Source organism: Pyrgilauda ruficollis, unplaced genomic scaffold (assembly GCF_017590135.1).
Source record: "Pyrgilauda ruficollis isolate IOZ18807 unplaced genomic scaffold, ASM1759013v1 scaffold4, whole genome shotgun sequence".
In the NCBI taxonomy this organism is placed as follows: Eukaryota; Metazoa; Chordata; class Aves; order Passeriformes; family Passeridae; genus Pyrgilauda; species Pyrgilauda ruficollis.
In genome coordinates, this window is record NW_024525489.1 from 10,923,265 (window position 1) to 10,995,353 (window position 72,089).

At 40.7% G+C, this 72,089-nt stretch overlaps 1 protein-coding gene across 1 annotated transcript; it reads left to right on the forward strand.

Moving 5' to 3' along the window:
• The first annotated feature begins 13,555 nt into the window (after nucleotides 1–13,555).
• On the forward strand, nucleotides 13,556–44,443 carry KCNK5 (potassium two pore domain channel subfamily K member 5). Its single transcript, XM_041477106.1, has 5 exons — nucleotides 13,556–13,931; nucleotides 39,616–39,727; nucleotides 41,140–41,306; nucleotides 42,411–42,579; nucleotides 43,397–44,443. Exons 1-5 carry the CDS (start codon nucleotides 13,746–13,748, stop codon nucleotides 44,209–44,211), a joined length of 1,449 nt encoding a protein of 482 aa, XP_041333040.1. The 5' UTR covers nucleotides 13,556–13,745; the 3' UTR covers nucleotides 44,212–44,443.
• The last annotated feature ends 27,646 nt before the right edge of the window (nucleotides 44,444–72,089 follow it).

The following is a 72,089-nucleotide window of genomic DNA, read 5'->3' on the forward strand; positions in this document are numbered from 1 at the left end:
AAATATTTTACAGGTATGCACTAAGACTGTATTTAGGTACTTTAATACAACATGCACTACGTTCAGACAGTATTGTGTATTTAGGACATGACCCTGATTCAGGAGGTTACATATGGCAGGGTTTGTTTGGTTTTCAGTTTCATTGCATTTTGTGTTTCTGCTCACCACTGTCTTACCTAATTGTTCCTCTTGCTTTACACATCCACTGGCTGCGGGCTTCTTCTAAGAGAGTGTAGACAGTCCATCTCTATGCAAAGAAGTACTAGTTGGTTTATTGGGTTTTCAGGGTTTTTCTAAAGCTGCTTCTCTCCATAAGTTCCTTCTTTCTGTTTTAAAGTTGTTTCGCCCCATATGCTGGACCTTGAGAGAAGAACGTACCTTCAGAAGTAACCAGTGCTCTTCAAATTCTTATCTAAAGGAATCCCACAGGAAACCTTGGAGCTCTTACAAAAATTTGGACTGCCTGTTATTTATCAGATTTACAAGGACACTAGTCTTTGGCTATCAAGCCCTCCTGAAGCCACTAACTGTTCTCTTCCTTTCTCCTTGCTTTCAACAGTAGAGGTAAACATTGACTTAAGTGTGCTTTGTTCCATCTATCTGTAATAAAAAGGTTAACTATAAATGCTGACAAGATCTTAGCTCAGTATTAATCCTGAAACCCTGACATCAGCGCCTGGTTATGTCAAGTTACAGGCTCTCTAGCAACTGACAACAAACATTTAGACCCAGCCTTTACTGGGTGGGGAAACTGCAAGAGCATCTTTCTCACAGTAACCAGTGGTCTGCCATCATTTCCCTGGTTTGTTAGTCAGAGACTTTAATGGGTGCACATCTCCCAATATCTTCTTAGTTACAAATTCCCAGTATTAATTTTCTCTCATGTGAAAAGGCCCATACGTTTCCTATATGGCTGGTTCTTGTGACAAGCCAGAAACTGAAGCAACCTCACTTGAGTAAACACAGAGAGGTATTATAAAGCTCTCTTTTTAAGTGTATTTCAATTGTGTCATTGCAATTACGTGTACTTAAAGCACTGCACAAACATCCAATGCTTGGAAAAATTAAAAGGGATGACCTGACAGATACAGCCCATTCTAATGTTTGAGGAGCAGCTGGATTTAGAAACTGTTCCAGGAGTACAATAATACAGTTTGGGCTTCTCTGAGGGTAGACTTTATCATCCCTCTCTGAGGAAACCTGGTAAGTGGTCAAAATGGAAGTAAATAAAAAATGTCAAAAAATAATGTTGCATAGAATCATGACAGTGTGTAACTTGACATCCTATAGGTCAGATGAATTAGTGAGAATAACTGTGACAGAGAATATTGTCCAGCAGGAATAGGAGGCAAAACTTTCATTCCAATCTGGATTGATTCCCTGGCCCTTTTCTTGCTTCCCTGCCACTGCCTCCTTTTGTTTACTCTTTGTTTTTTGTTGTTTTTAAATTTTATGAATCAGGGTAAATCACATGACCATTTCACAGCTGCCTGTGAAAACACAGTCCCACAACTGAGAGCTGTAGCTAGTGGTAAATAATACTTTAAAATTATTTAGAGACTATTAGGTAAAAGAAATATTTACCATATTCTATTATTACATTAATGCAAAGAGCTTCTGGTAGTGCATTTTTGAGCCGAATCTGCTCTGCACTTCAGAACAGGGCAAAAGCCTTTTCGACCATGCTTATTTTGCACTACTTCCAACTTCCTGAAATATATTCTGTCCACAGCTGAAGAGTTCCTGATGAATCCAGCTAGACTGAATCTAAGAGTGCTTGAGTTTATGATGTGGTTATCTGTACAAATGTGCAGACCTACAAGGTTAAAGTTCAGTATTTCAAGCAGTTTATCTTCACACACATACTTGTCCTCAGTTTTCTTAAGCATATTATTCAAAGCATTTTAAACAAAAATTATTACAACCACTGCACTCGGAACTAATTTTTCTACATTTTCACCTAGAGTGATACCTTGCACACACTATTTTGTAACAAACAACCACAACAACAGAGGATAAGTGAGCTGACAACAGAGATGGATCTCCTCCAAAACCCCAGTTCTGAATGTATCTGAACATCAGCAAATTCAAAGAGAAGTGAGTGCAATGAAACACAGCCCATTTTAAAATGTTTTTTTTTTTTTTTCTGACTCCCTGGGTTCCATTCATTTTCTGTGATACAAATTCGTTCTCACCTGGAGCTTTTGCATTTACTTCTCTGACAAACAATTTTAAATTGAAGCAGGGGCTGGGAGCAGCATCCTGCTAGCATAGAAAAGAGACCTGGTGGTTTAGAGACAGAACTGGTAGTTCCTCTTTTCCTTGCTGGTTGAAGGGGCACTCTTCATGCCACTGCTCCTCCTTCCTTCAGCTGGCGCCATGAGACTTCCTCTCCTCTTCCACACTTCTGCAATTGCTGACACCCTTCCCTTCTGAGAGTACAGAGAGCTGCAGTTTCTGTCCTTGAACAGAAGAACAGAAGTGCTTTTCAGAACTTTGGCTGCAAAACACAGGAACCCAAATAACTTGTATATTCTCTGGCCTTGTTTCTATATATATATATATATATATATATATATATATATATATATATTAGTTCCTTAACATATGCTAATCCCTTGATAATTTCAATGTTTTTCTAGGGGAAAGGACACATTTGCCTTGTGAGGAAACTACAAGGAGCTCTATACAACAGATTCTCCTAACAGAATTCTCTAATCAAGCATGCACAAAGCAATCTTTCAGCAATAAGATACAAGACAAAGCATTTTTAGGACTTGAGCTGATCTGGTAGAAAGAAACTGAAGGCTGACAGGTTACAACCCTTTGTTAAGCCAAATAATACCCAAGAAATACATAGTTCACTGGATGGAATTTCTCTGTTCTAAATGGAAAAGTCAGCCTTGGTCAGTATTTCTGCAGTTATAAAGGCAATGACATGATCCTTTGGTAATGCCGAGAGAAGTCCTGCTGAGCCTAAGGCAGTTGGAGTGTGATTCCCTCTGCTGCCACTCTTCCACTTCCAGTAGCATCCTCCTGTGCCCATCCCTGCAGTATCCATCCCCAAGGTAGGAGCCTTCCACAGCACAGCGGCTGTGGAGAGGAAGCTCTTCAGCCCGGGGCTGGAGCAGGTGGAGGAGAACCTGCAGGGGCCAGCATTCAAAGCAGCTTTGTTGGGCAGCACGCACCTGCCAGCAGTGGCATGCCCTGTGCATCTCCTCTGTGCATGATCCGACATGCCCAATGTCAGACCAGGATCAGGAGCTGAGATGTGGGCATGCATTCTCAAGCGATGATTCCCTCTGACCACCTCCCCTCTCACGTGATGCAATCACTCGAGAGTCTCGATGTTCCGGGCTTTTGACAGTTCAGAGGTCTGCAAAGGGTTGAGCCAGACTTGTTTTGTATTGCAGCTGAAATACATCTGGGACAATGGTTAAAAGGAGACCTGTCTGTCTGCAACAGCTGGAGGATTTTAGTGGTGTGGAGGGTTTCTGTCCATCTCCTACACAAATGGAATGTCTCAAACAATAATTGGGCTGTCTCTTTTCTAATCAGAGGCTTGTTGTTTTTTACTTGTCTTATTCCAATACACTATTTTTAAGCAACGTATTTGGTTCAGCAAAGTGCACCTGGGAGCCTTCACCCATGTCCTCACAGCCCCAGTGCTCAGCTGAGCTCTTTCACAGCACAGCAATGCCCTGTGCCAGGCACCATCTATGACACAATGCTCTATTGACTATCACTGCACGAGGCAGACACTTAAGCAGGAATATTTCTGAATGGAAACTGCACTGCCCAAGCATGAACAATGCTCACACCATGTTTGAGTGGTATGGAGATAGACCACTCAAACAGGACAGAGTGGTGGCGTAAAACCTTTCCCTTTCCCCCATATTACTTGCAACCTTTATTCTTTATAGTTCAGTAGGCAGAAGGGCTTTTGTGGTCCTTTCCAGAATGAGAAGAAGAAAAAAAAATACCCTCACTCTTCCCAAGTAATCTTCCATTGTCTCTAATCAGAATTTGCCTATATGCAGAAGTGTAACAAGAGTTATTTCCCACTTAGAGCCAACCTGAGCATTAAGTAGAAGTCAGGTGTTGTGGAAACCATGTGCTGGCTCTGTACACAGGGTTGAAATTCACTTAGTATTGTGCTGTGCACAGTCCTTCAGGGAGAAAGTCGGTACAAGGAATAAAGAATATTCCTATTCTAGTAATTCTATACTGTTATTATAGTAACCGTATTACTATTGTTATCCTGTCTATCCTGTATAGTGTATCTGATTCCACTGTCTTCCCTGATGGCCCAGCTAGTGTTGGTATTACAGCAGAGGCAGCTTATCAATCTGGAAAACAAGCTGGCTGCAGGACCAGCCATAGAGAAGATACCATGAGAAGAACCAGGGTATGAGAAACTGCAAGAGCTCAATGAGAATAAGTTATGTGCCTAAATCTGCCCCCAGAAGAACAATAAATCTTTCGAGTTTGGAGGACTTTGTATTATAGAGGACTTCATAGCTCAGCTTTGTGAATGTGACTGTTTCAGCTGAGGGCTTTGCATGTCACAGGTGGCCCATGTTGGTTTCAGTGTTTTTTTTTACAGGTGCCTAAAAGAGGATTTGTCAGTTCTGATAAATTGTCTCCTATATGTGAGATAATACTTAGTGTTACAGAAAGATGTCTTTTTGTGCTGTGCATTCCAGTTCATGTGTAACCTCCTACAATCAGCTTTACATACCTTACCAACATGGAATTTGCATAGTTTTAAGAAATAAAAATGTACTGGGAGCTATGGCTGTGTAATATCTGCCTTTCTGTGGAGCTGAGTTTAAAAGTTGGATCAGGTGTGCTGGAATCTCTTCTTCTACCCAGTCTGTTTAAAAGCAGGCATAAATGGTGTAAAGAGACTGACCAAAAAAGGCAGAGAACTGGATATGCAGCTTTGAAATTAGTTCAGGAGAATATCAGAGTCATTCTTTCCATTGTTATTTGAACACACTCATTACTGCACAGTACAGTGTATTCTTTGGAAAATGAGTGCATATAGGGGAACAGATTGGACAGTGTTACAGTCTAAAGTTATTTGCTATTCACTCTGCAAGGTACAACTGAAAACATAATTCATTGCAGGGACTAACTGAAAAGTGCATATTGCTTGTGTGTGCATTGGCAAGCTGTCAAGGTGCTGTTGTGAGCTCTTCCCTACCCCTGCTCCCTGGTCCTGAAGTGGGTACTCAATTGTCCTGAAAAGCCTATGCTGAACAGCAAAAGTCACATATAAAAAGACCACAAGATTATTTGATCTGCCTCCTTAGCAGTGCTACATCCCATATTTTATATTATTCAAGGCATTTTTACTTTTTCCTGTCTTTCTCTCTCTTCACCACTGTTTGAAGATATTCAATCCTTCTATCCACATAGGACCAAATTCAAGCTTTATGTCTAAAGCACGATCAATGTAAACTATGTTAGATTTCTAACATGGAAAACTGCCAAACTCAAAGGAATTCTCCACACAGTGGGGACCATAAGGAAAGGTTCAGATTTGAATCGCATCTTAAAGCTTGCGATCTCTGTTCAAAAACAGATGAGCTTGCATCAAGGTTAAATGGAGAAAAAGCACTTCGGTTTAGTCACCCCAGACAGGAAAGCTAATTTTTTTCTGGAAAATAAAAATGATAGCTGGATTATGTGTTGCTGGAGTATCAGTGTAGCCCTGTTGCCCAAAATATGGCCAGCAAAGGCCTCCCATGGCAGCACAACACTTCCTGTAGGCTTCGTCCCACCCTTTCTTCCAGTGGCAATAGCAGCCTCCCCACTGTGTCTTGCCAGTGAGGCACCACAGCAGCTTCTCCCACTGTTCTGTACTAATGGCAGATATCAAAATCCCCTCTCTTCTTTACCTATGAACCCCAGCAATGTCCTTACCACACTGCTCTGCTAACAGCTGTCAGATTTCCACACATTGACATGATAATAGATATTCCAATTGTAATCTTCCCATGTTTTCCAAGCAGCATGTCCTACAAGCAGTCCAGGTATAAACAGAGGCAAAGGAATTTAATCTCTCTAAATGTCATACAAGGCATTTGTACACTCTGATAGCTGCAAAAAACCTCACTTCCCGCTGCTGAGAACAAACAAGTGTTAGTTAAGGTATAATTGTGTAACTAGGGCTTTTCTCAGCATTAGAAGGAAATTTGGAAGGCATGTCTTCAGTTGATACATGCAGGATTAATGATCTTGTCCAAAGTGCTTGTAAAAGACTAGTGTTGAGACAAGCCCAGAACTAAATGAGGCCTCCTTTATTAAGCAAGGCTGCTGTAATTGCACTAGGCAGCACAGCAGAAGAAAGACTTCTCCAACAGCTCATTTATTTATCTGGCTTAGGCATGACTTATTTGTCATGTTTTAATAGGTCTGTGTCGATTATCAGTTCCTTTAGTCAAAATGGAAGTTGCATTGTCATTTGTTTATAACAGACAAACATTGAAAAAACATACAACACAGTTAATGTCAATTGGCAGGTTCTGGTTACTTCTCTCTAGTGAAAGCAACAGTTTCTTCAACCCAGCTATGGAAAATTAAGTTTTTGGTAGGCAAGAGGCAGATCTGTGATCTGTTGTAGACCTAGCATAATAATTTCAGCAAGGCAGCCCAAGCTCGTCCATGTGCTTGTGACACAGTGGCAGCAATGCAAGATTGTAAGCTCCAGACTACTTTTAGACTTATCTTGGGAAAGGAGGAGTGAAGGGTGAGGGAGTGTAGTTTCTGCAGGACACATTTCTGCACTCAGATATGGGCTGCGGTAATCAAATCTCTCTTAGGAAAATTAAGGGCTTCAGGCTTCTTGGTATATTGCCAGGGCAACCTTTCCTTGGACAAAATGCTGCTGCTCCTCCTTCCCCTGTGAAAATTTCATCACAAAAGATGATGATGCAAATTGCTTTATAGGAACACAGACACACCTTTATTAACTCTGATTGCCACTGAATTGCAAAAGTTTGGGGGTGAGAGTAGGGAGTAGTGAAGCAAGGGTACAATATGAAGCAGGCTCCCCAGCCTGGAGTCTTTATTGTTACAAGTACCCACAGTCAGTGAGAGTTCATGGCTGCTTAGCTGAATGAGCATTTGCAGATTGGTCCCATTATTTGCATACACTTCCTTGTTCCAAAAAATCTTGCAAAAAACACATACAGGGAAAGCACTGAATTTTCTATCTTGACTGAAGCAATGCCATCTGCAGAGTTCACCCATCTGCTTATTGACTTGATCTTATAAAATAAATGAACTAGCCCATTTAGTTTTTATTTCCTCCTCCTCCCCTTTTTCGCCTCTCTTTGGCAAAATAAATAACTAATATTCAAAGGAAATGAGTTGTGAAACCTCTAACAGGCTGCTAACCACTAGTTTCTATAACCCATGTTGGCAATGCAGTATTTCCCAGGGATGTGCAGCCTCAGATGGTCCTCTTGAATGAACAAAAAAGTTCGGGATGTTCACCTCTGTTTGGATGCCCTTAGAGAGCACCACAGTCCTTTATCTTGATGGAGTCAGTGTTCCCTCCCCCATATTCTCTCTCTCCCCCCACCTGCTTCAGAGATTTTTGCATGCACTCAGGTATAGTTAGGAGTTGTCTATTCTTATACACTGTGCCCTCTCTCAACTCTGCTTCTTGCCAGGCCTCCCCCAAACCTCTTTGTTGGCATCACTGTGAGTCTGACCTGAGTTACCAGGACTTCCCCATGAGCTCCCAAAGCAGTTCAAGAACATAGGCAATTTGAGTCTGCTTCCACTCACTCACTGCTTCTTCAGTTTCCCTGGACTGTGTTCCAGTTGTGAGACAGAATTATGAACAGAGCACTGCTGAGGTGCTACACAACACGAGGAAAATATCCAGCATCCAACTTGCTTTTCTGCCTCAGTCATGGGTTATCTTGCAATTGACTGTAACCATGCATACACACATCCCTACAAAGTGACTGAGAGCCAAGAGCATGGTGTTCACCATGAGACCTGGAAGTTAGGACTTGCAGACAGCTTCTATGCTTAGAGCAATGACAACAGTCTTGCTGTTGACTGAAGCATCAGACCAGGTGGACTTTTTCCTGATGCTCTAACCCAGTCACTTTTGTGCCAAGTTACCTCCCAAAAATCGTATCTGCAAGTCACCTGGATTTGCTTGCTACTTTTACACTGAATTTTGGCATGTGGGAGACACCACTGAAAGGCAGTAACACTAAAATCCAAGTTCCTCCAAACTCTCTTGACCATCCTGATGATGGTCTAGGAGGGTACAAAGCTTAAGCTGAAAGCCACTAACAGCTTTGCAAGCCCTTCACTTGCAGGACAGCTGTGGGAGTTACTGCTCAGCCTTTGCTGTGTTTTTTCCCAATACCACTTGTGATGGAGGAGGGATCACAAAGAACCATGTGACAGGCTAAGGGGCTGTGGAGATTGTGCCAGGAACTCTTGTCTTCTTCCAAAACCCCTTTAAACACATAAGGCAGAGGCACATGCACAGAGACCACATGAGCCATGATTCTTCTTTCATTCCAGGACACCAAGCACAAAAGCAACTCGTGTCCATAGAAAACAAAAATCTTAAAAATCCGTACTCCTTTAACTGCATGCAGCCAACTCTTTCACTTACTTACTCAATCTTTTCTTTCCCTAGATAAGACCCAATCTAACCTCACAAGCTGTTGCTGCAGGGTTTGGAACTGGAGAACAGATGATAAAAATATGATCCTTTTCAATGTTTTTTTGGTCTATAGCTGTCTTCATTTGTTATCCGTGAGGCTCTATTCACCCAAGAGGGGAAAAAAAAAGCCGCCATCAACCTTCCCTCTGCCTTCCCACTGCCAAAATTAATGTGCAGACTTTTTTTCTATAAAGGGAAGAGTTAGGTGGGAACAGCTCTTCCGACACGTTGACTAACAAAACGTGAGTGCTACACACCGTGCATGGAAGGGAGCCCAGTTTGGATTTGGGAGCTGCACAGTCACATACAAGGCCCTTCATTGCATAACCTGGCACACAGACACACAGCTGTGCAACCCAGCTGGGAGACGGGGGAGGCTAACAGCTCCTTGAATTCCCCCCTGTAATCCAGCACTGCCACATTCAGGCAGTAACACTGGGGAAGGTATGCACAGCATGACACCAGACTGATAAGAGTTAAATTAAACTGGTTTGGGAAACAAGTCTCAGGACCATGGGTAAACATTCATCCATATTACTATACACAAATAAAATTTAATTCCTTCTTAATGACCCAAAAATAAGACTTGACAGTGATGTTTTATCTAACAAAATAACAGATTGTTGCATATTCTCTGGCTCTGTTACCATGGTGCTCAGCTATCCTTGAGCATATTATCTAGAAGAGTTATGTCCTCCGGGTATCATGGTGGTAAAAGCCAGCCCAGGACTGACATTGTACAAGTCAGTCCTTTTTTGTAGAGCTGTATTCTGAAATGCTTAGATCACTGACATGAATGTCAGCACGAAGGACTGCCATAAAGCTTCTGGCACTACCAGTGAGGTCATGGTGGAACAGAAAGAGAAGGCCAGAGTATTTACTTTTCAAATATTTTGAAGGAAAAATGTTTAATCATCCATTGACTGCTACAGGTGGCTGAGGAACAAGGCAGTCAAGGAAACAGATGCAAAAAAACTGTTGAAATACCTAGGCTTCTTCCTGATACCTAGGCTTCTTCCTGATGAAGACATTTCTCTCGAGCACTGCTGGTACCTCAGTGAAAAACAGATGATCCAAATGCATATTTTTCCTTGAACATATTACAGCCATTCCACACAGGTATTGTACTCATCACCAGTTATTCATTAAGCAGCATGACTAACATCTGTCATGTGCTGTTTGTTCACTCATTATCTGTCCATGGGCAAAGAAGTCTGTTGCAGTGGTATGCAGGTTGTTTTGGTAAAGGTTTTTATTATGATTTACTATGTGTTACTGTACATTCAGAACATAAAATGTGCTTTTGTAAATACTTAAGCCAAAAGGTATGAACAATCCCATTGAGAATTTTTGAACTTTCCACAAATGCCTCATATAAAATTCTGCATCATCTGCAGACCACCCTTATCCTCTCTGTGTGCACTGGACTGCATCAAAGAACCAAAACTGCTCATGATAGTCACGACAGGGCACCCCTCAACTTAGTTAAACCATCCAAGGCTGGATGCATAACACTTGAAGGCAACGTTGGGGGTGTCTAAATTTCAACAGTAAAAAAATAAACGAAAGATGCAGTGTTGACAGGCATTGAGAACAGTCATCAACCAGCCAAAAACAGGCTCATAAGTGAAAAATGGCAGAGGCTTGAAGAGAGGCCCATAGTTCAAGCCCTGTATAACATGCAATCTTTGCCACTACATGACAGGTTTCTTTTGCCCAAATAATGCCTTTTACTTGCTCCATCTAAAACATTTTCTGACATTTAGTCATTCATTCCAGGCTGTCCTAGGAAACATCTGTACAGCAAATGTGTCTTAGACATACAGCTTGGATGAAAGAGATTTCCTTTTGGACTGGACAGCCTGAAATAATGTCCTATGCAAATAATACAAATGATTGATACTTGTGGTATTGCTCACCACAGTGCTTTCTGCTGTTTCTCCCTTGATTTTTAATGAGATTTAAAAGCCTGTGAGTGAATAACCCCAGTCTTTTGATTAACTTAGCTAGCATGAAAAGCTGTGGGGCCTATGTGGCAGGTGCTGTGGGTTGACAATAGGGGTACTGTTTAATCTAAGGGAAACAAAGAGGAGAAAAAGGCCATGAATAAAAGGATATAGGATCTTTTCTGAGGTCAGGAGAAGCATTTTAGATCAGGAGGTGCAAAGAGCGGCCAGCTACACAAAACATTCCTGCTTGCCAGCAACATGACTACTTGGCCAGCAACATGAAAGTATACCTTGTAATTTGCTCTGCAAAACACAATGGAATCAAAGTCAAATATCTTAAGCACCTGAAGTTTGTCGATACTCAGTGGATCGCCTCTACTTGCAGGAATAGCTGGTTATGGTCCCTTGGGGAATAAACTATTCTTCTGGATGTTGCTCCTTACCAGGCTCACCTCTTTTAAACCCAGAGAAACACAAGGAGACAGTCTAACAAGTGCAATAGCATTTCAACACAGGGAAAAATGGTATGTGATTTACAGGCTTGTTTGTTTTTAAATATGGACTGACTCAGTTACTGAGAGTACTAATTATGCAATCAGTGATTGGGAGTTTAGAGTGGAAAGTAGAAATGTTGAATCAAAATCACAAACAAACTTTCTGTAAAATGCCTGAAAGTGTTTTTGCTCTTGTCTGTGCTCTGCAACTGCAGTGGGTTCAGGGTCATTCGTGTCATTCCTTGTGCCTTTAAGATACTGTTTCAATGTATAAATGGGCCTTTAGAGACTTAAAGACAGATGGAGAAGAATACAGTTTCAAAATTTAATCAAATGCCTTCCAGTTACGAAGCACAGATGTTCAGGGTCAGGAACACACAAGTGCAGCATTGCTGTAATGTGTGAGGCTACTGCTGCTGCTGTCCGAGTAACCTAACCACTTGCAGGTGACTCAGAAGAAGGTGCAAGAGCACGAAAAGGAAAATTATATCTAATTTGCCTACTGAAAGTTCTTCAATTCTTTCAGTCACTTGCCATAAGTACTTATATACAATTTTTTCAAATCAGCGAGTGAGACAATGACAGATGCTCAAATTATTAATTTGTGGCCAATGGCTTTTCAAGTTTTGCAAAGGTCTTGGGCCAAGTGATAACACCTGGGAATAATTTTCATGTGGTAATTGTGCATCATGAAATTCTTCTTTTCCTTTTAATTAAAAGGAAATTACAGCCTTTCAACTTCATGAAGCATCCCCCATTTTTCCCTTAATAAAAAAATTAGCATAGTTTATGACATTTTAAAAATGTTTATTATGATGCTTTTTTCCTTACTATTCCCTCTAATATATATAAATTAATTTTTTTTTAACTACTGCAGTTTGAAAATCCTTTTTTCTTTTTAATGCTTCCTTTAAATAACTGGAAAATCCCATGCAAAGACTGATCACTTAATGTGTTTGTAGATTTCGTGGTTTCTCCAGTCCTGCTTTTAGGCTACTAGGAACCTCTTGCGGATGTGTTTTTATTGAGCACTATATACATTAGCAGAAGGACTGCTTAAGGACCATGTGATTGGAAATATCGATGGGTATCCATTGGACCTGATTCAGTTTTATATAGGTATCTCTAACCAATGCATGTTCCTCTGCCTTATATGTACACTCCTTTTTGTTTTCTCATACTCTTGCATATTTCCTACCTTTCTCCTTTGTCTTTCCCATTCTCATCCATTCCCCCTCTTCCCATTTCAACTATGTCTGCACAGGTTTATCTCAGCCTTTTAGCTTGTGTACTCCAACTGAGTACCTATACACCCCAAATCTCTTAGTGTTGATGCAGTTGATATGAACTACTCTACTTTTTGAGAGTTTACTTCCTGTTGTGGGGGCTGAAGGAGAAAGAGAACAAGTTACCCTCACAAAAATGTTTGTAAGATGAACCGTGTCCACACCAGAAGCACTTTGCCAGTGTGCGTAACACCTCACTGTATCTCTCCCTGACCCATTTAACCGCATTTCCAGCTCCATTCAAACACGGAGGGGCAAGGCTTGTGCGTCGCTGTAAGCAGCCCCTGCAGAAGGCTTCACAAACAGGGTGAGCTTCAGCCTTGAAGATGTTTTGAGCATCTTATGGAAAATCACTACCCAGTGTTTCCCCCTCCCTCCCAAACACATAGACAGGGACTTAGCGATATTTATTGAGGGTACCAAAGGAGATGCAGTTTCTGCTCCTAATGATCTTCAATGCCCACGTGTGGACGTCTCAGGGAAGGGGTGAAATGCGCGGACAGACATCTTTTCTCCTCAAAGCTCCTGCTCAGCTTCCCCCCATGCTTCCACGCATCCAGGGCAAGCCACACACCTCATTTCACAGCCTCCCGGCGTCGAAAACGAGGAATTCCGCTGAACCTGCCGGCATGAGGGAACAAGTAAAATAAAACTGAGCGACGTTACCTGTTCTTACCCTGACTGGGGAAAACACAGAAAGGAACGCACGGACGGCTGTGGGCGCAGCGACCAACCGCGCTCAGCGGTTGAGGCCGGGGCCGGGCCGCCCTCTCGGCCCCACACCGGCTCCCGGCAGGCAGGGCAGGAAGAACGGAGGTCGCGGCCCCGCTCCCCTTCCCTCAGGCGGCCCCTCGGGGGCTGGCGATGGCGACGGCCGGACCCCACCGCCGCCCTCCCGCGCTACGGGGACCGCCCGCCCCCGGCCAGGCCGCGGGCCGGGTCCCCAGCCGCTCCCCGGCGGCAGCGCCGCATGCGCGAGCGGGGGGGAAGAGAGGAAGCGGGAGAGCACCAGATTCAAATCGCTGTTCTGGAGGGAGGGGAGAAAACTAGGGGAAGGAGACAGCCCGGGGGAGTGGAGCGCTGCGGAGGAGGGAGGAGGAGAGAGTGGGTGGGGAGTGTGGAAGACTCTAAGGGAACGCGGCAGAAGCCGGGAGAGGAGGCACGGCAGACGGCCGGGGTAGGCAGAGGTGTCAGGGGAAGGACAGGGTGGCTTTGGGCACCCACGGCCGCAGCGTGGGGCACCCGCCCCGGCTCGCCCACCCGCCGCGCTCCGCCCGCCCGCCCGCCCGCTTTGCCTACCGCCAGCACCATGGTGGACAGGGGCCCCTTGCTGACCTCGGCCATCATCTTCTACCTGTCCATTGGGGCGGCGATCTTCGAGGTGCTGGAGGAGCCCCACTGGCGCTCGGCTACCGACAACTATAAGCGGCAGAAGACGGAGCTGCTCAAGCAATTCCCTTGCCTGGGCCAAGAGGGTCTGGACAGGATCCTGCAGGTACAGCAAACGCCGCCGGCGCGGGGACCGGGGCTGGGGCCGGGGGGTAGCAGCGGCAGCAGGTGCTGCCGGGCGCCCTGGAGCGGAAAGCCCCGCGGCCGTGGGCGGGCGGGCTGAGGAACCAGCCGGGACCCGGCACAGCCCGACGGCGTCTGTGCCTTCACAAAGCCCGGTGCCGAAAAACTGTCCCTCGAGCGGGATCGGAGGGAAACCTCTTAATCGTTCCTGACTACTTAATGACAGAGCCTTAAAATGGGTCCGCGTTGCCTTCTCTTTCCCTGTGAGTGCTAAAGGAGCCGGGGGTTGATTTTCAGCGGATCGGCCCAGAGGTGCCGTCCGGAGTGTGCTCCCGCCCTCTGCTCAAGCCGGCGCCCGTGAATGCGTCTCTTGTTTTAGCACCCACGGCGGTTCCTTCTGCCTCAATGGATGTTGTGTTAAGAGGAAGGGAAGGTGAAGCAAAGTGTCTCGATCCTCTTGTGTTTGGTCTGATTTTCTTCCCTTTCTCTTGTTTTCTTTTTATTACTTCCCTTACTAAATGCCTGGGGGTCGTGCAGGTCGGTCGGGGTAACTGGGGGAGAGGCTCGCACGGAGGGATGCTCGCAACTCCTGCGCTGTTATACTCTAGGAGACTGACTTTTTTCCAAGCCATAAGGAGTTGATAATCGTCCTGTCTCGCTCATCTGGCAGAATGCTCTTCAAACCTAATTATTAATCGATAGCGTGTATTAAATCCGAGAGCAATATAAACTTACTTAGTACCTTCTTATGGACGTGGAATCCGTAAAAATGTCGTGGTAAGCAGTAGTGAACTATGAAACACAGGCTGCCCAGATATGTGGGGCTCCATTGGTGAGAGTGAGCCATTTGGGACTTTAATTTCAGAAGTATTTATACCGAGTAGATTTTCTGTTCATTATGTTTGATTTTTTATAAAATTACTTTGTTTTCTAACAGTAAACTTCACTAAAAGTCGATTGAAATGCTCAAATACAGAAGAATGGCAAAGTGGCTCATTAGTTTTCTTGGTGTAATCGATACTGTTCAAGCTTGGAAGAGTATAGATTCTTTATCCTAAAAGTTTGTGGTTAAAAGTTCCCTTTCTTCGGTTGGTGGCTTCCTTCTGTCTGCTTCTGATAGCAGAGCTTTCTGGTCGCAGTGTCCTTATTGTTCCCATCTTTAGTGCCTTTTTAAGTGTCTGTGGCATTTAGTGGAACAGGTGGGTAGAGGGTTGAAACTATAAAGAGATGTTGGAAAATGAAAGACATGTTATGTGTTTGGAGTATGTTTTTGCTGTTCTGGAGTCTTAATGAAGTCTTGCTCTAGTTTATATCCCAAACCTGTTTTAATGTCCTCAAGGAAAAAAGCATTGTTTGGATTGGGATGTGCCTGGCACGCTTAACTTGCTGCAGACATAATGCAGAATCTACATTCTACCTCAATTTATTATGAAAATTATGTTGGTATGAGGGAATCATTAACGGGGTTTTATTTTTTGGGTATTTTTTCCCATGATGTGTATCACAATGAATCCTGAAGTGGCAGAAAGTTGGGGGGTTTTTGGTTTTGGAGTTTTTTTCCTTAAAATACAAGATGATCATGAAAAAACGTGGAGGGCCTTTCCTCTTCAATGCATTAGCCCCTCATGATAATATTATACGTGGTTTGAGGTTTCCCTCTGCACTTCTTTCAATCCTATCCTACTTTCTATGTCCAGTCTTGCTAGTCTGATGATCCCACATAGATATTCTGTTGTCATCCTAAGTTCAGGTTAGCTCAAATGTAAATGATTTTATTTCACTCTTATTGGTAACTGCAAACTTTACTACCTGCTCTCTTAGACTTGTAGTTTTGTCCCTGTTCATATTCAACTTCTATGTAAGAAGTGATGGGAAAGAGGGGAGTGTGTCATAACTGTCAGAGGACAATGGCAGGGTGAAATCTAACCTAGCTGAGGCTAACTGATGAGGGGGGGGGAATCATGTAAGGACATCAGGATTCTGTCCCGAGTAAGCTGTAAAGTATATAGAAATAGTCTTTGTAGTTGTCCCTTCTCAGCCACTCAATGCTGCTTCTGTTGTATCTTTAAAGCATCGCTAGCATCTCTTTCACAAATCCTGATCATCCTCTTCTCTTGTTAAACCTCCACATTTATTCTCTATTCACAGCCAGAACGTCGTTGATTTGAAAAATGGGCTTTTTACACCTCCCCACCCATCCTCATCCCCACTTCTATCTTGTTCCTCTGAGCCTCTTCCTCTGGCTTCTTCCAAGGACTCCCTAAACTTGTTCTTGGGATTTTCCGTGGTTTAACTCGTTTTTCTGCTGTTGTCCCTTTTTTTAATAGGTGATTTGATCTTGAAGGGTTTTCTTTCACTCTGTTTTTGGTCCCCACTGATATTCCTGTGACTTTACAGAGCCATGTTGAGCTTTGCTGTTAGTTCTCTGATGTTCTATTTAAGACAATCTTCTTAAGCAAATATCACCAAATGTAGAATTTGAAATGGCTGTTGGTAAAATGCAAGGATGCCAAGAAATATTCAAGTTGAACTAACAATACCAATTTTGTTTCCAGAAGCAGCCTGAAAGGTGACAAGGACTGACTTATTCAGAGACGGGTCTCTCTGCTGCCCTTGTTCCCCACCCAGGTTAGCTCGTGTGTTCTTTGAGCCTAATGCTAGCTGTAAGTGCAATGGAAACTGTGTGGAATGACTACAAAGCCAGATCTGCAGCATTGATCTTGAGCACTTAAAAAGACAAATAGGTTATCAGCACAGATTCTCAGCTCAGGTACAGATCAGCATCTCTGTACCAACAGTTTGACTGATTATTAAGTGGGCTTATTTGGTCAAATACTAAGTTTATATTCTGTAATAAAAATTTCACAATGTATTACAGTAGAAATACACCATAATAAATGTTTATTGAAATGTGTTTAACACGCAGAAATTTACAAGCTGAGTGTTAGAGGATATGCTAAAAAGAAAGCCTTTTCCCTCCATCCTGAGAAATGCCTAAAAATAAACTTGCTTAAAAGCAACTTTTAGGAGTCTCTTGTATGAAGAATCCATTTGCTTTTGATCGTTGAGAGCACTATACTATTTATCATAACTGTAAGAGGTAAAGTACTTAAGGACTTCTCAGAGTAACATTATGTAGACCCTGATTTTAAAGGTGGCTCACCCTGGGCAGTGTATAGGCTGGTTTCTGCCTGTCCATGTTCTTCTGGGTAGAGCTGATTGCTCACATATAAATGTGGCTGAGATGCCACATTATTCACATTATTTAATCCTCCAAAGACCCTCGACCACAACTGTGTATTTGAAACAAGGAGCTGTGTAATCCCCCATCTATGTACAATTACTTGGGAAGAGAAATGTCTCATAACTCTTTGGAATATGTGCAGAAATTAACATTGTTAGTATTAATGTCACTATATCATATTTATCATCATTGTAGGATCTTAAAAGTAGTGTAACAGCTTCGTCTGTTGATACAATTCTGTGGCTTGTCACTGCCACTTGTTTCAGTGGCCCTAAGTCCTGGGACTCTTTAGGAAGGGCAGCAAAGCAGGGATTCAGTGCTGACCCCTTTATCTACCCTGCTGTAGGAGGGAGTTTGGAAGACTGAACCAAATATAAGTTGATTCAGTCATTTCCCATTTCAGTCATTTCTCCAGTTCCTTACTTTTACTCTTTATTGCTCCATGCTGGTTGTGAAACATCAGCTTTAATGATAAAGGAGCTATTCATGCAAGGAGGTGCCCTCTTGACCCTCATGTCTATTCACACGCGAGCAAAGGTTTGCCTATGCTGGGCCACGTCTTATTTACCAGGAAATCTTCTACTTGCCCACCAGTCATTGAAAAATGATACTCTTCCCATTGATAAACATCAAGGCTGGTGAAAAGAAAAGGAATCATTTGCAGATGAGTGAAAATGGTTACTTTTAAAACAGCAATAAAATGAAAAGAGAAACTGCTGCCTGTGTTTAGGGGAAGCAGACAAACATACTGAGTATGAGAAAAAATAATTGGAGTCTTTATTTGAAAAGCATACAAGACTCTAAGCAGGCCTGAAATATAACTTTGGAAACCTAAATGTTTAGACTTAAAGCCCAGTGCTGTGAACAAACACTTTAGAAGACTTTTAAGGATGGCTGCTGGAATATACATGGCACATGATTTATGCTAAAGAAAATAACAGTTAAGTGAATTAACAGTAGTTTCTCCCCTAGTTTTTAAAGTGTCTTCACTTTTCACAAGTACCTGCAGGTGCGTTTCCAGGATTTTGGTTTGTGTTTGAAAATGGTGAAGCTTGCTTGGATGTTCTTGCTTGAATATTCGTGGAAATTGAGAAAATTTAAGATTATTCTCTGCTTCCGAACATTGTTTGCCACATTGCTTTAATTTCAAGCTGCTACCTCAAGGTTTAATCTATGTGCAATACTTTTGCAAGAGTGTACAAACTAGAAAAACTAAAGTTTTCTTAAAAATTTGGACTAGGTTTTCAGTGCTTTGTTCAACATGTACCAGAGATGATGGCTTTTGCTTAGCCTTTATTGAGTGATTTGTTTTTCACTGTGAAGTTAATAGGGGCATCTTTTTCATAATATTTTCCCTTTTTTGTGCTCTTCAGGAGATGCATAAATGAGATTCTAGACTTACTTGGGTTTGTTTGTTTGCTCTTTACCGTCCTGATCCCTTTCATTGAACATGTTGAAGGTGGGGTGGATAAATAGGGGACTGAATTAATTATCTGGAATTCCAGTTGACTTGTCTCTTTTAAGGCAAAGCCTTTTTCATAGTCTGAGCAAAGTGAAGCTGAGCATCTTTCAAACAAGGACGAGTGACTGCCAATGAAACAGAGTTGTTAACTGCTTCTAATATCTTTCATATGAAATCTTGACAGTGTAAATTAAGGCTTATGCATGTGAAATAGGTGTTCCTAGATTTTTCAAATTTATATCTTAATTATGCATCGTCTAAATTCAGCAACTATAATTTAAGATGAAAATATAGGACCATTGTCCACAGCCGACTAAGATGCCTCAGAGTGTGACTTAGGAGTACTGCCACTGCAACATTAGAAAAGAATTGAGGACAGGCAGCACAGAATCATTAGGGTTGGAGAAGACCTCTGAGATCACAGAGTCCAACCTTTGACCAAACACCAACTTGTTAAGTGGACTCTGGCATTGAGTGCCATGTCCAGTTGTTTCTTGAATGCCTTCAGTGATGGTGGCTCCACCACCTTCCTGGCTAGTCCATTCCAATGCTTAACAGCCCTTTCTGTGAAGAAATTCTCCTGCTGTCTAGCTGTGTTACACCACAGCTTTTCTCTCTGTGTTTCTACACAGGAAACCAAATGTAAGCAGGCATGCTTTTCTGTTGTGTTTTCTTTTTTTTTTTCCCTTTTCCCTGTTTAACCATTAAATTGTTTGAACTTTCTTGGAAAATAGTTAAACAAAGCTGATAGTGCATACACTGCAACTTTACTGATGGAGCAATAGCAATCGATCAGAAGCCATAATTTTTCTGCTATGGGCTTTTCCTTTTTCCTGTTATGAACTTAATCTTTGAGTGTTCCTAGTATGCTGTCCTTCTCTTACCTTAGAACTGAATGTTTGTATGACCTTATATGTTACCTTCTGCTACTAGGTGTGTTTTTGGCAAGCTCTGCTCTAGAGACCATGGCATGCAAGTAGTTTTGCAAGTTATTAACAGCTTGTTCTGTGCTTTGGTTCATACTGTATATATGGTTTTTGCAAGATACCTTCTGTAGCCAGTGAAGATACAGTGGAAGGATGAGTTTGTACAGATTTCCTTTTTAAAAACAAGTTGTTTTTGCTATGTATTAATAATTAAACACAATGAATTGTTTTGCTTTTGTCTGAATGCTGTTGACTTTCAGAACAGTTGTTTTCCTTGCTGGTAGTGCAATTAGATGTCAATATAATAGTACACAACCCAGAAACAAGCTTGATTACAAGTGAGAGTAAATAATCTGATCAGCTGAGGAGCAAAGGAGAATGCTTTTGCGCTTTGGTGCTGTGGATCTGCTGATCACAATGCCTGTGATTTGCAGAGGTTTTATTTTGCCCTGGCACTTGTTTGAGTCTATGGATTGACTACATAGGCACATGTAGTTAAATATCTTCCCTGGAGTAGGTTGGAATAGTAGTATGTCTTTGGGCTTGCTTTGGTCCAAACTGAGCTCATCACAAACTGAGTCTGCTCTGTCGTGTGTAACAGAATGTGGTAACAGGACAAGTGGAAGAGTTGCACTCTTCAGTTGAATCAAAATCCTGAAGCACCGCCTGTGGTGCTACAGACATCCTCAGGAGAGCCACACTTTGAGACCGATTGAACTTTTAAAATAAGCATGCAATATGTACTTTGCATTTTTGCTAGCTCTGTCTGCTGAGCAGATGCCTTGGGCTTGAAGGAACTTCGTCTTGCTTTATTTTCTGTCTTGATTCTATCAGGTCCCTCATCAGCACTGCTGTTTCTAGCATTACTAGATCTTTTCTTTAAAACACCAGGCTCTTTAGCAGGGAACTTCAGGCTGGCTGTTTGTTTTCTGTGTCCTCCCACCTTAAATTACCATGTCTTTTTATTGGGGTTTTTAGATTTTATTTTGTTATTTATGTACTTACCAACACTTGAACTGTAGGCAGGAGAGATAGAGCTACTAGGGCAATACACGCCTAGGAACAATTTACAGTCAAATCAGTAGCGAAATTTGCTTTTTTTTCCCCCCCTGCATTGTGTTGTAGGAACTCAAGTGGATCAAATACACTCTTGGGTGCAAAATAGCTTCTGGAATGTTTTAAAATCAAACCTCATACACAGATTTTCTTAGGAGAAAGAAATGTGAGTGATACAAATGAAATAGGAAACAAATAATAGGTTGTGTTTCCTTTTCTAACTGTATGTGTGTCTGTAGTGTTTCTTACGATGGACCTATCTTTTTTAGCCTCTGTTGTGGGGTCGATTGCTACAGATCAGCCAGTCTGTAGGACTATATTTCTGCCTTAATGAAAAGGTAGATACAGATCATGATTGAGCAAACTGGCACATAGTAAATTGACTTTGTTCTGTGTCTTGCAAATACTGTGTAAGCATTTTCCAACTGCTGAGAAGCAAAACACAGACCTGTATGTCTCTTTGAGGTGACAAAAGGTGCAAAAATGTCCCAGTTGGACCTATCACAGGTCTCTGTATTCTGATACTTGCTAACAACAGTGACAGTTAACATTCATTTGGACTGCAAAGTAAGTCACAAGATTGTCAGATAATGGCAGTGAGTGAGTAATAGCTGATGGAACTTGAAAATAATTCTGCAAAGGGTTGTGAAGGTCCCAAGGTAGAAAGCAAAGCCAGATATGATACAGTATTTGTGATGGCCTGGCTAATATATCAGAATATCAGTGATGACTTCACTGTGTGACCTCCAAATGCTCATATTGCTGCTCTTCTTTGCTACTCCCAGCCTGCTCCAAATGAGTAAAAAAGCTTTGGAGGAAAGTTGCTCAAGAATCCTGTTTGGTCCCTCGCTAGAGAAATGGCAGTTTGTAAGTAGATGGGTTCTGGCCTGTAATGGAAGTGAGGTTGATGAGTCTTCTCCAGGCACCAAAGAAACGGGAGGTGTTTGGAGCCAAGCAGCTGAACAAAGAGAAGGGTTTAATCAAGCTCACTGTGATACCGACTTCTCCCTTAGCCTCTCTTGCATTAGTCTGGCTGGAACGCTCAACCTACCACATGCTCAGCTCTTACAGTTGCTGTTAACCAGCTACAGACTGTAACGCAAATATGTTAAAATCAAGTTAAATAGTTGATCTATGATAACCTGCCAGTTAAGGCTTCAGGCCTGTCTAAGTGGTGTGTACGTGACTGCAGAATGACAGAGGGCAATCAATGCTTGCCTTGTTGGCACAAGGGTTTTTGAAGGGCACTGGAGTTTATACTTCACTCTTTCTTATTTTTATTAGTGCACTTTGAAAATTTTTCACCTGTGTCCCTATCAATTGCCCTTTTAAAATAACCACTTGCCCGTTTCCACCTTTTTTCATGGCTTTTCAGGTGGAAGGCAAGGAAAGGCTAAAGAGAGAGCACAAAATTTTAAAGTTGCTTCTGTGTAGCAGCAAACCCTGCAGTCATCTTTATTGTGTCTCTACATTATTTGTTACAGGAATACTAGATTTTCTGGTAGTGTCTTAACTGGATTGTGACTATAGGATAACAGTGCTTTTTCATGAAGTTGTTACATATTATCTGCAAGGTCCTAAAGCTGTCAACTTGATTAATGAAATGAGATTAGATGTCTTTGTATTATATTTAGGAGAAGTAAAATATAGTTCAAACTTTGAGAATGCCTTGGCTTTATTTGCATGTTTTAATAATGCTTGTTCAGCTCTCCTACAATTAGACAATTGGTTATTTGGACAGATGTCCACACAGGTGGCTACTTCTTGTCTCCTAGTGGAGAAACACTGTCATAAAGTAGCTTCACACTAGATATTGAGTAGGTGTTTTCAGCTGAATTCTGTGCATCTTGGAAAAAGTGTCTCACTTATTTGAGACAACTGCAGCTTTTCTGTGGTTTTGTTGACTTCCTTAGGATCTTGTATGTGAGCAGTTTCAGGGGTCTCTACTTAGAAAGGTGTGAGTGCTTCCTCTGTCTCAGGTCTCACTTATTTGAGACAACTGCAGCTTTTCTGTGGTTTTGTTGACTTCCTTAGTACCTTTGGAGAAGGTACTAGATGATGCTGAACAGTCACAGATCTCAGTTGCAGGAAATCTGAGCTAGGAAGGAAAAGAGTAGCAGAAGACAACAACTATGGTACTTCTGCCAGTTGATCCCTCTTGCCTTTAATACAGTAGCAAGAAGGTGACAAAGTGGTTTGGCTTTCGTGCATCCTCAGGGATGGGACAGTTGAGAAGTGAGTCTGTTAGTGAGAAGAGAGTCTGTTAATTACCTACCACACATCAATGCTGTACATTACTCTTTGCCTGCAATTTGTCTTGTACTAGCTGTTCAGGGGAAACCTGCAAATGGATGGGAAATATTGTGAATCTGAAAGTGTGCATGGTAGTTTTAAAGTGGAAAGATTTTTCAGTTGACTAGGCTTACTTTTTCACTTAGTTAAAATCCTTTCTACAAGATACCTGCAATTTCTGGTTTACCTGTGGGGTTTGACCAGTAACTAGATGTGGTACAGGACTGAAAAGATTATTGGAGAACGATTGAAGCAGTATCTGTTCTGCTTTCTGTCAGTTAGTGTTTGGAAGCTCCCTTGGTAAGAAAGCTCCTTCTGTGTACTTGTTAGTGTAGTGCTAAATGTATTAAAATAGCAGAAGATTGTGTTTTAGTGCATATGTTGTGTATATGGTTTTTAATGTTATATAGTTACTGCAAAAAAAAAAAAGGGGGGGGTGTGTATATATGCTGACACAACTGTGTTTAATAAATACACTAATGCATGGCTAGCTTTTAGCAGCAAACTCATGTTATTGCCAGTATAATACACTCAGCCAGCAGAAGAAATAGGCAGGCAAACCAAGCTATTACAGGTCTGAGACTGTCTAGGTCAGACTGTTTCCTAGTCTGTTATCTTAGTTACTGATCACACTTCTTTCCAGCCTGCCGTAACTGTGCCGGGAGATCTCTGTATTTGAAAACATTTGTTCAGAGCAGCCTCCGCTCTTTCTTTCCCCAGTCCTCCTCAAAGATCAGTCTTCAGTTAATCTAGTGTTGAAGAGATTTATAGTAAGTAACATAAAAACATTTTATTTCAGGTTAAGCCCTGGATAAAGCTAAATACATAATAACAGAAACCTCAAAGCTAAGAGCCTTTCTGTGGCAGGTTTTTTGCCCTTGTTAGACCCCTTAAGATAAACCCATTACCTTGCTAGTCATACAAAGCATCCTGTCCCTGTTGACATTAGAAGCATGCCTTGCGTTGCCTCCTCCTCCTCCTGCCTGATACAGGAATGGTATAGGGAGATAGACTGGTGTGGTTGAAGTTATGAAAAGTTTTTGGTTGACCCTGGAAACCTCGTTGTTTGTTTGGCTTAATAAGGTGGCTTAAGTGAAGGTACTACCCTAAAGAGTTAATAGCCAACTGTGTGTCTTTTTCTTGTTCCTGTTCTGTAGTTCAAAAGTCTACCTGATTAAAAATGTTGTTGCAAGTAGTACTCTGCTCCACCCAAGTCTGATCACTTTCAGTTTTTTATTTGATGCTGTTGGGACAAGCAAGGTTTTTATTCTAGCATGTGTAAACTCACTGAATTGTCAGACAAGTAAGTTGTTAGGATATGTTGTTAGATAGGAAATGAGGTATGTGATGCTACTAGCATACTTCGGCAGCAGCCTCTAGCATGTCTTCAGAGAAAGAACACCTTTAAAGTTGTATTGAAATTTGGGGATGAAATACAAAAGTGCTTATGAAACCAAAAGTCTGTGGAATTTTCCTCCTAGTGCCTAAGAAACCAAACAGTTTTTAGAGTGTTCTAGACAAGTAGCTTTCTGTAAATTTCTTAACCTGAAGCATATTTTAATGCATGGCTGTAAATTGGAGAGAATATAGTATGCAGTGTTACTTAATGCCTCAAGTCACTCACTGAGTTGAAAAGCTTATTGGGCCTCTGTAAGCAAAGCTGTCAAGCTTGGATCACTTGTGTTTTGACTTGTCCTAATTAACTATTCTTATACACTGAGAGCGTGGCAGGTTGGGAGGGAGGGGGTGGCGGAAGCTTCCTTTTAAATTCAGTTTCCTCTTCTACTTCTCTTGTGTAATATCAACATTTTCTGTCCAACCCCTCTGCATCTAATAAATTCCTCTCAATAAACTGTGTTTTTATTGACAATAGGACTGTTTTGGTTTAATTTAAATCTACTTAAATCAATTGCAACTGAACTGAAATGTATTATTTTGGAAACAGACTGCTCCATGGGTTACCATCTGCTTATGTAATCGGTACCAGCTCTGTTGCAAGAGTCTCATGCAGACACTGTCTGGTTCTAACCCTGCCTAACATAGGTCACCAGCTGGTGTGAGGGCTTGATTAAACTCTTGACTCTTCTGCTTCCACTTTCTTATCTCTGAAATGGGGACAACAGCATTTTCCAAAGCCCTTCTAAAGGGGAGTTGGCTACATTAGTCACCATGTATGTATTCAGATAGGAAGGAAGCCTAATCTGGTATTACAGATTATTCCAGTGTCTTAATTTCAGTTGATGCAACATAAAAGTTGTCAAAATACTTTTTTTTCTCTTTTCCCCATCCAAGGCAAAGTGTGTTATAAGCATTTTGGAACAGAAGTTCACGAAATTAAGCTATACTAATGAAAGCTATGACATAGTCTGATAGGTTTTATTTCTGAATGAGAATGTTGGTAAGTCATTGAAAAGTAGGGACACTCAGCATCTGCAGAACAGCTGCAGTTCTCATGCAGCTAATAACCTTTAGCTAATTTGTCTTCAAAACATGTCTATGTGGAACTTGGGAAAATGAAAAGGAAACATTTCTATTACTGCATTAATCAAAAAGAGCAAGGGAATGCTGGTAAAGCACTGAATATGCTTTTCATCAAAATAGTTTATTAAGTAGTTCATAAAACTGTAATCTAGTCCTGAAATTAACAGGGGGAAAATACATATGAACTGCTAAATTCTGTAGTCTTGATCTGTCAGAAAAGCCAGATGCCTCTTCAAAACAGTTGGTATTTACATCCATTGCACAGAAATCAAAAGGGGAAATAAAACTAAGCAATTTGCTGAAGCATAGGATCTGCAAGTATCACAAGTAGGGAAGCTTCAGTATTCAATTCTGCAATGACAAAATAGTTCCAGTTAACTTATTTGCTGAATTAAGGGTTTCACTTATTATTTAACTCTGCAGAAAGTCACAAAAAGGAAATAACCTTGTTGATCTCTTTCCATTAATATCCCTCACATTGTTTGTCCTATGAATTATGACTTATGGGAAAATTAACTGTCCATGCTATACATCATACACAAGCAAGTCTTAAACAGTGTATGCTGTAAAAATATTGACATGCCTCCAACAGGTTAATTTCCCTACAGATTAGACCTTTTTTTCCAAAGGAAACAGTAACACCTATTTATTTGAACTGCATAACAGAAGTAGAACTCCAGTTGTTTAAATTGGTTTTTCATGGACTCTTACCACCTAAATCTCAATGACTTCATGTTGTAGTCTAAAGCAGGAACTACTCCAAAACTTGGGGGGGTTATTGCAGAATTAATTAATTCTTTCATCACAGTCGTTTACCCCAGTCTTCTATTTTATACATCTGGTCTGGGAGGTCTCTAATCAAGCATGCTGTTAGCTAGTTGTTATGTCAAAGCTAAATTAGCAGCAGGATAGCGGTGGTTGGTAGTGAGGGAAAGCCTTATTCATTCAACTGTAATGGTTCAGTTTGCCAAAACCCTTCAAAATTCACCATGTAGCATCTTAAAACTGCTTGGTTTCTGATCAGTGGTGTCACATTCACTTTCTCTTCAAGGCTTGATTGCATACTTGATTGATTACATGGTATAAAAAGAGCACAGATACTTCCAAAGGCCTGACTACCCTGTTTTACTGTCAATTCACATGAGCAATGCTGGCTTGGCCTCAATTTGCCTTAGTGAGGAGGTGTGCTTAGGTCCAACCCTGTTTGGGCTGAACATCCTTCTGTGACTTTATTCTTGAATTTTACTGCATGAAAAATGAAGCCTCAGATTCAGGACATTCCTTTCAGTAAAGGTAGTGTGAGAAAGCAATGGGAAGTTTCCATGAGGATGGAGAAAGGCAAAACATAGAACTCGTTGCAGACCATGAAATCAATAAGCATTATCCAAATCATGTCTGGGCAGACTACAACAGGTTTCCACAAACACTCCTGTACACCATGTGAGAAATTTTTAGAAAACACATATGTGTGTTTTGACTGAAAATGTCTTATACTGCCTATTTTTAAAACACTGTTTTGTAAAATAGATGCTTATGATGGAAAGCTGCAAAGACAAATGTTACTCTTGCATTGCTTCTTACAAACAAAAGAACAAAATTATAGAATGGTTTGTGTTGGAAGGAGACTTAAGAGATAATCCAGTTCCAAGCCTCTTGCCATGGGCAGGGATACCTTTCACTGGACCATGTTGCTCAGATTTGTGTTCTGTTTCCATTGTCAGATGGAATATTTTCATGCAAAATGTGCTTAATCCAAAGAGGACAGCTTTTATGTTATGTCTGTAGCTGTAGACGTAACAGCCATCTGTAAACCTTCAGTGGAATAGCACTTGGTACAAATAAGGAGTGCAAATTATCATTACAAAATCAGTGATTTTGAATTGTACTTACTTTCCATGTGGCCCAAAGATAAGGCTTCACAAAGTCAGTAGGGAAATGCATCCACTTTGTAGAACCACTAGTATATTCAGTAAAGGAAATGTATTCTGTATGGCTCAAACCTTACTTAAAGACTTTATTGTTGGAAGTCTGTCAGGAGAAAAAATAAATCAAGCTTATGCTGCAAAAATATTAGTCTTCTATTTATCAGTAGAGTTGTTTCTTTCCAAGTAATTTGTTTTGCTCTTCACCATTTATCTCTTGGGCACTCAGCATTGTGTCCATCCTTGAGGTAGAGCTCCTGCACCACTTTAAATGGAGCCACAGAAAATGGTAAAAGAGTAAACACTTTCTCCCAACATTTCCCTGAAGACCTCCTCCTCTTACATAGAGGATTTTACTAAAGGACAAAAATATGCTCCACAGTGCACTATAGTAGTAATAAGGATTCCAGATCCAAAATCTTACTCTAACATGCACCACATGGCAGAAATATTTACATTAGCTAAACTAATCACTGTTAATCTGGACCATGGTTTAGACAGGTTCTTATACACTACCATGCTGAATGCTTTGATTAACAGCTATTGCCTGGTTGAGAGCCTGTTTTAATTTGCAGTTCAGTTTCATTCAGACTTTTTTTTGTTGTTGTTTATTCCTATACCAAACTGGTTTTTTGTTTAAGTGGCTTTTGTTTGTGGTCTTGCATTATAGTTTCTGATACAGTAAAAAGAAAGCAACGCTATCTCCTCTCACCCTTTATTTTTGCAGTACAACTTGCTTATCTTCTCTAAATAAAATTGATGACAAAACCTATGTTGTTCTCAAGGGCAGTGAGGTCCATTTTCAACATACGGAAGTTTTGGAATTCTCCTCTTACTGCAGGCTAATTCAAGGAGAACTTAAGTTTACAGCCTAGACTGAAGTAGGAAATTATGAGTTTCAAACTGTATTTTGCTAGTCTGTTGTCCCTATAATTGAACTAGGTCAAATGATTTTTCCATGGTTCTCTTCTACAGGCAGGCACTTTCTGTTATTAAATCAAGAGCCTTTCCTGGAACTACTGATTTTCTATTAATTTTCAGATATTGCAGAAGTTGGGAAGCTAGGAGTGTTAAGTTTGAGCTCCACCCATTCTTTGTCCCACAGGAGATAATTCTCTCATCATTTCAGTGGGAATTGTTTACCAAGATATTTTCCACTAACTTTTAAAGTCAGTCTTTGTTCTCCGTGCCAAGTGGCACACAAAAAAAATGTGCACTTGCATCTTGGGAAGCATCATATCCTCAGGAAAGCTCTCTTGATTAGGTTTATTACTCAGCTGTAACTTTTCCTGCAAAACTCAAGTATATCAATACACTTTGTGATGTTTGTGTCCACCTTGGAGGGAAGGAAAAGGTGGTGGTGCTAGTTACCAGCACTGATTGAGCCACTAATCTTGCAGAACATTACGCAATACTAAGACTGTTTCTCCAAGCAGAAGCAATCCTGTGGACTTTTTGTAGATAGAATAGAATTCATCACAGTGATCAGCATTTACACCTCTATGAATTACTAAAATGGCCAGCACGTGAATGTCTGGTTTTAATTGGGGGGGGTAGGTGGTGGTGGGTGGAGTGTGTGCAGGGGAAAGTAGGAAAAAAAATATTCAATATAGCAAATAGCTATAGAATGCCTAAAATTTTTATCATCAAGTCTTATGTATCCTGTTTCATGCTGCTCATGCTTTGTCTAATTTTGATCATCTATTCAAGCAGGGAATAGCTGGTAGGATTATTTACCTTTCCTGTTTCCAAACAATGATGTAGAATTAATTTATCTGTAAATTCACAACTTGTTTCCACTGGACTGTGTCCTGAAGTTTCCAGACTCATAAATATTACATTTAAGCCACAATTAGAGTTTCATGTGTCTTTCCAGGCATGTAAAGAGATGGTTCTTTACATCTCCTCTAAGTTCATGATTTATTGCATGGCCTTCAGATAACAAGCGAAAACCAGAGCAGAGCATATATCTTCTAAATTTGTATGTAAAATCTTTCCCTCCCTTCTTGTCTCTGACTAATGAGAGCTATTTCTGGATAATGAATTGAGATTGTACTTGAAGAGCATGATTTCTGCTGTCTAATGCGGGTTAATTAACAGATTGCCTTTCTAAAGTATCACTTAGTCTGATTAAATTTTAATTGAAAAACAAGAAAACAGATGAGCACTTAAAAGACTGAAATAAAGAGTGTTTCTGTCTGTGACAAATGTGCATTCTCTACCCTCATTCATTTTGCCAGCTAGGAAGAATATAGAATAAGAGGACACAGAGACAAAGAGAGGTGCTTGTGCCTGTATTACTGTCTTTAATGAGACTGCCCTTCATATGTTAAATTAATTATTTCCTCTTTTCACTGCATTGTCACTGTCAGCAGTTACGGATTAACAAAGCCAAGTGCTTGGTCTCTGTTACAAATTCATCATTTTAGCATTGTTCCCACAGACACTCTGCACTTGCCAAAACATAAAACCCAGGAGAAAAAATCCTGAAATTGCCAGGAGAAATAAGAGAGAAATAAAACTCAGGAGAAAAAAACGCAGAATGAAATTTATCACTCTGTTCTTTTTGAGACTCGGTCCACTGAAGAACTTGCTGCATTGTTTAACATGTGTGTAATTGGTGCTGTGTTAAAATAATGGTGCTGAAGAGAAAGGGTGGAAAAATACTATCTAGTATCAGTGCCTGGGAGAAGGTGTGGGAAAACTCTTTTCCGCTTGGTAGAATAGGTAGAAAGCAGATCTATTCTGCAAAGTCAGGACAGATTCTTAAGCCACTATCCTTAATAAAGGTAGGGAGGTGTGACAGTATTATCTCTTATGTTTTATTTATAATTGCATTGTATCTAAACACAAATTCTTTTGAAAAACTTCACTCACACACTTTTGGAAGGTGCTGGAGACTGTATGCAATAGTAAATTGTGGTGGGTTGACACTGGTTGGATGCCAGGCACTCAACAAAGTCTCTCCATCACTCCCCTCCGCAACTGGACAGAAGAGAGAAAATACAGTGAAAGGTTTGTGAGTTGAGATAAGGACAGGAAGAGATCACTCACCAGTTACCATCACAGGCAAAACAGTTTCAACATGGGGATATTAATTGAATTTATTACTGACAAAATCAGAGCAGGATGATGAAAAGTAAAATAAATCTGAAATAAAACACCTTCTCCTTACCCCTCCCTCCTTCACAGGCTCTACCTCCTCCCACTCAGTGGCTCAGGGAGACAGGGAATGGGGGTGTTATGGTCAGCTCGACACATTCCTGCCAGTTCTCAGGGAGAGGAGTTGTTCCCCTGCTCTGCTATGGAGTCCCTCCCACAGGAGACTGTTCTCCATGAACTTCTCTAGTAGGAGTCTGTCTCATGGACAGCAGTTCTCTCTGAGCTGCTGCACTGTGGGTCACTCTTTCGTGGGGTTCAGTCCTTCAGGCACAACCTGCTCCAGCGTGGGTCCCCCACGGGGTCACAGGTCCTACCAGGAAACCTGCTCCAGAGTGAGCTCTCTCCATGGGTCTGCACATTCCTGCCAGGACCCTGCTCCAGCACAGGCCTCCCATGGGGTCACAGCCTCTTCTCAGGCATCTGCCTGCTCTGGTCTGGGGCTCCTCCACAGGCTGTAAGATCTCTGCATCCCCAGGGACCTCCATGGGCTTCAGGGACTGCTCCATCATGGTTTGCACCAGGGGCTGCAGGGGAATCTCAGCTCCAGAACCTGGAGCATCTCCCACCCATCCTTCTGCACTGACCTTGGTGTCTGCAGAGCTGCTCCTCCCACATTCTCACTCCTCTCTGCTCTGGCTGCAGTTACCTCAGAGCAATAACATTTTTTTCCTTTTTAACTACATTACCATAGAGGTGTTATCATCATTTCTGCTAGACCCAGCCTTGGCCAGTGGCATGTCCATCTTGGAACTGGCTGGCCATGGAGGAAACTTCAAGCAGATTCTCATAGAAGCCACCCCCATAGCCCCCCCAACTACCAAAGCGTGGCCACACAAACACAATGGATTCGCTAACCCATACCAAGGATGCTGTTGTTTAAATACTCTTTGCATTTACAGATGATTCTGGGATTGGGTAGTGTGAATTTTAAGAACAGCTAGTGTGATAGAACTTCAGATGCAAATAGGAGTTCACTGGCGTATCCAACAAACTCTTTTGCAGAGAGATTTTGGAGCTCATGTTGAGCAGTTCCAGTTTGCTTTGGAGGATGTCAGTTTCTTCATCAGTTCTGAGAATGTAAATAAACCTTACAGAAGCTTCCTCAGAATTATACTAAATAGTGAATATTCTCAAGTGTAAAGGTATGTGTGTAGGATTAAGATGTCAATGTTTTCTAATCCTTCTTCAAACTCACACCCTTTAAAGGACATACACAGTGCTTCTTTACAGTGCAGTGACGCAGTTATTTAGTCAAGAGTATTTTCTCTCTGGTAAAGACCATTTCCATGTTTCTGTGTGTTTGATAGTATCTTGTTTGGTAGTTTCTTGTGTTTGGTGTTCTTACTGGACAGCCTATTCTGTGCTGGTTAATCAGTAAATTAAAGGGGATGTTGAGCTCTAATCCAGTTTTCTTCATAGCATGTACTTAATTGCTTTCACTGGAATCTGCTTTCAAAGTCCGGTAAAGGACAAGGTATCCCACTCTGTGCTTTCTCCACCTCAACGGAGATAATAAAATATTGCAATAAAACTAGCAAGACTGCTTTAAAAAAAAAAAAGTGCCAGCCATATCAAAGTCTCAGAACAGGAGGTTTCCCACTTAAAAATAAATCAATAATGAATTGTGACAAAATGACTTAAATAAGAAATCAAGAACAAGACATGTAAAGAAATCTTCTGGGTGTTCTGTGTTCTAAACTAACAGCCAGAAATGATGCCTAATTTGCTGTCTGTTGTATCACAAAACTATGCAGAGTGAAAACCAGGCATGTATTTACATGCATTCTTTAACTATCAGGCTTAGATGTAGGGACAGCTTTGTAGGAAGAGGCATGTGCTGGAGGCTCAATTAGGTAAGAAAAATTCTGCTTAGGTGAAGGCACAAGTTCCTGACAGACCAACGTAAAGCATAATGAAAGGAAAGCAATAGAGTGTCTTGGTTCTGTAATTAATTTATGCATTGAGAAGCACTGTTGCACGGACAGAATGAAACACTAAGAAGTTGGCTGGGTAAGTGAAGAATCAACAAGATTAGCCAAACTTTTTCTGCAGAGCAAGTTCAATCTTGTTATATAACCTTTTGGATAAAGTGTGTTATATACAATGCATTTGAACTGTACATATACCTTTCTGTTTTGTATGCTGTAAGATACTGGTGGATCATTTAAAGTCACTTGTAGCAAATTTAAATAACTTTCATAATTGCCTTATTAAAAGCACACAAATAAACAAAAACCCCTGACATGTTGAAGCAGTTAAAAAAACCCAACAAAACTTGAGTTCTTCTTTTTCCCTAGACTGTGGAAAAGTGAGAAGATAATATTCTATCTGCTGTATTGATAGAAGTGTGAAAATATCTCATTCTGGGTAAAGTCTTGCTATTGTTGGAAAAAACTCCTCCCTTGAAGTATGTTAATCCATATTTTGCCAGGATTTTTTTCCCCTACTGGGAATTTTCAAAACTTTGTCCTTTGATAAGAGAACTATATTTTAAGACTAAACTGTTGATTGAAAAATGTAAAATATGTATGCACTTGCAATAGCACTTGCACTGCATTTATAAAGTGATTGGTTATGACAGCAAGGGGAAAATTTTTCTCCTGCTATTTGTAGTTGATCTACATAGGAATGTAAACCTGGGGAATAACACTTGCTTTCCAGGGTTTGTTTTTATTTTTTTCTTCTGTTTCAATTCATAGATAAGGGGGAAGGAATCCTGTATAGTCCTAGTGATCTCTAGTTTTTTGCATATCTTCATGTATTCTTTTGGTTGTGTGTGTTATTTACATCTGTCAACATCAAGCATGAAGCCTGTGGAGTTTCTGTTCTTGTAGAAGTGAAAGTTAACATTATTCCCTCAATGACTACTTCCTATTTTTTGTTTCAGTTTCAACTTTGACCTTGTGGTAGGTGGCTACCATCCACAACCCCATTGTCCTGCTAGAAACAAGCTTTTTTTCTGCCTTGGATTTTGTTTGTTAAAACAGACTATACAAATTCTAGGATTATCAAGAGTCTTGCAGAACCTAGTTTAACACAGGCCAGCTGGGTATTCACTCCTTTATGCTTAGCTGATCCAGAACCAGACTTGTGTAGTCAACTGATGTCCTCTTCACTTAATGTGGAATTTATTAATTCCCACCATCCTTCTGTAATGCAGGTGCTGCTGACTCATATCCTGCACCTCTTGCCCCAACCTCTTGCTTTCAGGTCAACTCTCTGCATAGGTCAGTAAAGGACAGTAAAACTTTCACAGGTTAGCAAGACACAAGGGTGTTGCCTGTCAGACTGAGACAATGTGGTTCATTTGTCTTATTTTTCTTTCTCAAAAAAGGTCGCAAACCATTCCCCACAGAAGAGAAGTAGGAAATCCAGGACTCAGCTAAAAGACTTCTTTTTACATCTGGCATGGTTCTTGCCCTGCCAAACATGAAATTCGTACTGCAAACAGAGATAATGCTGAGAGGGAAATGAGAGGTCAGCTATCCTAAGTCCTGCTGGTTCGGGTAATCATGCAGAGACTGTCAAGTGGCGAAAGCAGCCTCAAAGGCTTGTCCACTTGGCCGCATGTGCTGGCCCTGGTAATACTGCCAGTGTGATTCAGATGGGAGCACTTCAGTCCAAGCAAGCAGTTAGGGTAAGTCTGTCATTACACTAGAGATAGGAGTGAAAATAGATGGCAGGAACCACAATTGTGTGTTTTTCCAGTGGGTTTGAGCTGCTCAGAAGGGGAGGATGGTTACCACCTTGCTTTCCTGAGAACTCTTGCCTTGAGCAGATTACAAATGAAAGGTGCCAGGTGCCAAGTGGCAGAAACACACATGTCCAGATAGGGTGCTGCTGGTTTGCATTCTAGGCTGTGTGGGTTTTTTGTATTCTAATCCTTAAAGAATTTTTTTTCCTTTCCAAGAAGTGATGAGCTTCCATTTCTGTGCACTGACACGTGTATAGCAGCCGTTCTAAAGATGACATGGGAATAGCTGATCTTTCTGCTGCCTTGATGAAATCATTTCACCGTATGTGAATTCTCTCGGCTTTCTGCAGCTCTGCCACGTTGTGTCTCTGGCTACCAAAGTAAGCAGCGTGGCACAGCAAGATTTTCTTAGAAGCACTGCATCTGTCTTTGAGGTTGGGAAGAGAGGTGAAAGAATATATAGGTTAATATGAAATCTTTGAGGAACTCAAACAGGAATTTTTATTAAAACATTACTTTTGTACACCTCATATATCTAGACATGAAAAGTAATGGGGAGAAAGAATTTTTTATTCATTGGTAAAATCATTAGTTGCATAGTTGGCTTCACTTTCCGCTTCCTTACCCAAAACCCAAGCTGCCAAGGTATTCCAGAGAGGAAAATATTTTCTCTGATGGACAGTATCTTCCATTCAGTTGGGGCACATTGGGGGTGCAGAGTGAAAGCCAATCACCTTCAATATCTACCTTGTTTGTTTGTTGTTTTCTCTTTCTCCAGTGACTATAACTCAGAACAATAAATTATGGTGTTTAGTATTACATTAGATACGTATTTGTTGTTTAACAACTAAACGCAGAAACCTACTCAGTAGTTGACCTATGACAGCTGTAAGCCAGGATTAATATATTCTAGTTTGACTGTGAATTTACAACTTGATCTAGCTATAAAGTACAAAAGTAGCTTACAAAATTCAGACTGTGCCTGTGAAATAGGTTCTGCTGCTTTTAATGTGTAAACAGACATCAAAGTGCAATATGCCAACAGGACAGGAAACTTCTGCCCGTGGCTACTGTGCTGCTGTCTGCATAATGAGTCTGAGGATGCTGTCCTGTCAGTCTAGCTGTGACCACCCACAGGCATTTTTCCTTCGAAAAGGTTACTGGCTGAGAGGTTTTCTTCTCTCTTTATGTATTTTTATGTATGTATCTTTATGTATGTAATTTTGCGACAATATTATCCAGGTCAGCAGAACTTTGTAATGTATATCTGACTTGGGAGTCTTAACATGTGATTCAGGTTTGTTATTATTGGAAAGATATCCATTAACAATTAAATATGTTTTTATTGCATCTAAAAATAAGATTATTATAAACAGCTGACTGCTACTGTAACTTTATAGCTGGATCCAGAAAACCTAAATCACTTGAAAACCCATATGGGACAAGTAAAAGGGTGTGCAATTGCATTGGCATGGGTTTTAACTGTTTGTGTAGTTTTAACTGTTTATGTAGTTTTTTGTTCATACAATTGCTTGTACCACTTCACCTATCTGTTTAGTCCTGCTGCTACTGGATTTGGTTAAAAACTGAAATATGGTTAAAGATGAACAGCAGTATACTGTTCATCTGATAGTTTAAAATTTATTACCCTGGACAATTTTATTGTGACTGCTAAGTTGTCAGTATTATACTTCCCTATGATTAGATAACTACTGCACTTCTCTGGTTTCTTCAAATTGTGTAAAAGTTTTAGATATCAATGTGAAAAAAGATTGCTGTTAAAGCTTTTTTATTCCTTGTAGGAAAGTCTCTAAAGTACTTGGTATATTCTAAATTCAATGTTTTTCAGTGCACTACATCTTTACATCCTCGATAAAACAACTTTAGAAAGAAGCAAAATTACTCCTATGTTCTTTTGGAGTCAAAAGTGAGGACAAAGCCTAGGAGTCCTCAAAGGATGCAGTCAGTTCTTGCTTTAATGGATTCAGCTTTCAGAAGCTGTGATTGTCCATTACACTGTAATACTGTTGAGAGTAGAATGAAAGCCACTGGGTCTAATTTCAGGCTTAATAGTTCAATTACATCTCCTTTCTTGTGGAAAAACAGCATTTCAAAAGACAATTGTTCATACCACTGGGAGAACCTTAAAGCTGCCATTAGACCTATATGTCAGATCCCCTGGGAATGCTTTGAAGAACATGAAGGGTGGCTTTAGCCTCTTCAAAGGAGACCTGGCTCTGAGCAATATCTGGCTGTTCTTCCTGTATGTAATAGGGTGTCTGTGGGGCAGGATCTGTTGCTCTAGTTTATATGTAGTCAGTTTATTGTCTTCTGTCTTCAGTCTGGAGTATCTGTCTATCTGGCCACAAGTACCCCAGAAGTCCTTCCTATTGCTTATTGTCATCAGACCCAACTGTTCCTTACTACACTATCTTAAGATTTTCTTGCACTCCTTAAGTCTTAGAATAAAGTCAGTAGCGGTGTGTGACCTATATGGGCCAAGACTTCTCCTTGCTATTTTTGAGAACTTTCCAGCCCTACTGTTACTTGTATGGAGGGGATTCAAGTGGCAGGTTCCTAAAACAGTCCTGCCTTTACCGGTATGAACTTTCTTGAGGTGAGACCTAAGGCGATGTATAAATTATGAGTTAGTTATTTTCAGCTTTTGCATTTGGGCATACTTGAAAAAGTATTTTAAAATTACATCTTTCAAGATACTAATACTTGCCCCATCTACCTTCTTCTTCCTCTTCCTTGTCTCGTATTTTACAATCCAAAGACTTTTTGGTGGAAGTTTTCCGTAGTTTAGGAAATAAAGCACAGCCAGCATGGGGCATTCTGTATCCTAGCATATGAAAACAAAGACATCGCTGACATTAGAACCTAACAGATTTGCCAAGCAAAAAAACACAACCATGTTTGCTGTTCAGTTGTATAGTGTCCACTCACTTTTTTTGTTTGTTTTAAGCCAAAATCTTTAATTATTTCAGTATGGGCAAAAGTTAAGCTGTTTGGAAAGCAGCTACATATTTCCCACAGGACCAAAGCTATATAAGCGTGTTTTGTGACTGTCTTTGTTCCTGCAGCTGGGATGCATATATTGCATTCAGACTTATTGCAGGCATAAAGTAACTTAGAAGACTGGACTGTAGATCTTAGATAATTAATTGTGTGCTAATAGCCAATAGATGTGTGCAAATAGGGACAAGAAGAGGGTGTCGGCTGTGTTTGGAGAATTATCTGTGGTTCACTATACCAAGGGTTCATATAACTTGTAGGGCCATCTCCCCCAGAATGTTAGCTGCCTGGCTGTGAACAGCAGCTGTGTGCCACTCAGTCCAGCAGCTTCTTCCCCTCAGATCTGGGCCCTCTTAACACCTCCAGACCTCATATCCTGGCAGGTCTTGGCATAATTGTATGTACTGGGAAACTGAGCTCATGAGGTCAGGTCAAGGTGGATTAATGCAGTGAGATAATGGCCCATGACAATGGGAGTGGATAGTTCACTGGGTCTCTTGGAGATCACTTGCTCTGTGAGGAAACAACAATGGAAAAAAATGCAAGTGTGATTATGGAATGGGAAGTGACTGGAAAGCTGGTGCTTAGTGTAACATTTAGGCAATGGAAGAAGTTAAGGCATCTTTTCAAAAATAATAGATAACAGATTGTGTTTTTCAGGTGATTTGGATGTCCCTTGGGACTTCCAGGAAGTTCCTCTGCAGACTATGGCAGAAATGAATGATCATACTTTGATTGGTTTCTTCTCAGATGAGCTCTTGTGATCCATTTCTTTTTGGAATAGAGTTTGTGTGTTTTACTTGCCTGCTCTCAACCTTCCTGTTTTAGGGCTGCTTCTCATTTGTACACCACTTTCTCATGTTAAATGAGTGCATTGGTGTGAACTCTGTCCCTTTTCTATCCAGAGCCTGTAGGCTATGGAAAGACACTGCATCCAGTTTTACACACACTTTGAGTTTACCAAGAGGAAAAAAAAAAAAAAATCTAGTTCTTTACCTTCACTCACTTTCAATGCTTCTCCTTTTATCTGCTGGAACAGCCTGTGTGTTGAAAGTGCATTTTTAATTAAATTGTGTGCATCTTGTATATGTACAATACTTTCACTTTGAGGGCATTTTTATTATACTAAAAGGGTGGTGATAGGTAGTAAGTCTCAAGAATAATTAAAACTTGTGTTAACTTGTGTATGTTTTCAGTAGTGATTAAACTTTGTGTTGAGTCTCTGCTGGGTCCAAGATCAGATCTTAATCAAGTAGAAAGGAAGGAAGGCGTGATGGGGGAAGGAAGAGTTGGTTGTTACCTTTAAAAGTTCTTGCCAGTTTAAGATAAACATCACCTGTCATGTTTATTTCTAAAAAAAATTTTTTTTAAAGTGTATTGCTTCCAGTATTTTAAATATTTATCTGCAGATAGTTTTTATGTTCAACACTTTTTGAGGGAGAAATGCATACAGTGGGTAATATTACAAATCAACATTTGGAAATATCTTCACCTTTTCTGTCTATTGATGTAGCCTCAGAGTTTTGTTCAGTGTTTACACTGAAGGAAAAAAAAGCAGAGTAATGTGCTAAGGCTTTAACTGCATCATGATGCTACAGGGCAAACATTTAAATAACTAGAGATTTCCCAGAGGGATTATGGTATATCTGTTTGGTTTTTTCCTTTTACTTGGGGAGGTAGAAATGCATTTCAGAATCAGCAAGATGCATGGTTTTGATCTGAAATTCGCACTTTCTGCACTAAATAAGAATTAGTGCTTTGCATTTACCACGGCATACCAGATTCCAGCGTGGGAGAAGAAAAGGGCCTGATTCAAGGACAATGATTGGAATCCTGTTGCATGAAATGCTTTGAAAAAAATGTTAATTTCTCTGTCTTTGAAAAGTACAGTTTTACCATTTGCTTTTAGATGGTTTGACTTCGGTAGAGACAGCAGGTGAATTAACATGAATCACATGAGCTTTGCCAAGGATTCTATGAGATTTAAACCCAAGTCAAGCTGAGGCATGAAACAGTGTTTTGAAATTGATAGTAGTTCTGAAGATGTCCCTAGTATTAAACCAAATTCAAGATCTGCACTGGAGTTTAAATGCTACTTCAGCCTGCAAGAGTGTTATTTGCTCTCTGGAGGACATCCATTTGGTTTAAACTTGTAAGTCAAGTAAAAGTTTATCTAGTTGAAACTCCCTATTGAAATGTCAGAGCACCTGCATTAATTTTTCTTGTGTGAAGAAAGTCTTTAGTATTTAATAAAATTATTTTTAGTGAATATACTAGGCCAGCCTTCACAAAAAACTCAAGAGATTATTTTGAAAGTATGAGCTAAGGGGGGAAACCTGAGAGGGACAGACACATTTCTTTTTTTAGGCTGCCAGGATTTTACAAGATCATTGTTACTTTTTCCTTACAGATTGTGTCAGATGCTGCTGGACAGGGGGTTGCCATCACTGGGAACAATACTTTTAACAACTGGAATTGGCCTAACGCTGTGATCTTTGCTGCTACTGTGATCACAACAATCGGTAAATATTTACTATGTCAACCTTCCTAGCTGTAGTTTTCTGTGGGCTCTACTGTTTTTGTACTCTCCCATTTCTGTGTCAAGGTAGCCACTGAATAAAGTCCCCATGGCTGGAGCTGCCTAAAGTATGTGTTCACCTGCAGATTCATGGAGGAAAAAAACAAGGGTTTTGGCACCCTCTGCACATGTGTACAGAAGAGAAAAGTGTGCCTTTCCAATAAGTAATGGATTAAAGGTGCTGTTGGTGTTGCCTGGTGTCATTCCAGTTCCATTGATTTATGCACTTAATTTCCAAATTGTAAAATTCCAAAACAAAAGCGTAACAAAGCATTCCATTAAACTAATACCTAAAGCAAGTGCATATGAGGTTTTTGGACTGCTGTCGTGTTACACACATGCGTTCTCTTGAGCTACTACTAAATTATCAGTGTTCCTGGCTTGCAGACCTAGCTATATTTTTTATCCACCTCTTAAAAAAATGTGAAGCAGAACAACTGTTGCTTTTTAAATATCACTATGATTTGTCCTTGTAAGATCCTCTGCACTGGAAGACTTCTTTCTCCTGTGATATGTAGGTTTTCAGAACTCAACATCATTTGCCTTCTGCATTTACAGAAAAATCTTTGCTATATGGTGTTGTTACATACTTGTTGCATAATTAAAAAAAAAAAGGGGGGGGAATGCAAAATAAACAGAGAGGACTGAATGTAGAAGTCTTACTGTTAAACCATATGCAGTACTGTGGTTTTCTTTATTATTTAAAATTCACAATACCCAGCTTATAATATAACTTATGAAAAATTTTGAAGTCAATAACACACCTAAATAAGAAGACTCTGTCAGAAGTTAAAAAATAGGCTGCTGATTTTAGAGCCTGAATCTGTCATGCCCTGTTGGGTTCTATGACCAGCAAAGAACTAAATTCATTTGAAGTATCTTGCACTTACTTGCCTTGCACTTAACTCAAAAGCTCTTACCCTGTAAAGATACCAGGTCACAAGTTAAATGTGTATAGTGGATCTTTCACCTGGGATCTAGCTTCAGGATGAATTTTGAGTTTCATTCTGTAAAATTAAATCAGTCAAGTTTAAACAGTGCTGCTTAAGATTGGGACATCATATTAGAAGTTTTGAGATGAGCTTTATTTTCTATTTATCCCATCTTCTCCAGAAAAAGATGCACCAAATCTAGGGAACACTTAAAGTGCAGTAATGGAATATGTGTTTGTTAGCGTAGAATTGGAACACATCCAGTTTCAGAAGATGAGCAGCTGGAGTAAACTAAATCCCTTTTAGATGGTGAAGTAAGGAGTGCCCAGCACAGTAGGAGCCCACACAGTGTTTTGTGCACAGGTAGAATTGCCTTGAATTCTCTTCAGCCAGAATAGACTGAGGACATACTTACCTCTTTCAGGTTACGGAAATGTTTCCCCAAAGACACACGCTGGGCGTCTCTTCTGCATATTTTATGGGCTTTTTGGAGTCCCTCTCTGCTTGACGTGGATCAGTGCTCTAGGGAAATTCTTTGGAGGACGTGCCAAGAGGCTGGGCCAGTTTCTGACGAAAAGAGGAGTAAGCCTGGTAAGCCCTTACTTGTTTACCCTTGAACTGTGTAGTTTTGATGCATGAATTAAGCTTACATTTCATAACTTGACTGCTTATCTCGTAGTAAATGGACACTTGCACAAATTTTCCCAAATGGTATTGCACTGAAAGAACTAAAAGAGGGATGGGGTCTGATGTGTTAGTTCTGCAAGAAGTTTAGCAAAATGAGATCTCCTAAAAACCTTTGGTACTGCTTCTTATGTTAAAGAACTTTGGAACAAATGTACATAAGGCTCCATTTCACAGATGTTTCATTCAAGCTCCTCAGGCACAGGAGTGAAAATGTGCTGTCCTGCTTGGCTCCCACCTGCCTGCATGCTTGCACAAATATTTCCTGCTGTGCAGTGAACCTACTGCAGAACAATATTTTGTTCTGAGTTTACTGGCTTTTGCTTTTTCGTTTGTGCCATTTTGTTAGCTTTTTGGTGATGATTTGTTTGGGTTTCTTTCTCCTCCATTCCCCAATGCAAGTGAATTCTCAGTTCTAACTGCACAGAAATGGGAGGCAATGCAGGGTCATAGTGCCTGGAGGGCACTGGGACTGCTTTAGCTCCTGGTTTCAGAATCAGAGCAAGAAATTTCTCGGGTTTGCACCTGAGAAGAGTTTAGAAAATAATAGTGAAATATATGTGTATGTGGAGGTTTGTACAGAGGTTGGCATGAGTGGCAAAGTGAAGGAAAAAGAAATGGGAGAGAAACAACATAAAATGCTTCTGATCTTCTGTATTCAAATGAATGAAAGGAAAATTAGAGGTACTGATGGCTTTTTAGACTAGAGTGCTATGTCCATATCCCATTCCAATTTATAAAATACTAGGGACTCCTTAAACTCTTCCAAGGCTGTGAAAGAAAACTATGAGCAAATAATCCTTTTTGAGCAAGTAGTTGTAAGAATAGGGAGTCCTGCCTAAAGTGAAAAAAAAGTGTGTTTACTGCAGTCACATTTAGGGACTTTTAATTATGGCAGCTAAATTGTTAGCACAAAACTGAAATATCTGGTACTGTCAGATGATTCTTGGTGCCATGGGTGGGGAAAAAAAAAATTTGAGATCTTTTCCTGACTTTCTTTTTTATTCACAGAGGAAAGCCCAAATTACATGCACGGCTATATTCATTGTTTGGGGTGTCTTGGTCCATCTGGTTATTCCTCCCTTTGTCTTCATGATGACTGAAGGATGGAATTACATTGAAGGCCTCTATTTCTCATTCATCACTATCACCACCATAGGATTTGGAGATTTTGTTGCTGGTCAGTAATTTTATTTTATGTATTATTTCATTACATGTATAGTGTGGCAATTCTACTTCTAAACTCTTAATTTGAAAAGATGTTTTCTAAGCTTTACCAACACATTTTGCAGGATAGAATATTCCATTAAGGCTGGGTACTGATCCAGTGGACTAGATATGGCTCTTCAGTGTTGGTGTAGACACCTAAGGCCTTTTTTGGGTTAATTTTGCAGCCAGAGCCCATAAGTCCCTCTGGTACCCCAGGGTCTGTATTTCGGGCAAGGAGCTACCCTGCCCACCATGTTAGTTGTGCACCTTCGAATGGGATCCAATATACTACGCAGGATGTGCAGGCATTGGGCAATGTTTTCTACACCTGCCTAGAACTAGTCAGTGGGCAATGCTGAGCATATTCGTCTCTCCTCCTAAATCTCTTCTTCCTATAAAAGCCAGTGCTTCGTTCAGCACTTTGGTCCTCATAAGGGAACTCTGAATCTTTTTCTCAATGAAGGTACCTATATATGCATACTTCAGTGGCAGGAAGAAGATTTGTAATTTTTAAACAGGAAAATGTTCACTTTTATATCTTACAAGGAGAGGATAAATATACTTCATTTTTATTTTGTTAGTCCAGTGGTCAGAATACATGTGGCCAAGAAGGGGAAAATGTGGGATCAACTTTTTCTTTCATTTTCCCACTCGTTAGCTCTCTGACCAGTGTTCAAATAACAAGGCTCTTTTAGTGAGGAAGAGAGTAATTCTCAGAGTCATAACTTCAAAGGTTTATCAGCTGTGAGTCTTCTTACAGTAATGTTTTTGTTTTTAATTTCCTGTAGGTGTAAATCCAGATGCAAACTACCATGCGCTTTACAGATATTTTGTGGAGTTATGGATCTATCTGGGACTAGCTTGGCTCTCACTCTTTGTTAACTGGAAGGTCAGTATGTTTGTGGAAGTCCACAAAGCAATCAAGAAACGCAGGAAAAAAAGAAAAGAGTCATTTGAGAACCACCCTCGGCCTAAAAAACCCCTTCAAATGGGTACCTCAAAGGATGTCAACATTTTCAGCTTTCTTTCAAAGAAGGAAGAGACCTACAATGACCTTATAAAGCAAATTGGGAAGAAGGCCCTGAAGACAAGCAATGACAAAATGATTATCGTGGAAAATGCCAAACAGATGAATGCCAGTATAGATGTTCAGGTGACTTACACAAAAACAGAGTCCTTTGAGTATGATGAGGCTTCCCTGGACATTCAAAATGGTCACGTACTGAGACCCCTCCATGACAAACATAGTGGAGACAGCCCTCTAGAAGGAAGCATGTTTGTGAACCAGCTGGACAGGATTAGTGAAGAAGAAGGTGAAGTGTGGGATTCCAGAGACTATCGGCCCTTAATATTTGAGAATGCCAATATAACATTTGTAAATGAAGATGATGATGAAGAAGAAGATATCTCAGATGATGAGGAAACGTCAAAATCCTCTATGGATGATAATCTTGCAGAGGAATCTGAAACTGCAAAAAAATTGGTAAAATTCCCATCCTCTGATGAATCTACCTTTACCAATAATGAGCTAGAACTTTCTGTGCCTTATGAACAACTGATGAATGAATATAATACAGTAAGCAATGTGAAGGCTGCCACGTGAAGCATGCTGGACAATGGTTTTCTGAAAGTGGTCAGTGCATATTGAACATAGAGCAAGGAGAAAAGTAGGTTTGCAGCTTCTCCTGTCTCTTTGAAAACAAAAGCAAGTCCCAGAGTAAGAAACTCCAGTCTCCTTTTCCATCCTAAGTTGGCTTCTGAGCCCATCAGCTTTGCTTTTCTGAAAGACTTGTAAAATAACAGTTGAATTTGGAGTCCCACTCCTTCTTTAGATTTTGTGGTTCTTGAACAAAATAGAAAAGACTAGTTAATACACTGGATCTGTTCTGAGTTCATGCATTTCATTGAGGAAATAGTTTGGGAGTGTAACTATACTGTTGCAAGACTGTTTTGGGCATCAAATATGTTCGGTTACTCCATTACCTTTCACCTCTGAAAACCTGGATTTGAATCCGGCATTTCTCACAAATGAAATCAAGGGGGTTGCTCATTGTTAAGTTGTTACTGCCAAAAATATGGCGCTGTACTTAAAGAGAAACTTTTAATGGAATGCCAGGATACACAGATCTGAGCTGAGCTGTGCTGGTAGACTGAGAAGGAAGCTCTGAAACATCTCTGTATAATGTCAGTGCTTGTCAAATTATAGTGAATTCTAATTTCATAAATAAAATATTAAAATTAAGAGTTCCAAAGGAATGGATTGAGAAGGAGCCCTCTAACAAAGAAGAATCTGGGATGAAGCTTGCCAGTTGGGCTGCTAAGCTGCACATCAGCCCCAGAACTGTCAAAGAGTAAAGTGACTGTAAGACTTATTGATCAAAGCATGTATGGGCAGAAACAGGATGCAATGAACTTTTTTAGTGTTGAAAGTGTCCTTCCACTGTCCATTTCCTAAAGGAAATACTTGAATGAACCTTATACAGTATCTGTGTACAGGTGAAGTTTTATTGACACTGTTCTTCTTAGGAAAAAATCACCTTGGGAAGCACAGATATTCTCCAAATGCCCTAATGCCTGTCAGAAGGGACCTGTAGCACTGCTGCTGATCTGGGCAGTGTGTTAGTCAGTATTGTTGTTTGATATTCCTCCCTGCCTTGGTACTTCAGACATGACTTGAATGGGAGATGGTTTTTGAAACAGTAGATTACACTTCATATATTGTTTTGTTTTTAGAGTTTGACCTATGTGCATATACAATGGTTATTCTATCTCACTTGATAGAAGGTTGGGGAATATCAAACCTTGGGCAAACTGAGATGTGATCAAGTGACTTCAGGACATAAGGCACTTTTTTTAGAAGGAACTTTGGCTCTAAACTTCTAAAAGTATTATCTTTTGACTTGGAGATGGGCTACTCACTAGAAGGAAGCATGTCTGTTCATAGCATGTATGCCAAAATTGTTTTGGCTACAAAGAAATTTTACCATGGTTTTATTTTTCTTTCTTTTTCTATGTCTGTGCATTAACCCTGACAACTCTTTCAAATGAGGCTCTTGATTGTATGCTGGCAAGAGGTGTTGACTTTAGTTTTTACCCAGTACACTTGGAACAGAAAATAGCCAAGACCTTTAAACCTTAACATGTCAGGTTCTGCTGATCTGTTTGGTTTTAGAGCATTTAGAGCATTTTAGAGCATTCTGGTATGTCCGAAAGTTTCCAAAGTTCAGAGACTAGTTAAAAGTTGTCCCAGTCTCATTTTCAGTGTAATGCTGGCAGACTCACTAGCTCTGTAAGAAGACCTTTTGGAACCTTGCAATGCTAATCTTAAATTACTGGCTATTTCTGATAACTACAAGTATTGTCTGCAGCTTAAATTGCTGGCCTGTCCCATTGGAAGAAGGAGGATATATGGGAAGCTAGCACTCTGGTTGGATAGCCTTTAGATGGGAAGTTTTGAAGTTATCTACTGTGAAACAAGGGACTGTCTTTACTATTCTGTTACTTTCCTAGAATTTTCCACATATATGACATTTTTTCAAAGAGAATGTGAACACAATGGCCAAATAATGGCCAACTCGTCCACCTGTCATACTGAACAGCTGTGGAGTCAACATCATTTGATTTGTATTTAATCTGCAATTTATGGTAGTATTGTTGAGGAGAGATTCTCATTTGTAATCAAATTTTATTATATTTACGCTATTTGGAGCAGGGGTGGCTGGATGAATTTGACTTCTATCTGACAGGAAAGAGGGAGAGGCCATATCAAGATGATTCTTATTTACTTCTAGTAAGATAGCTTAATCCCCACTCTTCTAAAATTACTCCAAGCCCTTCAAGTTTTTGTATCTGAAGGGCTGTGGTTGACAGCTGTACTTTATAACTGTAAGAAATGTTCGGCAGGATTATGTGCCTATGCAGAGGATGCTTGTGTAGTCAGTTTAGCCTTCTCTCTCTTTTTTTTAAAAATATTTTTTGTTTTAAAAAGTCTACACTTAAAAAAAAAAAAGAGAAAGCACTCCATATAGTTTTTGTTGTCCTCCAACTTGTCTTCCATTATTGATGCAAAGATCAAAGTTTCAGTAACAGTTAGAGAGCTACAGGATAACGAGGAGAGAAAAGACTTTGAGCAAGTGCGTGAAATGGAAAAGCATAGTCCAATCTTCATTTAAAAAACAAGAAAAAAAAAAGAAAGAAAAAAGTCTCTTTAATACTGAAATAATACAACCCAGACACTTGGCTGGGCTGCTTTGATTGGGAGGGGATGTTGCACACTGGAACCCAGACTCTGTTCTGCATAGCGAAGTGCACTTGTATGCCAGAGCTGAGAATAGATGGGATCTGTTTCATATTATCATGCTAGATGTGGCTCTCTGGCCTTTCCCAGTGTAGTCAGCACAGACTATAAGTCTGCATAATAAGTATCATGGGATTTAAAGTAATAGTTTAAATTTATTAAAACAAAGTACAATATTCCCAGTTTTTCGGGGAAACATGATCACACCTCACAAAACTGTTCTCAAGATATCCCACCATGTGCCTTAATGTAATCTTAACACTGGGAAAAAATTCCTCTTTACACAGGGGCCAAGAGAATTGGTCTCGTTAAGCCCTACATGTTTCAGAGTTTTGGAGGGCTTTAGTTGGTGCATAGCTTTGATAATGGCTCTCTCCAAAAAGCTGAAGCATTCCCAGGGTTTTTAAAATTATGGTGCCATCTCAGAAGTGCCGAAGAGCTAAACCGGATAGCTTTTTGCCTGCCTGTCTTCCACGTTTTGAGAAAAGAAGCTGCCTGGGGGATCTAAACTAATATCTTTCTGCCTTCAGATTTACATGTAATGACTTAGAGGGGTGTCCAGGCTGGATTTTGTTCTATTCAGCTCCAAAAGTGTCTCTTGAGTGAATTCCCCAGTGCTACCTGGTTATGTCTTGTGGTTATTTCAATTCTTTGGTCAATCTGGAAACATATTCTTTCGATACCTGTTGATTTCATTTAGCTAACTAGTAATGTTAACAGTTTTCTTAAAGCTGTGGAGTTGGTTTTATAGGTGAGGCAGATCTCTTCCTGGAAAGATAGAAAAGGGGGATATTTAAGGAAGGAAAAAAGCTTAAGAGCATGTATAAGGAAGGGATGGAACAGCAGTGAAAACTCTTCTTTCTAGCTGTTGCCTACAAGTAGATTTTATTTCCAGTCACATCATGTGAAGGAAGGATTCACTTACTAATTTTGCCAAGATGAGCCAGTACTTTCAATTTTACTCTTTTTTTCAAAAATTAAATCCTGAAATGTGACCATGGAAGTGTGTTCCTACAAAAGGCCTTTTAAGTGCTTTAAGACTATGTGACCCTATACTTCATGACATCGTTGTGATGCTTCTTGGGTTTGTATTGCATTATTGAAGCCTGTTTTTACCAGAAGGGCATCACTTGCAGATACTTGTCTCACATCAGGCAGCCTGACACATCTGATACACTGGTACGAAGTCACTGAGGAAATACAAAATCAGAGTGTTTAATTTTTCTGAACTAATGATTAGTGAATCTGTTGCTGGCAATGGATATCACCAAGCATGCAGAATTAAAACCAGACTGATAACAAATCCATGGTGACACAGCTGTATGTGCAAAGATTTTATTTTTCCTCCAGTTGATCTGGAAGAGTGTGTAGAGACAGACGAGAGCAAAAGGCATTATGTCTGTAGAGTAAACAAAAGACTTTGTAGACATGTAATTTTTGTGCCTCGTGGGATTTATTCCATTTGTGATGGATTTAACTTTTAAAAATTAGCTTGTCTTTCATATGGCTTTTGACATTTGTGCAGTTCTGACTCTTTATCACTCCATAATATGCCTGTCTGTCTGTTCTTTGTTGCTGATTGTCACTGGAATCACACTGTATGTAAATATTTGCTAAGTCTTTGTAAAATGTAATTTATTTTAATATTTTGCAATAAAAATTTTACAATTTATCCTCTCTGTCATGAGAAGAATGGTAATCAATATTTCTTTTTACAACTACCTACACTTGTAATGCACCTTACACATGAGGCTGGTCCTGGCCCAAAGAGCTGGAAGGTAAAGAGACAAAAAAGCAAGTTGTTTTGTGCAAGCAGATGCCTTAACTTGTACGGGGTATTGATGACTTCAGTTCAATGGCATCTGGTCTTCAATTAGATACAGCATAGCAAAGTATTATTCAATGTGGATTTTGGACAGCTGTTGAAAAATAAACTGAAGTTTATTTTAAGGGCTGTGTTTTATCAGTGGGCTGCTTTTAAAGATGCACAGAGATGGGAAGTGTTGGAATTAATCAGTACTGTGATAAAATAAAATGGACATTTATGACTGGTATCTGAATCTCCTGCCAGAGCTATTAAAATATCTGAGTAGCTGTTTACGAATTTTCGCAATATTTCTAGTAGCAGTGCTCACCATTTTTCAGGCTAGAACTAGTTGCAGTCTTTCAGCTCCAGCAGTTTCCTTGGCAACACGCTGGAAAAGAGCTAACTACCTGCCTTAATGGGCAGCAAAGTGTGACTTGGTGATACCCATGGTAGAGATGGAGCCGTCTGAAGAAATTGAGACAAACTCAGCCTGAGGAGGAAGAGACTGAACCTTGGCTTTTAGACAACTGAGTGGAATTGCTGAGGCACAAGCTAGGAAAGTGGGGAGATGCATGGGCATGGCAGCGAAGGGTGGATGCTGCGGCATTTGAGTGAGGGTAGCCAATCTGCTTTTCCTCCAGCCACACAACAGGAGCAGTGAAGGAAGAAGTGCCTGACTGGTGACTGATGGCAAAAAGAGCCAAAGAGGGAGGTGGCAGCTCCTCATGGAGCTGAGGGCAGCACACAGCATGGAGTCTGGTAAGCACCCAGTAATATTTCTATCAGCTCCCAGCAGGCTGGAGACTATTGTTCACCTTCTGCCCTTGGAATTTTAGTAGTGTCATTAATTTATAGAGGGGAGGGTAGCAAGAAGTGGGAAAACAGGACAAACCTGTATCTGTCACACACCTGTTCTTATGGTCCATGCCTGGCTGCAGGTACTCTGAACACAATAGCTTAATAGATAAAATCACAGACCAGCTGACACTTAAAAAGCCTGAAATGTTTTCACTGAATGCCTATCACAGGCCTTTACCAGTGCCTGGTGCAACATGAAACCAGCAACCTGCAGCTCGTGGTCACAGAGAACTCAAACCTTTATTTCTGAGACGTGTAGCCAGTAAGAAATCAGGACGAGTTGCAGTTCAGGACCATTTTAAACAGGGAAATGCTACTCCATTCAGGGCAATTTCCTGTAGCTGGACTTGGGTCCCATAAAATACCTGTCTCAAGTCTTATGCAAGGAGGTGGTGGAGCTCTGTTACCTCTAGTTTAAAAAGGGTTTTCTTTCTAAATTTGTGACTTCTTGGCTGGTTTTGGGGTTTTTTTTTTGGTTGATTGATTTTTACTTTTTTTTTTTTTAAACATATTTTTAGCCTCAACCTGCCCTTGGTAAGGTAACTAATACTGTGGTATAGAAGAATAAAAGGTTGTGCTGAGTACAACATTCCTTAGATTTTTAATTTTTGTTTCTTGGAGAATTCTCTTGACCTGCACCCAAACTGGGCCTCCTCCACGTACCCTGCCTGGCCTTACTGACTGATCCTGGGCTGTGGCTTCATCCCTGAGGAAAAGGGGGAAGTGATGGGTGCATGGGAGTAAACCCAGCCCTGACCAGGGTCACCCTCTCACTGAGAGCAAAGCCATGGCATTGCCTCCTCCTGGCAGGCCCTTAGCTCTCCACTCAGACTTGTTCATTATCGGGACTTGTGCAGCTTGGGGTACTTGAAGGGGTTGGTGAGGGATATTCACTTTATATTTGGCAAATAACTGCTTTTGCATGCAGCTGATGCAACTCCTGCTGACTCGTGGCACGAGGGCAAAGACTCAGGGAAAAAGGGGTGCAAAACTGCCCTTTACTGCTGTGATTTTATTCCCAGCTCCCAAGGAAACAGACTCCTAAGGGGCTGGGGTTTTGGGGGGCGGGGGGGGTGGTGGTGATGTTTTGTGGACAATGGGTGTCTAAGCAGGTGTTGTGCATCTTTGGTACAACAAAGTAGCAGCCACTGGTTATCTTGGACTACACAGCCAGCCTAGCACAGGGAGTGGTACCACGACTGACAGGAGCAGAGGTCCAAAACAGAACACCCACAAATACTCATCTAACTGACCAAGGGAATTTGCTGTTTCACTCCAGCATGACTTCTCTAGAAAGGGAGAGTTAATGTGGACTGGGATGCTGAAAGCATTGTCCTGCACAGAGGCTCCCTGTATCATGTTGTAGTTGGGAGGGCTTCCTCTGATAGCCAAGATTCCAAGTACAGCCTGTAGCCAGAACTCCTTCTGGTTAAAAAAGAGTAGATATATGGAAAATATATTAACGTATGAGAAATATTCTGATTATCATTTTTGATTTTAGAAGTTAAACTGAAAAACCTGTGAAGTCAGAGTTTTGGTTTTCTGTTTTTAGAATATTTTTTATGGGATGCCAGAATTTTTCTCCCTCTTGTCACTCCTTGCTGCTCGTAGGAAAGAGCAGAAGAGTGACAACCCACTCTTCATATTTTGATGGTTATGTTGTTTCCTACATGGAGAAAGCTGTGAAAAATATACCCTTCCCTTCTTTTCTCCTTACTGGGGTGGGGCTGTGAATGACAAAGAAAGCAGAAAAAAAGAAACTAAAAACATGAATTCTGAAAAATTGAAGATCTCTGAAACTATGAATTTCTCCTCTGTGAGGAGATTAAAACACAAAATATCTTAAGTACAAGTCAGTTTTTTTTTCCTATAGACATTCTTTGAAATTTCCCATGGTAACTTTTAATAACATTCTTTTGGCTACTCTCCTAAATATGCTGAACAAAAGCACTCATGTTTTCAAATTATTTCTATGCATTATTAATTCAGGGGAAATGTAAATACTTTGACACACTTTTAATCTTATTTGATATAAAAGTATAGTGTGGCACCATAATATGCCTATAATTGTAAGGAGATGTACTCAGTAGTAATGACCAAGAGCAAAAAATTCCTGTTTAAGGTCTGTCCACAGCTTTGCAGTGTTCTGTGGACTTTTGGCTTTGGACACTTGTTGATCACATTTCTGTTTATCTAGCTGAGCATATGGGTGTATGAGGAAGTATCATAATTCCTAATGCCGCTAAGATCAGAGACAAAAATCCTCTTCTGTGCTGATTTGTGGGTAGGGCGCTATCCATACTGATCAAAATAAACTCTGCAGAGGAGCACTTGTTCCTACATACTCCTGGTTGCTGGGCAAAATTGCAAAATATGTGCACACCAATGTGAAATAAATCTGTGTTCATATTGAAATAGAAGTCACAAGCTTCTGAAGCTAAAGTATAAGTGTTTATTCATAAAGCTCTGTTGTCCTTCTGTGGCAACCTTCATATTTGTGGCTTTTGGGTTGTTGGCAGCTAGCAAAAAGTAAAGGAACAAATTAACACTTCAGATGCAGACAATCTCTATTGATATACTCTATTCCTCTCATCCTGGGGCTTTTGCCAACTCATCTCTGGCACAGCTGGAAAGGAAGGAAAAATAGCAAGCTAATTGGTCTGCTTTTTAATTGCTGAGTAGAATGGAAAATTAATACAAAAGCAGGAGTAAGCAGCACACCTTGGACACCTGAGGGGGACACTGCACTCTTTGGCTGTTTTTGTGGCTGTTAGTTTTTAATAAATGATAGAAAATGGGTGGCTTAAAACGAGAAAGGCTTGCAAGGATGGCTTTCTTTCATACAATGAAGAAGACTCAAGTTCTAAGGTTTTTTTCTGTCCTGCTTATCTTCAGAAAGTGAAATTCACTGATGTAAATTGTATGACTAGACTCTGAGATATATGATAGAGATCAGGTGAAGGCAGAAGGTAAAGCAAATACCTGGTTTTAAAATTTAACCATCAAGTATCTATAGTTTTGTGGTGTATGTTCTCTATCCTTCACAGCTGCTCAAATTGAGAGAGCCTGACATTTAGCCCCAGCTCTGGTAATCCCAGCATGTCAGTCAGGCAAAGTTAAAGGGATGGGGTGTTGAATTAAGAATTTTTTTTCTTTTTTTGGGGTGAGATAAAATTTGTATCAAGTGCAGGAAGAAATCAGAACTACATTAGCTGAGGAATCTGTTAATTGTGGAGAGATTTGCTCTAAGACACTAAGAAATTAGTTTTCTGGCAAATAATTTCAAGCAATTTTCTGAATATGTTGTCGGGCCATAAGTGATATTAATGTCTCTGGGGGAGTTTAATTCTATGATGTTTGTCAGTAGATGCAAAGTATAATCTTACGGAGGCATAACAGCTGAAAGCTGCAAAATCTGCAGGAAAGAACTGGCAGCCTTTTAAAATGTGTAGGCTTGAGACAGGCTTCTTTCAAAGAATGCAAGGAAAATTAAAAAAAAAAGGTGGAGATGGATTGTAGCTCTAACTGGCTCTTATTTAAAAGCTTCTGCCTCCAAATATTACTGTGCTTTCAAGTGCTATGTGGTTTTGGAAATGCATGGGCTAAACTCTGGCACAGAGAGGGAAGAAGAGACTTTGGGGTTGTCAGAGTATATTTCCTGTAAAATGACCATTCTTGAAAGCAATATCAACAAGACTCGGGGTGGGGAGACTTGTGACTGGTTTCAAACACACATTCTAGTCAGACCTATGCAGTAATGACCCAACTAATTTTTCAAGGAAGGATACCACTTCCAACCCTTTTATCTATATCTTCTGCTTCCCATTGCTTGTCTTCTTGCTTATATGTCTTAATTTCCCCTTCCCTTAGCTGTGTTTCATCTGTCCCATGCCCCCTAGGAGCACCACAGCTGCCTGCAGGCAGGACACAGCAGCCTCTTGGCAATTGAGGCTGATAGCCAGAAGACAGACTTGACTTCTCCCCTCAAACAACATCAGTCTGGACTGTTTCAGCTACAGGAGGCAGACACTGAACAAACAAGGCACCCAGCTGAGTGCTCATGGCTTCCTTCAGTGAAAAACTCAAGCTTTTGCACACTTTCAGCCATGCTATTTTTATCTGCTGGGGATTAGGATTTGCATGGCTGTAGTTCAGTAAAGGGCACGAGTAGAACTTCACTAGGGGGCAATGAAGTGGACTGGGCAAGCCTATTGAAATACAGGGACTTGTTAGTGAGGCTCCTGTTCAAAACAGGTTTTGAAAGAGGCTATGCCTGTTGTCAATTTTAGTTGCACTTTTTCTAGCTGCATGTTCCTCCTCCCTTTCTTCCCATTCCATTTCCCACTTACTGCCACTCCTATGCTCCTCCACCCCACTTCATAACCACAGTGGTCCCTACTGCTGCAGCCTCTGAAGTGGGAGGATAAAGCTTGGCTCTTTCTAGTCTGGAATTCTCCAGAAGGCTTCCAAACCTTAGATACACTTTAGTCTGTTGTTGTGTGCTCAGATCTCTTGGCATGACTACATTTGTCTTTGTAGATGTGACTTAAAATCATGTTACCAATGCACCAAGTAAGCAGCAAAGCTATCACCTGTTTAAATAAACCTTTGGCTCCTAATCAACAATTCACCAGAAGAAAAGAAATTGAATAGACCAAAATATGTTTGATTATTTACTAAAGGCATAATGGCCTGGAGACCGAAAACAGAGTGGGACTTAAAACCAGATGGCAACCAATATAAACTTGACAGCCTAGGGTAGGGTACAGAAAACTCCCACAGTGGATTCTTTTTAAGCAGTAGAGAAATCCATATGTGCTACTTTCCCAGTTACAGTAATTCCAAATAAATGCCAAAGCTGTGACTTTAAAATACCATAGTTCAATGTCAGGAACCATTTATGTACAACACTTGACTCTAAGTGGCCTCAGAATGCCAGGGAGAGGGGAGGAGCAGGAATGGGGTCTCACACCACCTCTGTGCAGAAGCACCCACCACGAGATTTGCCACTTGCATTATGAAGGAGTCTGTAGAAAGCTGATAGTGCATGAGAGCACGAGCTCATGGGATGGATGCTGCTGGTACCACGTGCCATAGATGAATTCTAGGGTGTTAATGGTGCCAGGGAGTGTAAACGGACCATTCCACACAGGGACAATCAGCTGATTACAGGCACAGAAGAACACACTATGGATAGCAGCTGCCAGTGGTCCCAGGCAGAATTATCAGAGATATTTTTATAGTTTGCATTGCTCTTGGCTGGTTAGTCTTGAACTGAGGTAGAGGAGTCTTCTTCAAGTATCAGGGATATCTAGCAGCACCAAAGCCATTGTACACAAAAATGAAGCCCTAGGAATGAGAAACAGGACTAGATAGAGACAGTCAGTCACCATCTAGAACTTTGAAAAGGAGTAGGAAAATGGAACAACCCTCGCTGAAGAGCACCTGCACACAGCAGGTATTCTGCATGAGGGGGAATAAGAAACCATGTCAACTATAGGTGAAAAAGACTCTTCTACATCCCCATGTCCTGCTAAACAGACCTTTACTTGGGCTTATGTTTAGGCCGGACTAATATTTGAAGTGGGAAGGATAAGAGCATGAGTTTGGGTGGATTCAACAGCTTTAGAACACTGTCTCTTGTATTTCTTGTTGCAGCTGAAGGCCCTGAAGCATCTCTATGCACTGAGATGGGACTTGTTCCCTTAATAGAAGTCCACAGGCAAGGAGGGCAGGGGATGTGCCACCATATGCCACCTGCTGGGAAAGGACTTTGAAGAAGCAAAAACTGTCATCACCTCACAAGCAAGAGTTGTTTCCTCCCTCCCACTGATTCACCACAGTGACCCTCAAGGGTTAAAAAGAGGTAAACCTACATCTTCATTCTAAAGATCTCAATTATATGACATTTAAACGAAGAATGATGTCCGTATGCTTAATGAGAAGCGTACAACCCTCTCTTGTTGAGAAGACTCTCCAGGAGGGCAGCAATTCTTAGAGCGATAACCTTGTTCCCTGTTGTTACAGACCATGATGTGTCTCTCCTCTTGCTGCCACTCTACATTCACCCATCTTCTCACAAGGGAGACAGTGGTGCTGTTTCCCTCAGGATCAGACCAGAACCTAGGTGGGTCTCCTTTGCAGAATCCCTCATGCAAGGTTCATTTGCTCTTACCCATTTCAATGCTATTAAAGCCTTGGAATGCCACAGAGTGTGAGCCAACCTCCTTCCTCCTTTTCCCTTTTTTTGACTCTCTGCAGTGAGCAAACCCATATGACACTGTGCTGACAACAAGTAGCTGTCTTCTTGTAGCTTTGGCAAGATCTACTGGTGCTGTTTCCCCCACCTCCCTCAGCAGGTTCTTTTTTCAGCTAACGTAGTAATTTTTCTTACGCATAACATGCAATTCTCTGGAGTTTAATTTTGTGATCATTTTATGTTCCCATTAGCAAGTAGAAATAATTGGTTCCTGTTTTCATCTTCATTTTAGTTTTTCAGTGTCCTGGGTACAGAGGTCTCTGGGCAGCGAAACAGGAAGAAACTAAAAACAGAATTAATGAGAAAGAAATCAACATGCACCAGTCTAGAGCCCATATCAGGAAATTCTTAAAATCCCATCCTCCTACCTCAAGAAAGTAATTTAAAACACTTTAAAGATAATTAAAATAAAATACAATATCTAAAATAGCATCAGAATTACTACTGTATGAAAGGATCTGGGAGGTGTCAAAGATCCCCCACCAAACACATCAGATGGCTTCCAAAGCCATAATTCCTGAGATGTGTGAGCAAAATTAGAACATGTGAGAGATGAGAAAGAAGTATTGTTCCACTCCTTAGGATGGTGGGGTTAATGTAGACTTTTGCATGGGATCAGATCATCAGATTTTAAAGAAGGTGTAGGTAAACTGAGAACAGTCTGTATTATAGCAATAAGAAAATGTTTTCAGAAAGGATGACATTTGAGACAGTCATTAGAAAAGGCTAAAATGTGTTTTTTCAGACTAAAAAAGGAAACAAAAGAGCCAGTACACATAAGTTTTCTGATGGGTAAAGCACTGCTGAAGACTGCTAAGCAGGGGCTAAACTGTTCTTTTGTAGGCTTTGGCGGAAAATAATAAAAGAAATCTGTCAACATTGCAATAAACATGACAGGGCCTAGTGCTACAACAACATGATTTCCAACTGTAAGAGCAATGAATTCCTAGGTGGACATGGACTTTAAATTCTTGGAGAATTTGTGAATGGTTTAGGCAAACAGCTAAACTGTCAGGGATAGTCTTGCTACATGCAGGTATTGGAATTTACCAATATTACTGAACGGGACTGCCTTGGTCTGCCTGGTCCCAGCTGCTGAACCAAACAGCGGCACCTGTGGAGTTTTCTCCCCAGAGACGCTGTTCAGTACCTGTGGTCGCAGCTGGGCATGTGGGGACAAGTCCGGGCACGTCCCGAGCTCCAGTGCTTGGAACTTGGCTGTTGAGGGGAATTATGGCTGGAACTTGCTGTTGAGGGGGTCACTCCTCAGCCTTTCTGAGCTGGAGAAACCTTTAAGGCGATGGTGAAGGAGGAGTGGGTCCTGATGGAGAGTTTTTAATCCAGACTTTTTGTTTTGGGCCGCACGGCCTCTGAATCCTGCAACAGCTCCAACAGAACTCCCAACCGTGTGGTGTGCTTGCCCTTTTACCTGGGGAGAGGGGAAGGGGAGGGAGCACAGGGACCACCAACCAGGTATGGGGGGAGGGGGGTCTCAGGTGAGAAGGACACCTGGGTGAGCCAATGGCCCCCCAGGGGGTGGAGAGCATCCTCTGAACCTGCCAGTCACTCGATGCCATCTGGAATTTCTAGTTTGATGGACAGTGCCCAGCAGGGGTCAAGGGTGGGGAAAGGGGAGGTGGTGATTGCCACACCACATGGGGAAGGAAACTTCTGGGGAAACTGAGGCACACCATGACAACACACCGCAACATGCAGGGACACCCAGTACAGAAGGGCGTGCTCAGTTATCTCTTGAGGTCCCTTTCAGCTGTAGTTTGTGTCCATTCTAAGAGGTCTGATCTGTTTTTATCACTCTCTAAATTATTGCTCTTGTGTATTAGGGTTACTCAGACTAGTAAGACTTCGCTGTAAATTAGATGCAATATTTCACATGCATTGTACAAATTACTCTTCCACTTAACTGGCTGCCCCAACATGGTTAGAGTGTACTAACATAAAAAAGAACAAAACCATGTAAATAATAAAAGGACAAGGGGACTCCATATCCTTTTTATTTATTGCATTTCCTTCATTGTCAAGGCCGCAGGAAAATGGTGCCGTGTGGAATCTTCTAGTTCATTGTCTGGCTCTCCTTTCCAGTGTCAAGTGTTTGGATATAATGGTGTTGAGGCAAAGATTGCTATGTCTATGTCAGTGTATCCTATCTGCTTTTCCACTTGAAAGAAGGAAATTATTTTTTTTCTTTTCAAGTATCTTCTCCTTGAACAGTATGTCCTCCTTGCCTACCTTTTCCTCCCACTCCTTAGTCATCTTCCATTGCTTTTCAGACACATGTATGGATCTATGTGACTCAGATGAAGTGGTTGTACTGTACATCAGTTGTCATGCATGTAAAGTTGCAAAAGTTATCTCTTGATTACAGTTCTCTGGAAGTTCTACAGTTCTAAATTTGGTGGCCTTTCACTCCTGTGTAACAAGTCCCTGTTCATTTACCTCACTGCTTAATTGAAGGGATGGAAAAAGAGGTAAGAAATTCTGTGAAAGGCTTTGCCTTCCAGAGTAGCGCAGATGCTTTGCACAGTCATAGCTAAAAAGCAGCAACTGGTATCTCAGAGGAACATCATTCCCTTTGTGGGTGAGAGAACTGTCAAAACGTCTAACTATTGGGAAGTCTTATGAAAAAAGTTTTTTCAGGAAAAAAACCAAGAAGTTTATTTACAATTCACTTCCATTTTCATTGCTGTGGTTTTTTGGGTTTGGGTTTTGTTTTTTTTGTTTGTTTGTTTGTTTCTTTGGTTTTTTGTTTGTTTGCTTGTTTGTGTGTTTTCCTCCCTTTGAAAGGTTGTACATCAACTCCTGAGACAGACTCAGGCAAATTTACAAAATGTTATGCTATTTCTGTTTCTGGAGCAGAGGAATTAACAATCTTCTTAGGCACCTATGATTTGCTTGTAGAGAAGGGAAACATAATGAATTTATAAATCAACTGAACATAGGACTTGAAATTGCAGCAAAAAGAGAAAACAATTCTTTACTGAGGTATACTAGAGACTCTCTGAAGTACTTACTGACATAAAAGATGTTTTATTCGGCTCAGAGAAAGTATCTAAATAAGAGCTGCCTTTCTTATTCTTCATTTATTGGGCTATTTGGATTACAAAACCTTTAGAGATTATTTATACTGCAGCTAATTCCATTTTCCCAGAATGGAGCCAAAAAACTTCTTTGCCCTTGTACTTAAAGTTTTCTGGCAAAGAAGAGGGAAATGAGGTCCCATAAGATATCAGTGGAAGACCCTTCCTCTGAGCTCATGTTAAGCAGCAGCTCAGGAAAGACAGTCATGTGGAAGTGGGGGTTGGACCAGTGCAACAGAGCAGCCTCTGTTCACAGCAGACACAGCAGCCAGGCATGTCCCTCTCCTAGGCCTGGAGGGGACCGACAGCATCTCAGGCAGGCAGGGCCACGTCTGTCCTGCTGAGGACAGACAGATTCCTGTGCCTGAGTCCTGCAGGCTCCTGTCGCAGCATGGGCTCACCACCATGATCCACAGCACTTGCCTGTCACACAAGATGGAATAGGGAGCTAAGAGAGGTCCTGGGGCACTCTTTTCACCAGACTCCCGTACATTTTTGCCTTTTCCCTTAGCTCATGCAATTTTTCTGCTCTGCCGGGCAACCTGTGTGACTGATCGCACCAAGCCTAAAGCCATCCTTGCCCTCTACTGGCACCCTGTAGAAACACAGGAACACATCAGGCTCCATCTCTTCAGCTAGCCAAAATCCCTGGACAGGAGGAGGGGGTACCCAGACTCCAGCAGTCCCTCATGGGGTGGGGAGCAAACCTGTACAAACACTCTGTGAGCAGCTTCCTACAGAACCTGTGCCAGTGGCATCCTGGTGAGGCAGGGCACGGCAGCTCCTTCTGCTCGTTCTGTCCTGATCTTTGCAAGGAGAAAATCTGTCACTTATTAAAGTGGAATCTGATTTCAGGTTATTTATGAACAAACCAGTTCACAGAAAACAGGAAGCAGCTCTGCCAATTGCTGTTCACAATGTTTCTTTCCTTCATTTCCAAGGAAAGTACAGTCCAGTTGGTTTGTAAGCTCAGGGTGCATGAGCAAGAGTGGTCATAAGAAAATTGCTTGAATGGCTACCATGGGTGTGCCAGCAGGCTGGTAATGTTAGATGGCACTTTTAACTCTGAAGGGTCACACAGTGCTTGAACACACTGTAGGCTTGAAATGTTACACTGAATTCTGCTGGAAAGCCAGTGTTGGGGTTGGATGCAGTGGCTGCACCAACAGCAAGTAGCAATCTGAGGCAAAGTAGAAAAATAATTGTATTTACTTGAAGGACATGTGTGTGACACATTAGCTTGGCAACAGGTTACTGGATAAATGGAGTAGCACACCAACACCACTGAAAATGTAGACCGCAGTTTCTGTTAAGGCTGACCTATTCACAGAATCACAGCAACATATAATGGTTGGAGTTGGAAGGGTCCTTAAAGATTTATTTAGTTCCAACCCACCCTGCCGTGGGGTGGCATGTTGATCCTGCAGATCAACTCCCCCTAGACCAGGTTGCTCAATGCCCCATCCAACCTGGCCTTGAACACTCTCAGGGACAAAGGACTCACAACACAGTCCTGTCTTGCAAGGTTTGGATGGATCTTTCATATCAACTGCAGCTGTAAAATCCAAGAGAATCGGCTTCTGGTAAAATACACTATGAAAAGACTCACAGACTAGCAATAGCCATCTAACTACTGCAAACTGCTTCATATTAACTTGTTAAATAAGCTGCAGTTAGTCACTATAATTTTCTAAAACTCAAAGTATTGAAAATAAATATGAAACTATATACAAGTAATAATTTTCAGAAAATAATTGTTCTCTTCCCTTTGTTTACTTGTCCATAGTAACAAATATCAATGTACACCTCCAGCAATGGCACAAATAAACAGAAAGCAACAATTCTTTTGTCAGAGAAGAAATGTTCAAATGGCAACTGTAATTCAAAACTTGTGATGCCATTTGTTCTCTTTAACTGTATATGTTTAGATCCAATTTATCAAACTAACTTATTTTTGTAAATTTTGATCTTGTCTTAGAGCAACGACTGGAAAACTTGGATTATTCTTTGAGACAGTGTCAGTGTGCACATGACTGGGAATATATGTGCATGCCATCTGCCAAGATCAGACATTTTGCCTTGCCCAAATCCATACAGCAGTGCCATTGGGGTTCTAGTCTCCCTAACCACTCCCAGTTTCTCTTCTAGTGTGCCTTTCTGCGAGCCATTTTGGTCAGTCTTCAGCCTCCACATTTAAGATGGAATTCCCCTCCACCTCTTTGAATCTGCTTCTGTTTTTTATAACCTCAAAAGTTCACAACCAACTAAACATTTCTCAACATCTCAAAGTTAGCAAGGTCTTCAGGAGGAGCTTTCTGCTTTGGTCTTTGTCTGAAGAAGCTGCCATTGTGGTGATATATCACCCTTGAGCCATAGAGAAGGAGCCTCAATCTTGCTGCTTCAGCACTAAATCAGCTTGATTTTTGCTCTGCTGGAAAGGTATCTCTGTTCTGCTCATTACTTACTGCCATACAAGAATTTACCTTGAAACTATCTGATCTATCAACATCTGACTTTACAGTAACAAAACCTTCCCATGATCTTGCCACCTAAATTTTTGTCTGAGACAGATGTGACCAGGACTTCACCAGATCCTCTCGGCACCTAATGCAAATCATTTTGCATTCCACATACTCCTTTGAAATTGCATTAAGTCTTTGCAGTAACAGATACTGTCCTTCGGAACATGTTTTGGCAGAGCAGCATGATAACTTTGCATCCCAGACATCATTCCCATGTGGCATTGTCCTTGGATGCTCTGGTGTCTTACAGAAAGCTCATAAACCTCAAAAAGAAATTAAGACCTCAGTACAACTTTTAAAATCTGTTTATTTTCTATCATTGCTTTTCATATAGATTATAAGGAATTTGGGGAACTGATTTACTACTAAAATCAAACCACAGTGAGCTTGTGTCCTGTAGAAGTGTTTGCTCCTCTGAACTAAAAAAGACAAGTGTAAGTATCTGAGATACTCCATCCAGGTTTCTGAAAGGCCAGACCTTCCTCTTACTTTTGAAGACCTTCGGAAATGTTCCATACTGCCACTCGTGAATGAATGCAGGTGCCCAGTTATTTATTTCATGTTGAACATTCTTCATGCAATACTTCATGTTGCATTAATTACCAGAACTTTCATGGGAGACACAACCCACTGGCCAATGAATTACATAGCTCAAAAGACATATAAAAAAATGAGTCAAAATATCATCTTATCTATCAAATAAACATCTCCTGGATTACTTGTTTTCTTGCCAGAAATATGCTCCAAATGTACCCTGCTTTCATAGGATCTAAGAAGTGACATCTTAGGTAATTTAATTTTAATAACAGCTGAGAAAGTGCATTTTTCCCCCCAGTTTTTGTATTAGGTAACAATGTCTTTCAAATTGACCCTTTGGTTACTAATTTCTTCAATTACAAAGGAAGAGAACTGATTTTCTTCTGTAATTCGCAATGAAGCTTTTATTCACCAGTAGCAAGGGTTGCTGAGATGAAAGCAAAAGGCATCTGGTCTATTGAAGTCGGCAGCAGAGCTCCCACTGCCTGCAGCATTGTCAGAATTTCACACTGAAGATCAGGCATATCCTAATCTGTCCTGATCTTTTATGCAAAAGACTGGTAAAACAGCATTTAAAGTTTTATCAGATTAGACAAACACATACTTAACAAATCAAAGGCCTTTTAAAGATAAAACTTGTGCCTCTATGAGGCCTGAGTCATAATGTCTGAATGTTTGGAGACTGTGACTTAATTCTGCTGAGAGGGATGCCTTGTTCAGGCTAATGATCTCACTGGAGCTGATGCCTGAGGAATCCTTCTGGCAGCAGCAAAGCACAAGAGGCAGTTTACCTCAGCAGTCTGATGTACCAAAAGTTTGGCAGCTCTGATTCCCCAGTAACTCCTCAGATTCACCAACTCCCATTAAATTAGGTATTTTGTTCCCTCTATTGTTGTCTAGGTATAATAGGGAGGTTTGCTTATGTATTAATAACTTAATCTTTGCACTTGATAGATGTAAAACCATAAATTTGCTTGGAGCAACTCAACAAGGTCATTTCCACAGCAATAAAGTTTCTTCCTTTTATCCTTCCTACCAAGGGAGTACATTCCTGGTTTCTTTCCTTTGGGAACAAAATACAGCGTGGGGAGAAACAAATAACTAAAACACAGTGTGAGGAGAAACAAGTAACTTTTTTCACTTGTTGAAAATTTGTTTTTGCTTAGTTTGACTGATAACAGCTCTGCACTTGAGAAAGGCCACGTTTCAGCTCCCACTGACAGATGCACAAGAGGTGCACCCTTACTGCCCTGTAATTGTACAGTGAAGATGTATGTCTGGACTGCATACTTTCTGAATTTTTTCTCATCCTACATCCAAAAGAAAGGGCTGAAAATAAAAATGCCAGAGCAGAGAGTATCTTCATCTTCTGCACAATCAGGAATATTCCGTGGGCAACACAGGTGCTGTTGTCACAAATACATCCAGCTCCCCTTTAAAACTAATGAGGGATTTCAGCTCTGAAAGAAGACTGTTCCAAATTCTCATTCCTTTGGGGTCTGGAAGTCTGTTTTCCAGCAGAGACCTATTCTTGACCTGTTCTTACCTATTTTTAGTAAGCTAACCTTATCCTTTAGCTCAAGTATTCTCTTCCTTTCGAAGTGTTATGGCCCAGTGTATTTACTTACAGTAATTGTATCCCCACTTCATTATTTTGTGCTTATTTTGTTAGACTAAACAAGCTGATGTCCTTCATCTTCTCCTTAACCAGCATATTTGCCTTTCTCTGTTCCACTCCAGTGTGCACAGCAGTAGTCAGGAATTTTTACAGATTAAAGCTCATTAAATAAAGATGCCTTTTTCATACCAGGAAATTCAACAAGGAATACTCTATTATAGCAATAAACTCTAGGTGCTATTGTTGTCAATACTATTGCTATTTTGTCAATAGCAGTAAATGGTACTGTATCTGCTTTTCATACTCCAATCAACATTTTGTTATTTCTTCTCCCCTTTCAAGGGAAATGCATCAAATTCAAGCATCATTTTGTGTCTTCAGTTTACTGATCCTCATTTTTTCCAGCTAGAATCATAATCCTGGAATCAAAATAATTCAGTTCTTTATGATTCACTGTGTTTTCATACTTTTAACAAACTTCAGTATATGAGAGCTGACATCACATTTCAGGTCAGACTTAAATCTGGCTGAAATTTCCTGAGCTTCTCTAGGGGAACAAAACCAAACCCTAGATGTTCCAGGAAACACTCCCACAAGCAGCAGAATGCAGATTAAAAGCAAGAGTTTATTTCATCTGAAAAACAATTTGTTTTGTGCCTCAGTTAAGAAGGCAGGAGGGAAAACCACAGTAACTACAGCTACAAAACCCTTGATGCAGGCAAAATAATAGCAAAGAAGTGCATTTTCTTCTGGTATGCTTTACACTGCATGGGGATTGACTGGAGCTACGTTCCCAAAGAACTGCAGCGTTGTGCCTTGTCTGGGAGGTGCTGACAATACTCCATGTCTGGGGAAGAGCCCTAAAATGGGACTGCAGCTGGGGCTGGGGACACAGGCTGAGCACTGAAGGCAGGCCCAGAGAGACTCTGCACATCTGAAATGTCTTCTCTAAGAGGCTCTGAAGACACCCTAAAAACAGGGATACTTTCACCAGAGGGATGAGAGGAGCTGCGTTACCTGCAGTACCTCATGCCACTGATGCTCAGACACTCTGCTGAGTGTCTGCTGCTCTGGTGATCCTCCTCTCATCCCAGGTCCTGAGCTCAGCTTTCACAATGGGGAAGGCTGTAATTCCCAAAACACCTGGAGACAAATCAGCCAAGCTTCTTACATCAGCCCTGTGCATGCTGCCTGACTGCTGTGAGCCAGGAATATGGCATTTACCTTTGGTGTGAAATCCCTTCAGATCTGCCTTCACTTACCAAAAAGTCAGTTTCCAGCCACTGTGATTGCAAGGGAAACCTGAACACAGACTGATGCACTGGTATTTGCTACCTGAAAAATGGCTCTCTAAGCTACTCTGCTCACCTTAGCAGAGTAAGCTCACCTTAGGTATCTGAGTGTTAGTGTCTCGTGGTGACAATGAAATACTGGTGAATTTTAGGAAGAAGAACCAACTAACTTGTTTATCATCCTCATCCCACACTGTCTCTCCCTCCCTCACAGCTGCTTAAATAAGCAGCTGTCCTCATTCCAGCTCTATCTCCTTTTGATAATTCTGCAATACTGTCATATTCTTTCAACTTAGTTTTGCAGCACTGAAGTTTTGAAAGAATGGAGAATGGATAAACTAAATTGTGCTTCTGCATAGAAATATTATTTTACCACCTTTCTCAAATTTATGCTTAGTTCAGTAAATAAATACATGTTTAAATAGATCAGCAGCTGGGTTTTCTCTTTCAATTTGATGTTTCCAATATGTTTCCAAATATAAAAACCTTGCTCTAAAAGTGGATCTAATTTGCTAAAACAATAGCTAATTTAAGTAAATATCAAGCATGGCTGCACTGCCAGGATCTTTTTGCTGATGACTTTTGGTAATGGAACATCATTTTCTTGTCATGAAGTGCTTCATGTGACAAGGGCAACAAATCTCTGAGACCTCAGTGTGAGAAACAAAAACTGAATTTCACTGGCAAACAGATGTAAGCTACATCTTTTTTTTTTTTTTTTTTTTTTTTTAAATCCCCACTCAGTGAATGTCCTGTAAGGAAATCTTAAGGCTATACAGTGAAAAATACTGATAACACCAGAAACTTCTTTCCACTAAAATGTTCACCCTGTAAACCTCAGCAAACATAAATAAGTATTTAAAGATGTGTCTGGCTATGGTATTATCCAACATTTTTCTTTATGCTTACAACTCAAGACAAAGGAAAATACTTGGGAATGCTTTGGAAAGAAGAGAACATCAGCATCAGGGAATGATCTGCTTAAGGAAATCTGTTGTTCTTCCAACAGCTCCCAATACCTCCAAGTGAAACTTAGAGGCTTCCTTTACTTCTGTACCTAGCACAAGGATAATCTGTGTGTTGATGTTAACCCACACTAGGTCATCCTTCTAGTCCCCTGGGGATAGATGGTTTTGATTGTGAGAGATCCTTATTCCTACAAAGAATTTCAGGTCTCAAAAAGACTTTTAGAAGTGAGGATTTGGCTTTGAGTCTTGTAATAACTGCTGAGCCTCCATCATGAAGATACTCATCAAGAATTTTTTAATATATATACATTTCAAAACATCTGCAGGAAGAGAATGCAACAGACAGAAGAAATGGGAGAGACTCTAATGGAGTCTGAAAGGAGACACCAGCTCTTACTGAATCCTTCCTATGGCATGTGTGACTCTTGCAAAGATATGTTTGCTTGCTTACATGTCTCACCAGGCTTGAGTTGCCCACCCTACGTTATTTTAATTCACAGATAAAGCAAGGGCTCTTTGGAGTGCCGGGTACAGCGAGTTCTGGCTCACTGGGTAATTTAGAACACATTCCAGTACATCTCAGTGCTTCAGTGGTCCCAGCTGAAAAAAAGCAGTAGAGCACTTGAACTTTGCCCTGTTGTGAAGTGCTTTGAAATCTGCCAGATCAAAAGAGCTTCGAAGCAAAGAGCAGTGTTATCAATGTTATCTCTTTACTATGTTGGCAAACTCCTCATATGTATTGCTAATTTCTGACTGCTTCTTGTCCCCATCTCCCCACAGTGACAACTATGGAAAAGGCAGGCAGGTACCACATATCTTATCTGCAGTTTCAGGTAAAGACAGGTGGAAAGGGAAGGGGGAGAGCTAGAGACAAAGCAGGGAAAATCACCCATCAGTTTGTCTCTCCAGAGGAGATGAGTCTTCACTGGCAACTGATGTCCACCTACCCTGGACGTCACCTGAATGTTAATTTCAAGCTGAGAGAGCACCACAGCCCTCAGTACCATGGCTGAACTTCCATGTAGTTGTCAGTGTAACTGACAGAGAGAGCAAATTATGGCTCCCCAATTTAAACTGAACTTGCTGGTTCTTGCCATCTGCAGGAACATGTCCTGAGCACCAAGTGATTTAAAGCAAGGCTCTGAATAATCAAAGGAATAATGTGTGCACCCATTGCTATATTATACTGATGCATATGATAAATGAATTGACCTGTAATTTCCTGCAGCACTAGCTAGAGCAAGTATTTCCTTTTGTAGATTGTATTTATGGAAACCTGACTGTAGCAGGTCAGAGTGACTTGATACATGGCTGATGCAAGCAAAGATCTTTTTAAAGTCAGACAGCCTGGGAAGAAGCTTTCCTCCCATTGTTCTGTCACTTCATCTTCTGCAACTACGAGAAATCCAGGTGTCTGGCCACTGTCAGTTCACACCACAATCATGCTGGGATAATCACAGCTAAATTATTTGCAGCAGTCAAGATGCATCTATTCAGAAGTGCCTTTGAAAGGATCATCCCAGGTCAGTGATGGCAAAGCAGTAGCACTGGTACCTAGTTCAACACAGGCAAAATTTGGACCAGCCATAAGATCCAATAATTTTTAAGAACAATATGATAGTGAAAATCAGAAGAATTTCCTGCCATTGCACTAAATATTGTTGGTTTGGGTTTTTTTGGTGGTTTTTTTTTTTTTTTTTTTTTGGGGTTTTTTTTTGGGGTTTTTTTTTTTGGTATTTTTTTTGTTTGTTTGTTTGTTTTGTTTTTTTGGGTTTTTTTGTTTTTTTGAGATAGTACAGAAGTGTATCTGTATATAAGAAGATTCATATTTTTACCCATTTGGGAAAGAAGAGCAAAAATTCATATAAGGCTAAAGGCAACTATAATCTACCAGCTGCTGTCTCTTTGAGGCTAAAAGAAATTAATAATCTTTCTGATTGCAGACAGCCTTTTAAAGAGCGATAGGTGCTCAGTATCAGTTGTCCTAATTCATAAAACAGCTTACATAAAATCCCCAAAGTCCTTACTGAGCCCAAGCTCAGGCTCCCAGCCACACTCCTGTGCTGCTTCTGTGCCCCACCAGGAGCCAGCTGTGCTATCAGGCACCTGCTGTGGACAGTCTCTAGAAAACAGGCAGCAAGATGAAGTATTACCTGAGCAAACTTCAGGGCAACTATCTTTATTTAAACAGTTCACTGCAGTAATTTCCCCCACCCCCCCATTTTTCTATTTGTCTCACAAGCAGGGGCTGGGGAAAACATTCCCCACCCTCAGACAGAAGTCATTTTTTGAGCATGAGTTGTACATATTTTGAAACTTTGTATTATGAGTAACTCTCTAGAGCCCCGTCATGGTCCAGCCCAAATGTCCAATTCCAGCAAATTTCTGATATGTCATCCTACATCCCCTGCACTTCCCTTTAACCGCTCTTCTATTCCCTCCTGCCCCTGACCACACTGCTGGGAGCAGTATGATAGTAATGGGAGAGAAATAGAGGCACCCTGATGGGTTGGTTTTGTCATATGCCTGGCTCTGAACCCTGCCCTTCCTCCCCTTCCTTCCTCCCTCCTGCTTTTCATCTTGGTGCACAAGGAAGTGGCATTTGGCTGCAAAGTCTTTCGTTTTTCCTCCTCTAGGACAGGATTAACCAGTCACACTCCAATTGGTCCTCAAGCACATGACAGGCAGCTTCATCACTCTCCACCTCCCACCATTTCCCTCTGCTACCACGTGCTGCTGCCCAGAGCAGGCAAACAGTCACCATCAGGGTGTATCCTGATGTGTCCTGACACTGCTGCATCTTGCTAACCATAAAAAGCCAAACCCAATGATTCCGCAGAAGAATGTCTCCATTAGAAACTGAGAAAGCGCACCAGGCAGCTTGTCTGAAAAAAAAAAATAAATTGAGAGACGTTTCTGTTCCTTTGCTACAGCCAGGATCTGCCAGATGTTTTTGCAGAGTTCACAGCACCACCTATACAGATGCTCCTTCCCTCTCTCTCTTTAACTGTGCTCGGAGGAAACCAGACACGAGGCTGCTGCCATGGTCTCAGCACTGCAATGACAAAAGCTTACCAGCATGTATGCAATAAGCCTTTTTTCTGCCACCTCAATATAAAATAGCCCTCTTCTGCTTAGTAAGTATTATCAAGAAATTTTGGACTGAGATCACCACTGCCTTACTAAGAAATATACAGTCTCCACCCAAATGGAAAGAAAGGGTGATTGTTCCTTGGGGAAGGTGACTCAAGGTTTGGTGGCAATGCAATGTGCCTTTTGATCACTATGCTAAACAAAGTCTACAACGGAGAACACCAGTATTCCTTCTGCAGAAGAGAACATTAACAGTGTTGCAAAACACTTGCACAACATTTTCGACTGACAGATGCCCAGATGCTTTGTAGGAACAAGGACCAAAAAAAATAATCGTAATCATAATCATTAGGAAATATTTGAAATATGGCTATATTATTAATCCTGCTTTCGTGATTGTTAGATAGTGGTATGCAAAATCAAGGAATCAATCCTGCTGTGGAGAGAAATTCAACAACACAGCCACAAATAAATGTCACATAAACACCCACTCCAGTGATGTACTACTTAGACATGTTGGAAACATTATTCTGTGATATATCTCCATTGACTTTTATTGTGTTGAGTAAATGGAATTGGAGGGAAGTTCAATTAATTCACAGGTTGCTGGACTGAAAAGTTATCTAAGCCTATCAGCACAAATAGTTGCCTATCTTATTGGGAAGAAAAGTATATTAAACTTGAAGTAATTCAAGTGACTCTAATGTTATAATGAAACTGAAATATTCAGTTAAAGGGGAAAGAGCTTTCCTGGTCTATGTACAGAACATACCAAAATTTCAGTGTCTCAAATTTACCCGAAATTAAGACAAGGTAAAAGTGTATCCTTGGTGACACAGACCTTCCAAATCTTTTGACAAAGGCACCACAATTTACAATTGATATCACAAGTTGCAGTCATCGAGAAGTATGATAAGAACTGTGTGGAAGGTAGAAGAAATTTGAAAGAAAATACTTATTCCAGATGAAAGTCATCAGCTTGTCTGATAATAGATTTCAAACATAAAAAATGTCGTCAAGTGCTCTCCATGTCCAGTACAGGCAGGATATAAAAGTGATCAGCACTCATCTGAAGGATTGAAAAGAGCTTTCTAAGTCTAGAAATAAGCTACATAGCCCATTTTGGAGACTGATTTTGGAGGTTTTTAAAAGATCCCTGTGCCAGGGAACATCTAAGTTCAGATATTTCTATCTGGATCAAACAAGCTGTAGGTGACACCTTGAGCTCCTGATAGATTTAAACTTCTGTGACTCCGAAATATTCTTCTGAAATTTCAGTTTTGAACATTTGAACATTTGAACATTTTTTGACCCTTTTTTTTTTTCCCAAAAGAAATAAAATATTTAAAAAAGGCTATTTCATGCTATCTTGGTTTGATGGAAGCACAGAAAATATTACTGTGAGGCTTTTCCCTAATCAGGAAGAACTCTTAGGTTATTTATGGTTGCTGTCCCCCAGGCTGAAGGCTGGAGAGCATGGGATGGCTTCTCCACAGCAGCAGCCACAGCAGCTGCTCTTGCTCCTGGACTCCATCTGTAGCTCCTCTCTCTCAGTATACAACTAATATATATTAGTTATTTATTTAGTCTAGTCATCACAGCTGGTAGAAGCAACAATTATGAAATGTGCTCCAAGTAATAATCTAAAACGAAGTAGGATTTAAGCCCCACAGATAATATTGCTGCAGTAAATTCTTTTTCAGCCCCAAAAATTGCACAGTGTCTGAGTGGCTTCAAAAACTTAAGGATTGGGAGGGTATGATAAAAGAGTTAAATTTACTGAAGGTGAAGTACCTGTCTAGCACTATGAGAGGGCTGATGAAATCTGACAGGAGGTAGGAGTGGTCATTCTGTCCTTAGTTGCCTTGTTTTTTAAGTTACTTCAAATCGCACCCAAAAGAACGGGCAACTCTTCTCAAAATTCTGAGGAGCTGAGGTCTGTTTCCCCAGTCAACAATGACTCCCAGGAATGTACATCTCATGCACACATACATCATCATCTCAAAATATATGTGTTTCAAAATATATATGTTTGTGGGATATTTGAAGATATGGGATTACGAGGTGTGCTGACCCAATTGAAAAAGCTCACCACTGGGAAAATCTTGGAATAGAAAATGTCAAATGACATGATTAAATCTTTTAATTAAAAATCAGAGATCTAGGAATGTTTTACATCTGCTATTCTGAGCCTCTGGAGCATCCAAAGATCTTCTATAGATGGTAAAGCTCATGTCTGTGCCAAGCTGTGTGTGCTCTGCCCCTCATGCTCCCAGCCCAGCCTTGTGAGCACTGCAAGCACTTGCCATAAAGTTGGTGAGAACAGAGCAAGGAGCCACACCAGCTGATGAGCACCATGGTCTAGGAGAGGGTCTTATTACTCAGGAGAAGTAGTTCTTGCTCAGGGTATTGTCTGGATAAGGGAGCCTGAATCAAATCCTGTGCAAGGAGTGCACCATATCCTGCACATATTCTTATTGCTCTTACATCTGGAAACACTACAGCACCATTAAAAAGGCTGGGAGAGGAATAGTTAGGTCACTTCAGTCCTGATAGCTTCTCACAAAGCTGCTAGCACAGGTCCAATGTACAAGACCAGGGCCAAACACTTAGCACAATGGTTCCCATCAGTGAGCAATGCTGGATGCAACAATGTCCGAAGATTTGACTTTCAGGTCTACATACAGTGGCAGGATCTGAAGTGTTTTCTGCTGTCTTTTTCCTGTCTTGTACTGCATGCATCAATGGGAGAGACTGCAAAGAAGTTGGAAAATAAACTAAGAATTATTCTCCACTGAGTCATGGTATTGAAACAACAAGGACATAAGTGAAAATCCAAGCATGCAATAATGTGGTTATATAATGAATGCAGCAGTTAAATAACACTCATTAATGGCATTTCTATAGTTATTATTAGACACCATAATATAGTAGTTTTTAAGCTGCTTTATTCCAGGTTCAGGCAGCTTTAAAATCCACAAAAGATGCAGCCCAAGGAATGAGGAACGGGATTGTATTGTGATACCTGTTCCCTTGGCTCCCTGTGGACTCCCTCACCCACTCATTCTTGTGTAAATGATGGTAACTCTGGAAGGGTTGTTTTAATTTCTAAGAGGCTCATCAGTCTAATGAAGA

Excerpts from the sequence above, each read along its gene's own strand:
- KCNK5 (XM_041477106.1), top strand. The coding sequence starts at position 13,746 with ATGGTGGACAGGGGCCCCTTGCTGACCTCGGCCATCATCTTCTACCTG. Across the intron at positions 13,932-39,615 it reads GTCTGGACAGGATCCTGCAG|ATTGTGTCAGATGCTGCTGG; the intron begins GTACAGCAAACG and ends TTTTCCTTACAG. Across the intron at positions 42,580-43,396 it reads ATTTGGAGATTTTGTTGCTG|GTGTAAATCCAGATGCAAAC; the intron begins GTCAGTAATTTT and ends AATTTCCTGTAG.